The sequence below is a fragment of the Mercenaria mercenaria genome, chromosome 2 (assembly GCF_021730395.1).
Source record: "Mercenaria mercenaria strain notata chromosome 2, MADL_Memer_1, whole genome shotgun sequence".
In the NCBI taxonomy this organism is placed as follows: domain Eukaryota; kingdom Metazoa; phylum Mollusca; class Bivalvia; order Venerida; family Veneridae; genus Mercenaria; species Mercenaria mercenaria.
Genome location: NC_069362.1, coordinates 110,390,701 through 110,462,789, shown reverse-complemented (window position 1 = coordinate 110,462,789; position 72,089 = coordinate 110,390,701). Strand labels below are relative to the sequence as shown.

The 72,089-nt window shown below is 34.3% G+C and overlaps 1 protein-coding gene across 1 annotated transcript; it reads right to left on the bottom strand.

The window, feature by feature from the left end:
* Nucleotides 1-37,283: 37,283 nt before the first annotated feature.
* On the bottom strand, nucleotides 37,284-47,597 carry LOC128548740 (uncharacterized). The gene is made up of 2 exons (XM_053524142.1): nucleotides 47,265-47,597; nucleotides 37,284-37,715 (listed from the first exon to the last, which is right to left on the bottom strand). The coding sequence occupies exons 1-2, from the start codon at nucleotides 47,535-47,537 to the stop codon at nucleotides 37,638-37,640; spliced, it is 351 nt and encodes a 116-aa protein (XP_053380117.1). The 5' UTR covers nucleotides 47,538-47,597; the 3' UTR covers nucleotides 37,284-37,637.
* Between the last annotated feature and the right edge of the window lie 24,492 nt (nucleotides 47,598-72,089).

The window sequence follows — 72,089 nt, the reverse complement described above, 5'->3', positions numbered from 1 at the left end:
ACACCAAATATACAGTGCTTCTAAATACACAAGTCATTACCTTTCCTTATTGAACATCTAAAAACTAACAAACTAGTTTTCAATTCTTTTTTGTGTCGTTAAAGAAAAACTTATGTTTTTATTAAAAGAGAGCCGTTGTGTTGAAATACCTCTTTTGCCCTTCTCTAAGGCGAACTGGATTGATTTGATTATTCTTCTTCAACAGTCCAGAGACCCTTATTACTTCAGAAATATGTATCCCATAAGATGTTTATAGCGCTTATTTTTTTGCGTAAATATTCTCCCGACTTTAGAAAACGTAGCTAAATAAATAAATAAAGCAAAATAAGAAAAGAAACAAAACTGAATCAGATGACTTTAGAAGAGGTGAGAACACTTAACCGGGTACTTGTTGAACATTTCTCGTACATGCAACGTACACCTAGACATAAATCAAAGTACAGAAAGTGCAGCAAGGCTGGGAAAAATAGAAACTGTGCGACAAAGAGAAGTTTGCAACAACTGAAACATTATCGATTTATCGACTGTAGAATTATAATCCAAAAGAAATGCCCACGTTCTAAGAGTTATGCCAACGACTTTCAAAAACCTTGGTGTAAAAAACTGTACATATAGATAATGTCTTTTTATAACGTGAACAAGCAATCACATGTTTAGAATACTGTCTAAATGACTATGAAAATACTAACACTGAAATTGTAACGCGTACAAAAAAGGGAAAGAAGTATACAAATACAAAGTATTATACTGGTAAGAGCATTGCAAACACAAAAAGTAGCTATAATAAAAAGAGCAATAATGAGAGACATAAGGAACGTACAAGGATAAAGGCCTATAAAATTTTAAAATATATGTAAATTTATTTTAAGTTGCCACATTAAGCCTCTGTTTATGTATTAACTCTCGGCTTTTTCACTATTAAATTTTGATGATGATATTGCACATTTTATATTGCGCTCAAATCATAGAAAATATCAGCAATGTTCAGATAAAGAAAGCGATATTTATAATGATATTTTACTTATAAAGGTATAATTTTAGAAATACACATTTTGTAATATCAGAAGAAATACCATATAAGAAAAAACACAATTAACAACTTTAGCATTTATCTGTACTGTTTCGATATGAAATAACTAAAAATTATACAGGCATAAAAAGGCATAAAAACGGTTGGAAAAGAGTTGCAAATTTATGACCAACTTCTGATAAAAAATGTGAATCGAATGCAAATAATACATTGATAGAACATACGTCTACATAATTAAAAACACAGGAGGGTTCAAAAGTTTTCGTAAAATAAAAATACGTCTGATACGTTTTTATCGTGAGTCGCAAATAGTCTAGAAAAACAACAAATAATACTCTATATACTCTTCGAAAATAAGAATTTAACTTCATGTTATATTTATAATATTCGGAGACTGCTGCCGGTAAATTTCATTACTGAACGTAATTTCGATAAAAAAAAAACGTAAAAAGCACAAAGAACTACCTCTTTAATAACTATTGACGCTCACAGACGTAGACGGTAGCATGCATTTCCACTACCGTCCATGAAAAGGCTCAATCAAACCGAGCCGCTAGCATTTTCCTTTGGAGTTTCAACTTTTTTTCATTTTACGCGGCCTTTAATCAAGGAACACTCAATTCTGGAACAGCTTTTATATATATCTTGTTTAATACGGTGCTTGTCTTATGAATAGTGTATGCTAGATTCCAATTGTATAAAAGTTTAGGAAAACTGTTAAAGTTAACCTAGGAAATCTCACACTTTCCTATCAAGTGTATTCTTGTTAACAAAAAAAAAAAAAATGAATCATAGACAAACATTGGCATTGCTTACTATTTCCCACATAAACATAAACACCTCTAACCTTCTGTTGTCTTGTAAGGTAAAACGATGCCCTCATGCAGCCGAGAATCTAACCTAATTTCCGATTCTCCGGGCAAAAACATAATTACCGTCTCAGATACCTGTTTATGTTCAAAGAGTAAACCATGCACTGCCCTGGTGTTATTCTTTCCTAAGTAGTCATCGCGTGTTGTTGCAAATAACTTCGGAGGTATATGGTTTTATTGTACGTAATAACAACAATTTCAATGGGATGATTTGAACACAGACATAAACTCAACTCATTTATTATAAGAACAAAATAAAAACGCAATAGAAATTCGCTCTAGACAGTGATCCTCTTCTTAGAAATAAGTAGAGTTATATGTCTTAAAAGCATCGAGTTTAATTGTCTTTCAATCATACATCGTATTCGTATGGTATTAGTGACAATGTGGACATCAAAGAAGGAACTGACTAGAACTTCATGTAAGACTACACGTACGCACATGAAGTTCTGGCCTGTTTTCTTGACATGTTCCTTTGTGTTAAGAATAAACGAGTCCACTTCTTTCAAGATCTCTAGTGAAATTGTATTTTAGGTGCTAATCGGCATATACATACCATAGCTTAAGAACAAAATTCAGAAATATTTTGAAAGCGCGGTGCAAGTAATTTCTAATTATCTTTCGCTTTTTCCAACACTGTTATGTCACTTCCCGATTTAGCAACAAGTAGTCTTCAGTATCTTAATATTTCATTTTAATACGATTCTATACATGACAAGTAGACATGAATTTAAAAAGCAAAAGCACCATCGTGTTTCTATTACAACCATTGAAAAATGACACATCTTAAATAATATTATGAAGAAGGATTTTTGCTTTGATTACTTGTCTTATGAGCGGGTCTATACTTACCTGCACTGTAACGTCACAAACATGTTAGTTACTAAGCATTACAATTTTGATAATAAAGTTAGTTTTTCCGAGCCATTTTACAAATAAAGAACACAAAAGTAATCTCATTTTAAGTGCAGGCTATCATAGCCCTGTTAAGACGACACATCAGTCTTTAAGCCTATAGTCTCTGACAGAAGCAAGCGACGCTATCATACGAATGATAAATTGAGCCGCATCATGAGAAAACCAACATAGTGCATTTGCGACCAGCATGGATCCAGACCAGCCTGCGCAATCACGCAGTCTGGTCAGGATTCATGCTGTCCGCTTTCAAAGCCAATTGCAATTAGAGAAACCGCGGATGCGCAGGCTGGTCTGGATCTAGGCTGGTCGCAAATGCACTATGTTGGTTTTCTCATGGTGTGGCTCAACTTGGTAATCAGTTTCTTAGGAGCGTGTCTGAATTTGAAACAATAGTTATGATAAAAAATAATATGTGTGTTAGCTATACATGTGTTTTGACTCAGAGGCGCTTCGTATGTATGAAACAATTTTATGTGAATGTAGCTTTTGGCACATTTCAGGTTAAGCAATGCTTTGACTGATACAGTAGAATAATCAAACAGGGATTATGACGAATGTGGTAAAACTATGATACTTGTGGTCATACAGAATGCTTTCATGCGAAAACTTTAACTTTGACTCTCATCGCGTACAGCTATAAACATCTCCCAGTCCTTTCATTTCTTGATTTCAAAAACTTGATATGAAAAGAATATTGTTGTATTTTGATAGAACTTTACCAGCAATCAAAATTAAAGCATAGACTCCGTCTTCTAAGTAAAGTTTACACATCAACAAAGACCTCAGTTATTAGTATTTGCCGACAGATTTATCACAAGTGTTTTAAATATATTTATCGTTCGTAACATTTTGTTTCCATTTCCGAACATTGAACTAGCCTTTCCTGATTCTTTTGTGTGAAAGTTTTAAATCATAGACAAATTGTTGCCCAATATTATGTTCTGTTCCAAGGCAGAATGATTTCCCATTGTAATCCAGGATTTGACCTATTTCTGATATGATACCTGTTTATTCTTGTTCAAAGAGAACGAGGATTATGTACTCTTCTCTTGTTATTCTTTTCTAAGTAGTCTCCATGTGAAGATGTATATAACGTTGGTGGTATATGGTTTTAAATTGTAGGGAAAACGACGGTTTCATGACCGTAATATATACAAAGGTATAAACTCCTACCACATGTGGTAGAACTAAATATCAACATATGGGAGTTCTTTTGCGCCAGTGTTGCTCGACTATAACACAATGATTACAGTTGGTTTATATAACAATTGGGTTTGTTCTTATATAAGATATGTATAAGTATACAATAAGACTTGTATCACGAATGAATGGTACTTTTTATTTGTTTCAAGTGATATGGCAACAGTGATATTCCCGTTGTGTAATGTTGTTCTTGTCTTAATAAAAACATGTACATCAAATCCTTACACAACAATATAAGTCAGAGAAAGTTAATATTTGGTGTGGGGAATGGTATGCAAAATACTAGTAATTTGTGTTCGACATGTCCACCATTTTTTGTTTCCTATTTTATTACTAAAAAGTCGCATCGATATAAACGAAGAAAAGAATAAATGAACGCTTAAAACTACGAATCAAGTGGAAATACTGAACATAATGCTACCAGTAGAGCTGTGAGAAAATGAACATCGCATCTTAAGTGATAAATGTAGGAAAATTAGAACACTATTTGCTAAGGTTTGATTATTTGTCTTATGAGCGGCATCAGACATCGTGTATGACGTCAAAAATGTGTAATTATTTACAGTTGTAGCTACGGTGCCAGTTCCTATGAGTCATTTTACAAATAAGAACGTAAAATTGACCCCATCATTAGTACAAATTGTATGAGCCATGACAATATGATATCTTCCGAGCATATAACTCTATAATTTATACCAGTAATGCTAAATACTCTGGAAAATACGGTATGTAGCTTTTTAAAATCCGAGACTACAATTTTTATGTGTTGCAAACATGCATATGAATCAAATTGGCCGATAATATGTATAGAAATAATTTCACGTATATGTGTTTTGATACTTGGTGCTTTATTCATAGATACATAGATGATCAATGAATAACGGATAGAAATGATTGTGGTAACACTGCGCTTTTAACAATTTTGTACAATCTGTTACAGATTAACTTACTAAAAAATCCAGAAACACAGTGATGTATGACTCAGACAGTAAATGCTAGTATTGTACAGCATTTTTTCATTAGTTTTATGGTGACTGTTAATTTCTAATAAGTGGTCAGTTGAGAAAAATTAAATAGTAGCTGAAGTTCATTTCAATTCCTAGTAAGACTGTAAAACCTTTGTCAACATGTAAGAGGAGAGCTTTGAAGAGTCCTTTTAAAAGGCACAACATTGTAAACATCACAAAACACTCTGAATGAAATTGTTTGCTCAAATACGCCACATTGTCATACGAGCCACCTGTATTTAGCCGGACGATACCCTGGAAAGCGTATGTTTTGTAGCAGCGTTAGAATGTTCGCTGTTCCAACAAGTGGACAATCTGTTATAGCTTAAACATTTTGCAAAATTGAACTTATTAAACAATTAAAGTAAGACAGAACATAAAACTTTGCTTTCATTTTATCAGACGTTGCCGTTGCGCTGCGACGTTATATTTCCGCATGCCAGCACTTGGAAATACACTATTGTAAGTGATACCCTATCAAAACAACATGAGTCGTTTTTAATATTTATTTATACATGTATATATATAACTTATGAATAAATTTATTGCAGACAAGTCAAGAGCAATGTGTGCATATACATCAGATGATATATAATTAACAACAAAACGCAATACCGCGTTCCACGGAGGGTTTGAATCAACACCTTCTATGATTCATATGTTTCTATTTACTAGAGCAATGCCTGAAAGCGATGTAAATTAATTAAAAGTACAAAATTAATGCACCATTTAACCTCCCTTTCCGCAAACAGTTATCTGAAAGCAAGATAAACAGGCTATCTATAAAATACTTGTTTTCTCATTTTCTTGGCACGGTTTTCTCGTACATCTTGTCTAAACTGATGTTTCTGATGAATTTGTGATGGCGCGTTTCTGAAAAGTAATGAAAAGTCCGAACTTCAAACAATGACTAACATGTTTCTTCTCTTCAGACAAAACAGATATTTCGATAACAGTATATAAACCCGGCAACATAGTAGACACTTCTTTATGATTAATGATCATGTATGTTACTTTTAAATGCAAATTAATTGCAACGTTTATCGATTCAAGCTCGAATCACTCCATGAAAGCTTCAGAATATAGTATCTTTTTTTTTAATAAAATATTTCTCCTAGTATCAGGAGTATTATCAGTTAAAATGATAGTATACCAAATACAATATTATAATCATGTTAATTGGTGTTCTTTCTCACTAGATGGTAAACCGTCTTTTAAACTAACTTATTTTGAATGATATAAAAGCAAATATTTACCATATTAGTAATTAAACGTCTAAATGTATATTTGAACTAGGTCGTAGTTTGTGCTTAAATGAAGGCTTAATAGTGCTAGTAACCAAGTAAGACATACCATTGTCATTAACTAAATTCAGCAAATAATCAAGGCCTTCGAGTGGTTTGTTGTCTAATTTACCACGATTCAGAGTTCAGATGCGCAGGAATTGAACCACGAGGGCTTTAGCCCTATATATATCTAAACAGCTGAACGATGAACTGTGGTTAAGTAGATGACAAACCACAAGAAGGTCTTAAATGTCAAAATGACGTCAAAAATGAGGTTACATATATATGGCAATAATCGGTTTTGTGCAAGTCATTGGCATTAGTTACTGGATTCTGTCCTACACAAGTGTGTTAATATCTAAAGGAAGATATATATTCACTTTTTATAACGGTACTCATTTTGTGCAAGAGCATATTTCATATTGCACGGTATTGCATAAAAACAAAAACAAACCAATATATTAACCTTAAGTCTGCTGGCGGCAATTGATTCTGCCTTTGCGACCAGTGCGGACCAAGATCAGCCTGCGCATCCCTGCAGTCTGATCATGGTCTGCACTTTTCGCTATTTAGTCAGTAAATTTTCAGTAAACACTCCTTCGAATAATAAATGGTATTGCCCAAATTCAATGATGGACCATGCCATCATAAAATATTAGCAGGCTAAAGGTTAATATGAAGAACCTTTCATTCTAAGATGTAAACTAAATAATACACATTTTTCTCGATAGTATTTGCACATAAACCATAGACAACCATTGCTGTATTGCAAAATTCCCATAAAATCATAAACTTTTTTTCTTTTACAGTTCAGAACGATACCCAAATAATACCTATGCGGCCTATTTTTGATTCTTTGAGAAAGAGGAGAAAGAGCAGATTACCGTCTGTGATATGATTACCTGTAAATTGTTGTTCAAACTGTGCGTAAATCAATCTTTATCCTTTCTTTCATATCTATCTGAGACACTTTTTTTCACGAATTAATGTTTACTGATATATTATCACCAACGTCTACAGAAAAAAACAACTTTGGTCGCATTCTGGCACAGAGATAGTCTTTCGCATGCGCAACATTTTAAATTGATTGAGATACCAAATAAATTTGTAATAAGCGGACCGTTAGTCCTTTTCATACTTATTTTGTTATTACACTTATTATAATGTTGTTGTAAATAATACTTTTAGTATTGAGGTGAGCTTTCTATCTCAAAAGTGTATACGTTTGCTGTGTATAATATCTTATTATTAGTGCATTCGCAATTGTAACTCAGTTGTTTATATTTTCCCGGGCCGGAAGCATCTAGAAAATAAAAATGTAATTTTTGGAGTAAGTACATTCGCACGACATGAGTAAATTTAAATTTCATTGTTGCAGAATTGATAACTTTAAATGTTGAGACGTGACATATTTTAAGTAAAGGCATTTGAGGTATAAAATATTCATGCAAGACAAATTAGATTTATAGTGTCTGGTCTTCTTCTTCTTATGTTGTTGCTTTTGGTGTCAGGTAACAGTTTTAAAAAATGCATAGTTAGAAAGTCAGGGAAGAGTAAAGCTACATTATTTATTTTTTTTTATGCCCAAATTATTTCCCAAGCTACTGGTAATGCGCATCGATAAAATGATAACATTGTATGACATCTTTTGTTCATCTATAATGTCACATCGCTAAGTCGAAGTGGAAACGTTGTTATTATTGGCTTGTGGGTTAGGTTGACTTAAAATAGGAGTTGTAATTGTCATGGATAAGTGATTTATAAAACAATAGTTTCATTAAATAATAACATTGTAAGTTATACGGAAACTTGTGAATACTTATCCATTCCTAGAAAATGAGGCTTGGTAATTAATCATTTTAAGAATCTTGCATATATTTCCAACCTGAAATAACAATTATGAAGAAACGTAGTACCTTATCAGACACGATTAAGATTTTAATTAAAGGGGTCAAGGGCCCGGTAGCCTTGTTAATAGAACAAGTAGTCAGGATTTTCAAACGTTTAAAGCAAGGATTGCGCAAACAATTGCTATTTTTGGGAAGCGTAGCCTTCGCAAAGACGCCAAACTATACCGACATTGGTGAAATTGTAGTTATAAAATTCAAGGGTCCGAGGGTAAACAGATCGATACCATTTATTTAGCATATGCAATAAATGTGAAAACTTATGATTTGTAAATGAAAAATATTGCAGGGATTATAGGTTCTTAAAGTACTTTGTCTACGCGTTGTACTTCTTACAACGTAAATATTTATCACGTGACCAAGACCAAGAACACATGGTTCCGGTTCAGCGCTACCTTTCTCCATACATACGTCGTAAAAGTAGTTCAATACTTACAAGGAATTTAAAGATATGAGAGTAAACAGATCGATGCAAATTATTATGGATATGCAATAAAATTTAATGTGAACAGTTATTAATGTTTACATAAAAAAAAATGTGATTTTAATCGGATACACTTGTAAATTTTATACATATATTGTTTTTTTTTTCTATGCGTTGAACTACTTTAAGTACGCGATAAGTATTTGTCATGAGAACAAGGCGAATGACACTAATCCGCTTAAAAATATAAGTCGTCGGTAGCACCAATCTTTATAACGTAAAAATCACGGATATTGATTTTTACGAAGTATTTGCAAAAAAAAATAGTAGTCACTCATAATCAAAAATGCCATTAGGACCCTTTTCTTATATTTAACTGATATGATGCTAGTCTTGCCAGTCCTCTTGTGATATTTTGTTGATATGCTGCTAGTCTGGTCCAGTTATTTTCAAGTGCACACACACAATACTATTAAGTGAATCAGTTGGATTTCTTGACGTATAGAAAATATTGGCCCTTGGACATACTGAATTTTTAATCTCACTTTGTTTTTGTTGTTGCCTTTTTTGGAAGATTTTAAAAAAATTGTTACACAGTTTTGTAAGATTTTTTTTTTAAAAGTGTTACTCGTGTTTGTTCTCTTGGTTTTATGCACACTTTGGAAAATACTGCCATGATTGTCTATCGAACCTGCTTTCAGTCTAATCCGTTTGAGCAACCCCTATTGATTTTGGTGTTGAGGTTAAAGCGACCTTTAAAGCCTTAGTCTGCTTTGTACTGACGATCAGACTTTAAACATACAGACATTGGTTCCCTATTAGATCTAGAGTCAAGTCAAAGATTATGATTTGAGTAACCTTTACTGACTTTGGTCTGGATGTTGGATACATTTTGGGTTCAATGAAATTAAAAACCTTGATTCATTTAGTGAAATATCGCAAAATGGTGGAATCTTTTCTTGCCTGGCTTTTCCATCAAACTGCATACCGGTTCGGCTACGCATCCCTACAGTCCTCTCCGGGCATTGATTCAACACAATTAAGTAAATCGGTACTGCGCAGAAAAATTACGTTAGGTTAGGGTCAACCCATCAGAAACTAAAAGTTGTACCTGTTTGGGGAAACAAGTCAATACCACCCTTGTGTCTCACGTCAAAAACAAATTCTTATTACCACCGGTTCTTCAAGTATTTTCAGTATGCATAACTCACAGTAAGTAAATTTTTAAAGAAATTGACTGCTATCATCATTATATTCAACACGCTTATTCTGAACATATTTCAATTATAAGCATAAATGTGTTCGCAATGCAATGCAATTGTCATGTTAATGTTAATTATACGATTGATATTGCAAATGAGTTATTCGTAAGTATTTTCGGACAAAAACTTATGTGGGAAAACTTTGAAAACTTGCATATCAGCAACATTGAAACGACAGTACTGCAAACTGGCGACATCGGCATAAAAAGTGCCTTTTTGCACAAAAATGAGCTAAATATTCAATTGTAAAACAATAATATAGCTATAGCAGTTAATAAAGCGTCTTTAACGCTTAAAGAACATAAACAACTTTTCATCCGGCTTTTTGTAAAATACCGATACAAGGTTTCACTCGATTTTCTTTTTGTTATTTGTCAAAGTAAAATCAACATTTTCAGACCTCCTCAGTTTATATAATGATTCAAGTGAAAGAACAGTCAAGAATTTTTGTTATAATCTAAATAATTTTAGATTACGTTTTTGCTGCCTCAAGTTCCGTGCCATCTGATCTTGGTCTATGACTGATATCAGATTATTTATGTTCTTTGTTTGAAATATTCTAAGATACAAATTCCTTTGGGAAGTCTATGAATGCTTAAACAAGAATTCTAAACATAAGAAATGCTTAGTTTAGACATTTCAACATTCATTGCATGATTAAGTAAGTCGTAAACAGAGACATCAAGGAAGCATCTACAGAAACGTATTATAACGGTTAGATTATATGCATCACAATGCAGCTGTAGAGAGGACTTTGGACAAATATAAGGCAATCAAATCTTGAAACGTTGTTATTTAACTGTTGACTTCACAAACTCATGCTGTTTTATTGAACCCTTACTGTACTGTCCCATCTGTGACTGCTGTCAAATATTGACACATTTCAGTGGACATGCATTGGACACAACCTTTAATAAGTGACTCTAGGACGAAGCTGCAAATTACACCGAATAAGGAGAATCTATTTGGTAGGCCTTTTTTCAATTTTTTACATAAACTGGTGTCGCCAGCATCGACTTTTCTTTTAAGCGGTTGATAAGGAAATCATCATTATCTCTAGTTTCAATTTTAGCATAACGTTACGAGATTAATTTCTAAAAGCAAGACACTTTTTTCAGTAATTTATGTTCTTAGAATCTCTAACTATTCGGTCATAAGTTATATTTTATCATTTACTGTCTCGTTAGATGTGTCATGTGGTTATCATTACTGATAATAGCCTCAAATCTGCTTTTGGGTCAATGACCGTTTTTAACAACACATGACTCACCTTTGAAAGCCAATAAAAATGTTTTAGCTGATGTGATATTGAGTTCTAATGTATACTTTATGTTCAGAATCTATACTTGCGATCCTCTTAAAACAATTAGGTAAAATCTGCAATTTTCAAATATATAAAACCATGTCGGAGATAAAAAAAGAAACATATATACAAATGTGGGATGCAGGAAATGCGTCTATTTTTTTCCTAGGTGGTCATTAACTTTTATACCGATAATACCATAAAACTACTCAAAGGGTAAAGAAATAATTTTGTAATTCTATTTCAAAAATATCTTTTAGTTTATAAAATGTAGTTCTGTATAACAGATAACAAATTGTCCTTAAATACTTTATTTTATTAAATATCTCTATAAATTCTTTAACAAAAATAAGGCTTGTACTCGCAAGTAAACATGAACAAGCATACAAAATTCCGTGTTATATTGATTGTGTTGTATGTTGCCAGACTACTTTCATCTAATATGTATGACCTTGTTTTATGTTACATGCCTCCAAATTTATAAAGACAAAAACGGAATAATTATTTAGAATTTGCCTCATTTTTCAAAAGTTTTAATAAATAAAATCTATAAGAGTTTGTGCGTGTGTATATGTGTTCGGGTTTAACGTCTTTTTCAACAATTTTTCAGTCGTGTCTTCTTGTAGCAGTGAGCACAATGCCTAACTTTATAGTGCTGCCTCACTGGAATATCACGTCGTAGACACGTGACATGATACCCCACCCAGTCACATTATTCTGACACCTAGCACTATCCTCTTAATGATGAGCGCCATGCGAGGAAGCTACTATAGTACCATTTTTACGTCTTTGGTAAATCTGTTAGAAGATCTTTTGGAAGCACAGAATGCAACCAAGCAAAACAATAGCAGACTCTGTTTAATTGAGTCTGTTCACGAGAGCTAATGAAATACCCGGTATGCCGTGTTGACGAGTTCTAATCAAAGTGTTATTGACCAAAACACCCACTTTGCATCAAAATGGTTAATCACATATGAATAAACGTAATAAAAACGAACTCATTTAAAATTTATTTATATATAATATTATAGGCACTGCGTTCTGTTTTGAATTATACTTGTGTTAATTATGCCTCAAAACCTGATTCTCATGTAATAAATATTTTACAAATTTGCACGGTAATCATAGTACTAGTTGTAGTAATTATTTCGAAACTAATAAACGTAAAAATGACCCTAGTTTTTAGTGCAAGTTGCTCAAGCTCTGTATTGTTTATGATGATATTAATTATATCCATCAGTCCTTAAACACATTGTCAGTAATAGCATATCATTCCTTGGCACTGTTTGTGCTAATTACTGGGATGATTTGGCAATGAATTGTTTGTAAGCATTTTCTGGAAATGAGGCAACATTGTTATGTTGCAAAATGAGATTTTGTACTCACAAAAGCTGTCTAAGCAATCCTGTGAAATGGAATATTGTCATTGATTACACATTCAAAAGTATTTTCTATATTTTAGTTACAGGTGTGATGTGCAAATTGTAACTTATTTCCAGATGACTTGACATTAATAAAATTCTAGAGTGATGTTGCTAAAGTTGCCCATTTGTCAACAAAGTCTCATTCCTATTTGCAAACACATTTTCTAGTGATACAAGAATTTGTATCAGATATTTAGCAGGTCCTCCTGCAAGTTAATAAGTGAGTACCAAATTTGTAAAGTGAGTACCTAAAGCAGATTGCTGGTGTGGCTGGAGTTATATGGCTCTCAGCAGGGATTACTGATATGCCGTCTGCCGTATTTCATGTCAAAATCTGTACAAGGAGGTTATAGCACAGCATACCTGTGCGCTTCTCATTTATTAATCGTCCTTATATCCAGTTCCGAATTACGTGTCCCAACGCTCATCTTGTCGTTCATACGTTTCCTTAATAACCTCGGAAGGATTCATGTTGCAAAAGAAACATGCTCGAGGTTTCTAAATTTCTTAGAACAAGACATTAAACGATAGTTTCAGAAATCGTATGAATTACATGTTATGGTAAATATAAGCGCATTTCAAATAAGGACAAGCAGTAAATCAATTTGCAAATCAAGACATTGCTAGTGTTAATTGATACATTGCACATACCGGATATCCTGACTGAAGACCGGTGAGAAACAGAGATTTTCACTGCAAGAACAACTAAAGTAAGCACCAGATAAAATGTAAAATAATAATATTTCATATTTATTATAAAATCACGTTTGATAATAAAACAAACCAAGGGCATTGAGAATAGATAATATTAAATAATTGTGTACTTTCTTTTCTTTAGGTAGACTTTCATGTCAATGGCAAAACTTTACTTTATTAACCAATGTTCAAAGCAGTACCAGGCAACTTAAAAGTGGACGGGATTTACTTTTTATTTCTGTTAGAAGCGTCTTACTACAGACATCTTCTTGAATCATAATGTATGTCATGGTATATATGCTGCGATAATTACATTCCTCATGTAACCAGACAAAAACCTACGTAACAACACCTGTTATATTCGTTAGGATTTTTTTATTCATAATTGTTTACAAGAGAAGGTTTAGTGTGTTGCATACCTTGCCTTTTGTAACACTCGCATGTCCTGTAATTTTGGAACATTATTGTATTTAAAGTGTCGTTTGGTGCACAATTAGCATGTTTGAATCAACCAGTGTTGCTTTTGTCACTGACCCTTCCAAGGCGGTGTAGTAACGTTGTATCGTAATCAAATGTTATTTCATTCACAATTTAACACCATACCACAAGACAAAATACCAAAGCGGCAAATAATTACAGCCCTTTTGACAAATAATCTTCGAGTTGTCGGATTAAATGATAAAACATGAGAATTTACCGACCTTGAAATGTGGCTTTTTACAGATCAGTATAAGTCCTCATATCGACCTGACTGAAAGCAATAATTGTTTATTGTCTATATATTTTTGTGTATTACAACCATGTACACACTCGTGCAAAAAGGTATTTAATTTAATTGCTTATCTGAAACTGTTTTGATTGATTGAATGCCATGTTCGCGTTAAGCTATATATACTTCCAAAAATGCCGAATAGCCGAATGAGAATATGAAATCACGCGGAAGCCGAATGCTATTAAAAGCTATTACAAATGTACCTTAATTACGACTTTAATTTTTATATTGAATAAACATTTGAAATGTTTGTAGACATCTTTGTTAAAACCAGCGTTTACATGCCGGTGTTTATCATCAACACTATGCTTATTTTGTCAAAGCAGCAACAAAAAATCCATTGGAAAACGAATCATTTGTAATATATCTTCTGCAAACTTTGGTATACGACGCATACACGTCTAGGATACTAAAAAAGAAGGATAAATATCCTGCACGAAAACACAGCCTTCATAAAACGCAATCTACAACACGCGGACGATCACACGACTAGCACACAAAAACACGCACATACACATACAGACACAGGCAAAGCAAATACACGAAGTCAAAATGAACAAACAAAGGAACATAATGATGCACTGGTGGAAAAACCACATCTAACACCGGTTTTTATGGTGCATACCAAACCTCACTCTTACCTAGAGCCCTCCATGACCGAGTGGTTAAAGTTACTGACTTCAAATCACTTGCCCCTCACAGATGTGGGTTTGAGCCTCACTCAGGGTGTAGAATTCTTCATATGAGGAAGCCATCCAGCTGGCTTACAGTCGGTGGTTCTACCCAGGTGCCTGCCAGTGAGGAAATAATGCATGGAGGTGCAGCTCGGGTCTTCCTCCAACATCAAAACTGGAAAGTCACCGTATGACCTATAATTGTGTTGGTGCGACGCTGAACAAACAAACAACTTACTCTTATCTCTCTCCACCTATACCAAAGTCACAGGACTTTGTAAATAAAAATCTTCCATGCCAGCCGAATTCCTTACGTACGCAATGTGATTAGAAGCTAGCATGTCAATGCTCTTGTAAATATATATAAATATATATAAAAGCAAACTGTAAGAACCAAACACGTGTACATTCGGTGCCTTTGCAGAAGAAAGAGCATCAAGAGAAACACCGAGGAAGTGCCGGACGAAATAGGCCAGAGGACGTCTATCAAACAACTCAGGTCATTACTTTTGAACGGTTCATTTTCGTATACGAGATGTCATTCAAGTCAGTTGTGTTTTGTATTTGTATGTAAGTAGGAAAATATCAGGATTAAACTTTTATTCAAGAGTAATATCGTAAACGTCTTTTAAACATGAAATATATTCAAAATATTTTGTTTTCTTTTTTCAAATTCCAACAAGTTACATCCTCATATCTTGATATATAACAGTTTATCTTTGTACTGCTTTCATGATATTCGGGAATACATTTCATCTGGAGATTCTTTGAACGAGTAAACAAGACATGTTCACGTTCAATGCAGAACTGTTACCTTGGCATTCAGAGTGTAAACAAATCCAAGAATCAAGACAACCTGAGAAACGTGACTTTTATGAAAATTCAGCGATATTGCCAGGGGTACACGGATGCAAAACTGTTAAAACGGGGGAAATAAACAATTACGAAGCAATGAATTAATCATTTTCTCTTTACCTATAAGTTGCTTTACTTGTCCAGTTAATGTGGGATTGAAGACATTTGTTTTAATACGCAAATCATTCCTTTACAGAACAGGAAGCCCTTAGTGACCATCAAGCTACTACATGTTTACTTTTACAACGGCGTTCGCACAGAAAATGGTATCCAAATGATTCAAGGTGCTTAATTTTATAAACGCTTTGCAGGTAATGCTAGTTTGATAAAGCAAATAGGAACTTCCGTCAAGCAATATGAAAATGATTACGTAATACTGAATATATTCTCTCGTATTTTGGAAAATAAGGATAATAGCTATTTAAATTAGTTTCTTTGAATAATGATGTGGATTTTACGTCATAAATATGAAACTGATTAATCTTGGCACTTAAGATGTTTTCTAAAACCACTTTACGTAAAATGACACCAATAGTTAGTGCAAGTTGTGAGACCTCTACAATTAACAACTACCATTAATTTACAAGTTGCTACTTCTTAACATATACTGTAATTTTGTTAATAAGATGAAGCTGTTTTGGCGTTGCTAATGGTTAGGAGTTTAGATGAAAGGGTTGTGAATTGTTACGCAGCAAAATAATCGTATGTTACGCATTTCATTTACTCAAAAAACAATGTTTGGGCACGATCTTTTAATGTTTGATGATTAGAAAAGTTATGCAATCCTCCTGGCATATCTTCTTTCACTCATGTAAGGTATTAAAGGTATTGTGAACTATCTGATCTAGAAATTTAAAAATTGTAGTATTTGTTAAATGATGATTCTTTGAAGCATTAAAGTCTGAATCAACAGCACATGCATATCAATCAAACACGTGTAAACATATCACTTGAATTAAAGAAAAGTCACGATTGACAAAGCTGAAGATATTATAATATCAATGTGTGTAATCTTCTGATTGCGTGCCAAACAGAATAATGTCCTAATGTAACCCATGATATATGGTATATCCTGTTATTGATTATTAGAGAAAACCCGTATGCATGTTTGTTCTTGTTCCTTTTTTTAAGTAGTCATTTTGCGGTGATGTAGGCGGTGTATGGTTTTATAAAACTCATTCACGAAACTTTGATGAGGGTAAAATATACAAAGATATAAACACAAAATCACATGTGGTAGATGCAAGAGTTCGTTCGAGTCATTAATACTATTGCTGTATCTAAAGCCTGTTCTCAATTACTGTCCGTTTCTGAATTTTGAAGTGAAAACCAAAAAAAAGACAATGACTCCTGAAACAATGACTACGTGATTCATAGAGGAACTGCCATAACCTTCTGAGGACTCGGTACATTTAAACTGCTTTTAGATTTAGAATTTGAACTTAGCAAAGCGGACCGTCACTTATTTGTTTGTAAAAATCAGTATCATTTGTTTGAATGTTAATGGAATGTCTGTCTAAAACATTAACGTGATCCAAGATAAGTGTCTGTTGAGTTCTTACATGACTTGAGAAGCTGACATTTTGTTAAAAGTGACTTCTGTTGCCATATAGCATACATGTCTGACTTAAATATAAAGATCTGGCAGAATAATGCATAAGATATTTGATTTAATCAATGGATTATGGACAACAACCTAATGTGAAAAGCGATTATTGTTTGTAAATACACCTGCAGACAATATTTTCCTTTCTAAAATCAACATATTCTTGCCCAAACTGAGAGGTTCCCTCGTTTCAATATTAACTAAGTATTTGTTGGTACTTCTGTATGTATAAGTGTATGTAAGACGTTATAGCTTTACAGTTCTTTAACTCTTCTTTGCTAAAAGCGTAGAGGTGTGGAAACTTTACAAAATAAAAATCAAAACATTGAGCACACCGAAACTTGTAAACTTTTATTAAGTCAAAACTGTTGCTATTTCTACTTCGGGTAATAAAAGTGAATCGGCTTAAAGTATTTTTATATTGATTACTTGTAAGAACAAATATCAAATATATATACGTTATATTTATAAGTTAGCAATAATTCGATCAGTGATACACGCTTTAAATGACATAATTCTGAGATAATGTATAGCATGGTTATATAATTACTGGAAAATGTAAGACAGACCAGCTGATGTAGCCTAACCGTTGTTAACATTTTTCTTCATTAAGGGACTTTCTTAGTTGTCTTACTTTTCGTATGTTTTATTCAGGTTCAACTTTTCACCTCAAATTCACGGAGTATACTCGAAAACAGTCGCAGATGGTCGGATCACGGCAACTCACACTCATGTACATAAATTGTTTGCAAACCCTAAATCGTGGAATAAAATACAGACGCATTATCGTATTTTTATCAAAAATTAATTTTCATATGCACCTTCAAATGAAAATGCAGGTCATGGGAGCTTTTTATAATCTTGTAAACAACAAATTACATTGTACGCTTTACGCAATAAAACAATGGCTGGAACACGCACTAATGATGCAGAAGTACATAAGTACCTTTCAAATTGCAAACAATTTACTGAAACCAGGACAAACCTAGTATATTCCACGAAATACTTGCTTCCTGAGTTTCTGAAATGTTGGCACGATTTCTACGGTTTTGAGTGTTAATGTAAACATGATAGTGCGTTCTCAAAACTATTTGAATGAACAAAATTCTAATATCTATGATATCTCTAGATTTAACAGCGATTTCATCACATATGATACACGATTTGATTGATAAACACATGTCTTTATTGTCTCACCATATAATATGTGTTAATCGTATTTTCAAACTGTTCTTTATGTCAATTTTGATATATTGTCACAACATATGATTATTGATTTTGTGTTACAGATTTACCATATCAAAAATTTACGGTCAAAAAAGCTTATCCGAAACCGAAGAACAAGTAGTTCCATGTCCTCAATAAATTTTACGTAATTCAAGTCTGTTTAACTTTCAGAAAGCTTCTGAGATTCAACTTTATCAAAAAATGCATTGCTTAAGTACATATTTGCCGTAATCTATATTTTATAACAAAAACAACGCGTATGAAAATGAGCATGCTTGCTTTGATCACATGATCAAACAATTCTTCGTCATGTGACCAAAATAAACAATAAATGACCTCTAATACCGTATGTGAACTTCAGCACCATCCGCGTAGATCTATAATCGGTAATAAAACCAAGTTGCCTCTTTTGTAAAAGTTTTAAATTAAAACTCAGTTCCTGCTAGAAAAGTTAATCGAAATTTTATTTTTATAGCAGCACCGAAGAGCTTGTTTAGATCAGAAAACATGTAACTTAGCACGGCGTGCGTTCTAGTTCGGATATCCCGCACCCGTGTATCCATCGAACTTTGTAGCATAGAAATGGGTTTATGGAAAGATTTATTGCATGAAATCAACAGAAGAGATGTTATCTTACTTATTTCTCATAGAGAAAGATACGATCCTTTCATAATATTTACGTAAATGATTTTTATTTGCACGACTGCAATTTTCACAGTTTGCCTAGTTTTCGGTGCTTCCGAGGGATCTACTTTCCAGATTTTAGGAAAATAATTGCAGATGTTAACGGAGGGGGCGAAAAATTCGTACCTGTTTCCCGAAAGTACGAACAAAAGCACTTCAGTTTGATTTAATATTACATTCCAGCTGTGTTTGTGATTGAAATATCATTAAAGGGTATAATTAATTCGAAAGAAACATTATTTTTTAAAAAGTTCGCCTTTAAATCGCCGGTAGATTTGCGGTGTTTTTGTCCACAAATATTCACGTACTGGCATACGATTTCTTCTCGGATAATTATACAATAGCGGGATTCGGAAGACTGCAGTGAAATCATCTGAGACAATTCAAACTAAGTTAGAAAAATGTCAATTTCCAATATTTGCATTTTTAACAATAAAATTTGTAAACAGATCCTTCGGAAGCATAGAATGCAACCAAGAAGAATAATAGCAGACTCGGTAAGATTGAGTCTGTTCATGAGAGGTAATGTAAATAGCAACACCTCTTACGCCCCCTAGCATCGGCTTAAGCGGAACTCTACATATGTTGAATGGACTCCATGATCCCAAAGGAACAGAAAATATAACAACACAAAAGCAGGCATGTTGTCATGATTATGAGGCATATTATTAATGTACAGCTGAAAAATGACTGAATGCAACCCTAAGATCATGATGTGTGCTGATATTGGAGACAGTAGTAGTCGTTTTGGTTGTTTTAAAATTGAATGAAACATCTAATTTCATTGTAAATATTTTTGTTTGCTTTTAGTTTAGGAACTAATCTGTGACTTTTATCTATGTAATTTATGTATATTCCTAGCCTGCTTTTACCAAGATGAGATCTCATTTGAAAAAAAAATCACCTGTCAATGTCACAGGGCCTGAACATGGAAACCCCGTTTCTGATAAGTAACTTGGGAACCATTTGACCCAGAATGTTGAAACTTCATAGGATGATTGGACATGTAGAGTAGATGACCCGTTTTGATTTTTAAATCACTTGATTAAAAGATATGAACCAGAACTTTGAAAACAGTTTCCAACCAACCACTTTAGAATCATTTGACCTAGAACTTTTAAACACGATGATAGGAATTACAAAGTCAATGACCCTTAATGTTTCTGGGGTCACTTGACTTAATAAGGGAAAGATCAGAGAGGCATGAAGATGGAAAAACTCTTTCTGGATCATTAACTTGAGAATCACTTGACCCAGAATATTGAAACTTAATAGGGTGATTGGACATGCAGTGTAGATGACCCCTGTTGATTTTGGGTTCACTCGATCAAAGATCAAGGTCACAGGGGCCTGAACATGGAAAACGGTTTACTTGATAACCACTTGACCCAGAATTTTGCAACTTCATAGGGCGATTGAACATGCCAAGTAGAAGATCTCTATTGCAGTCAATCATTAATATCTCTTTGTCTTTCGCTTCTATCCTCTATTGACTTCTTGCCTATTACGTCTATGCATTGGGGGACTAGGAATACAGGAGGGGTATATTGTAAATATTAATATTTGATGATGGATGTCGGTCGGTCTGTAGACAAATCAGTTTCCGGATGATAACTGGAGAACGCCTGGCCATAGGATCATGAGAACGGGAGATTTGTCATGACCAGCAAATGGCCCCTATTGATTTTTAGTTCAGTAGGGCAAAGGTGAAGATCACATAGACAATAGAACTTTTTTGCCAGAGAATCACTAAACATAAGCTAACTGTTCATGCCCATTACCAGAAGCTGTCAACCGCTGGCCACATCAGTGCTCTCAGTGCTTTGATTAAAACCGTAATCTGTGTCCGTCTGAGTGCAGATAAATGCTACACTATGGCCGTACCGAATCTCTGCACAGACTCTACGTCAATGGAGTGAAAAAGGTAGTGTTCCGGTATGTGTGGAGGTCTAAGTAAAATCTGGTGCAAACAGAATAGTCACGTGGTATATATTTACGACAATGGAATGCAGGTTTTGATTTCTGTCATTTATGAATAATCTCAATAGTGCTGGGTACCACAGTGGAACGATGTTGTATTTTATTCCTTGACAATAGATTAGAGTCTTTTCTGTGTAGTCAAAAGAAAACTCGAACTGTAGAACAGATTTAAGCTTGTTTGGAACCTATTCATTTTCGTATGCATTATATTCGGATATGTCGTCTTTGTTAATATTTGAATTATGTCCTTTTATGGTAGTAAAACAATTTTATAATTGAACTTACTATACTTTAATGCAATAAATGTAATAGAATAACGTCTTTTTGAAATATGTAAAAAAAATAATTTTGTTTCCTTCTCTACCTCGAATTCCAACAATATTGATTTTCAAACAATGATTGATTTATGATTATGTGTACTGTTTTGAGTTATTCTTAGATAGTTTTCACCTTGAAATTCTTTAATTGACTTTTACACGTTCCACATACATTTGTTACCTTGAAATTCTGCGGATAAGTGTATAGATATCAGGAAGATCAAAGGCATGACAAGAAAACATTCCGAGTGGCGTCAAAAATGAAGTAATTGAGATCCTTGGTGACTTAAAAAGCAAACTATTCAACAGATTTGAATTGCATGTATTTGAAGCATTGTCTAGAATGACTAGACTAAACATTTAATTGCTCATAAATTATTTTTCAGCGTTTTCTTCATTGGAAAAATGCAGTTCCAATGAAAAATTTAACGGGTTGTTCCATTTTCCAAATAAATATACACTCTTGACGTTTAACCGCTTAAAGAAATTGTTCAAGTAAAATTGTCGTAATGTGTACTTTAATCATATTTGCATAATACTTCCGGGTAACAGTGGGCCTGTAATGCAACTTGAAACGTGACTACCACTCATGAAACTTGTATTCGGATTATCATTAGGATGTACAGACATTCAATCACATGAAAAGGAATATGGAAGTTCAGTTAAAGACGTGACATCATTATGTCATAGTATTTTGATCAGGATTTAAAAAAAATATAAGTCCAAGTCAAGTGTTACGTAACAAAATGCTTTCGTAGGTAGCAGTGACGTTACAAACGATGACGTGTTGATATCACATAAGGTTTCTAACATCGCAGACTACCTAGTATACTTTCGGAGACCCTCACGTATGGAAGACTAGTCTTGGTCCATAATAATGGTTCAAGAAAAGGATATTTTGTGATACTCCTACCTATTTTGACAGGAAACAGCCGAAAAAGGATTTAAATAAGCGTGCACTAAATTTGAGAAAAGTTTGGCAATTTTGAAAGTGTTGGTTTTAAATTTCAGCTTTACGTAACAGTAGTCCTGTAATTGTTGTGCTGTTTCCGTCTACTTCTACCATTAGTGATTCTGACACGAAAAAGGTGAAGAAAAGAACACGACAGTATTACCGCATTGCAAACTAACTTTGTTCACTCGACAGAACCTTTGTTATATTGGGTCCAGAAAAGTTATTTGATATGACGAATGCATATGAACGTATTTCCTCAAGTCAAGTAATCTTTAATTATATGCAAGCTTATTAGCTTTTGTAAAGCCTACTATAAAACGTGTAACACCAAGCGAGAGTAGAGCTAAATGTAGGGTTAACGCACGTTTTTTTTTTTGTGTGTAACAACATCTGCAGAATCCCAAGGGATTGGTTGGTGCACGAGCCCCAACTTAGCCCGAGGGAATCTGCAGATGTTGTTTCACGAAACAAACGTGTGTTATCGATAGTCTTGCATAAAACACAACTAAAGTGCTGGAAATATCGAAAAAAAAACAAGACTATTCAGCTGACATTAGCCGATCGAAGCCGGCCGTTTCAGGTTGTTATGGGCACATGTTTTATTTATGCATTTCCAGGGCCTACAGAAACAGTGCATATTTTATACATGTCGAAAGGACATTTTTGGTGTGGTAATTTCTTTAATATTAAATATATGTAAAATAAGTATGACTCCCCCTTTTTCCAATATATCTGTAGGGACTTTAGCTTTAGAGGCTCGGAATTATGAAAATAGGGCATACACGGCATCCTGTCTTTGCACAATTTGCAGGTGAGGTGCCGACAGAACACAATTCTGCTTGGTTTAAATTAATAGTCTGTCCCTTACGCTTTTTAAATGTAAACATTATCGTTTAATAGAAATTTGTATCGATACCTATATTCTTCATATCGTTAAAAATGAAATCTCTAGGCCTATAATGTAGAAAATCTTGCTTTGCACCCCACCCCATCGCGATCAAAGTTTGATAAACACAAAAATTTGAATTTTTCCAACATCGATATAATCAACTTAGATTGGATTTATAAACTCAAATATGGTTGGAGAATTCTACAAATAAATTGAAAAATATATAATTAATACCTTCTGTTCATCAAATGTTCATTAACTATGGAAAATTCCTTCAAACTTAACGCTTCGTCATGCTTTACATTACACACATTGAGTCACTACATCAGTAGACTGCATAGATGTGTAAAGTAGACACAAAACATTTTTTAAAAGTTTTAGTGTAAGATCTAAAGTTAGCATGTCAACTTTCTCGACTCAAATTAATTTGGAAAACGAAATTGTATTTTTGTAAATGTTGTTTGCCTATCATTTTCAGGGATTAAATCGCAGCGTGTAAACTTACTTTGAGTCATATACGCGTAATAATACAATAATACGGAACGTGAATGCAGTCGCGTATCAAGAGAGGTAGCACTTATTACAAGTTAAAGTAAAGTAAGGTTGAAAAATGATATTTTTAAAAAAATGCAGATGAAAAGATTTCATAAGTCTCGGACCTTTCGACTTCGGCCAAAATTGATCCGGGATCCATAATTTGCTTACGTTGGACCCGCAACAGCATATTCAAAACGTTCACCAACAGCGCGTGCTCACGAGAACTCCTTGTTTGTACACGTTTTCTCCCTGCTTGTGCATGCCCAAAATCGGCAAAAAATCATACTCATAAATACATACAAGAAGACAATTGCCACTGCAGCATGTAAAGTATATCACAGCATGAAAAGAATCACAAAACTAGTAAAGAAAGCACTTTACAAGCGAATTATTTCCCTTAGGCCGAGGCTCGGACAGTGACGGTGTTGCACATTTCTCTTTTTTTTTGTCGTTATCAGATGCAGTCAAACTGGGTATGCCATTGTTTTGCTCGGTATCGTTCTATTATTCTATTTTAGGGATCTCTTTAGATTTTAATAAATTATATTTGTACTTATGCTTGCCGCAGATTCCGTGACACAGCTTAAGTTTTAGATTCTTGAACCACTATGTTTGATATTCTAATCCTTTGCCGGTTCTGTTAAATGCCACGTATATCTGATACTATAACTAGAGTCATTAAATGTGTCTGTGAAAGTAATAAATGTCTCGAAATGTTAAGAGCTTATGAGACAATCTGCTTCCGAAGATGGCCGCTAATTTCGTAAAATTTCGATTAGCAGTGTCACACAGACCATTAGTCGTTACATCAATTTTGGTCGCAGACTCTCTTAAGTCCATTACTCCAAATGACTATTCTGAACGTGTATTGTCTGCATTACTTTCATGACTAAATGAAACCTCCATATATGCGACAAAAAGTCTGATAATCAGCCTTCAGGAAACAATTTTATTTGTTATGAATAATTTCAATTATCAATAGAAGACATAAAATATATTTGTTGACAAGGTGCATTTACACCACTTTAAGGATGTACGAGCGTTTTTTTTTTCAGGATATCCGCCATTTTGAAAAATGTTTCTTCGAATATTGCTTTCTAACAAAAGTTTTGCCAAAAAATAACGCTAAATAATCAAAATATGACTAATAATGTACCATTTAACCAAATAGAATCTACTTTTTGCGAAAAAAAAAATTTTCACCCTTATTTTTGGCTGGCATTTGCCTAAAATTGACGTAAGATTTACAATGGGGTAGGGATAGGTAATTTCAAATATCTATGAAAGAAGATCAGGTTTGGTTTTGATATTTTCCTGACTGATACATATAACGATAAGCTATAACTGAAATAAAAGTTTTCAAGATAGCACTTTATTCTATCTAGAAAATATAGATTAAAATAAAAAGTACAATAAATATCAAAATTCACCAGTTTTTAACAGTTTTTTCTTAATCAATTTCTTAGATGCACGGTGACCCCAACCTTTTTTCTTTCCGTTTTGAAGCATTTTTGTGTGTCAAAAAAAAACTGCAAAATATTTTGAAAATCTTACCTTCAGATTTTGTTAAGTAGATCTAAATATTTTTTTTTCATTGAAAATAAAGTGGGTGGGGTAATTATGTCACCATGTAAAAATGAAAGAGATTTGTTAGTTAAATTTATGCTTATATAATACTGACATCACCTTGTATTCATATTAACCTGTAAGACATGAAATCCCTATAACATTAAATGGGATATTATATGTTATATAAAGTACCACCATTTTTTCAATTTTACAAAAATCTTAGAAATGCTTAAACAGTGGGTGAAGAAAATGCCCTATAAAAATAAAACGAGTTTGGTGACCTGTGTTTTTTCTTCTCTCTTTTCTCTTAGAACTTAATGTTTTTCAAGCTCACAGAGTAAGAAAAAAATCTTAACGTTAGAAAAAATTCGCTCGTACATCCTTAAGCAAACAATTTCGTAACGAATTCCAACCAAATTATCTTATTAAGGGAAAGCACAACAAATTAAAACAATGATAGCCTGGGTTTGACTAACTCTGACCATGAGATGTAAGGCCAACATCATCTGTCTCTATCTGTCGTCTTTTTATTCTTGTCGAAAAAGCACAAAACAGGTTTCTCCTCTTATCTTAAATATCCATCGTGTGACGATACAGTAAACCTTGTAGAATATGATTATTCTAGACAGGGTTAATGTAGAGTTGAACGTTTGTCTGTTATTGATGTCATAATTATGAGAATTCCATAGAATTTCTGATGATAACACTTCCCGCTATACATAAGTGAATATTTGATTTGTTGGATGACTTCCTCGCACGAACGGATTGTATGTTCTTTGTTGGGTTTCGAACCATCAGCTGTGATGGGGAAGTGATTGAAGTCAGTGACCTTAACCTCTTACTGACGAAGATCCCAATCATTATGAAGAGATAAATGTTAATTTCTCTTTACTTAACGGAAACAAGAACTTAGTTCATACTTTTCTCTAGAATTTTCACTGCTGAAGTTTTATTTTATTAGTTTAAATGATCTTTGTTAATTTTAGCGGCACTTATTTGATATAAAAGTGAGGTTATTTTAAAATTAAGAATTTTAAAACTAGTCTTTTAATGTTACTGCAAAATAGTTTGTTTTTCCAATTAGATAACTGGTTATTTTATTTCACTATGGAAATCTTACAAGAACTATGGTTTGATTTGAAAATGATAAGAATGCAGTCTTGATTAAAAATCATAATCGTAAAATGCAATATACATGTAAAAAATAAATGAGTGAACTGAAATGAATATTTGAAACTTCAAAGTGCCCAATTAGATATTGAGTGTGCATGAATAGTTTATTTAATAGAGTAACAGCCCGATGTCACTTTTTTATCGCAAACTTCGTATTGAGGAAGGAAGAGAGAAATTCAATGCTGATTAATAACTGTTAGCAATTTACATACTGCATAACCTTTACCCTGCTAAATTTCTAGGATGGACTGGTCCATCATTCAATATGGACAGTACCACTTCTTATTCAAAGGGACATTCACTGAAAATGTATTGACTGAAACAGCGAACAGAGCAGACCATGATCAGCCTGCACAACAAATGTGCAGGCTGATCTTGGTCTGCATTCGTCGCAAAGGCAAAACCACTTGCCAGCAGCAGGCTAAATGTAAATATTTGCATAAATCCTAGATCTCTTGATTGTCTTGTGTTTGAAATCATCATGAGTTCGAGTTCGGTCGCGATCTAGATCAGTGTATTATGAATGAAACCGAAAAACTATTCTGATATTTATTTGATTTCACAGTTTTAAACAAAGGTATTTATTTATTTGTACCTAAATATCAAATTTACAGATTACAAGGAAAGTGTACAAATCCTGTCTAACATTTTCAAGAGATACTTAGAATATCAAAGACAGTATATATTATGATTTCAATCATGGCGATAAGATCTACCAGCTGGAACTTGAAGTAAAGAAGGATCAATTTTGAATTGATCATATTTTAAAGACAATTTTAGCACAGTATTACAAAAGAGCTCGGTTCTAAATTGTTCTTCTATAGGATAGACAACAGCACAAATACAGCACAAGTACAATCTATCCCTCTTGAATAAAAACTTCGAATTTTTATCTCATTTAGTGATTTGCTCTTGAATAAATTCATTGTTTGTCGTTCAGATGCGTATTATTATATCGCGAGGGCTGCGCCCTCGTGATATAATTCCTTCGCATCTTAACTCCAAACAATGATTTATTCAGCGACAAATCACTAAATGCGATATATTATTTCTTAAATAAAAGTGGTTGCAATTATTTTGCTATTATATAGATGAAACAACTTTCACTTTTATCAGACCGTTATCAATATTATGATATCGTTGTTTTAGGGGTATTTTTATTGTTTGTTGTTCTTGTTTTTTGTTGTTTTATTATTTTTTTTTTTCAATAAAAACAAAATTATTGAGTTTTCATCATTCCTGGACAATATCTTAATACCAACAATTTTGAAACTAAAGGCTTTAGTAAAAGAAAACACATAAAGAATTGCTTTTGTGCTCTTTGATTAGTAATTGTAGCTCAAATTACCATAATATGGTTGACCATACGTACCTAACAAACATTACATAACTGGCTATTAAATTTTTTTCTGTAAAAAAAGATAAATTCAAAATTACTTTGAGATTCCTTGTATCCGGTATGCATATTGCCAGTCTACCGTAATTGCAGTCCATTGTAAGTGCCAAGCACATTTATTGAATTGTTTCGTAAAAATACATACTTAAGTCTATTAAGAGAATTTTTCACTTTATCATGAAGCTGCTATTGAAACTGCCCGTTAACACTTGCTCGATATTTTTGTTGTGACGTCAATGATCTGATAACAAAACTGTCCCAGTCCATATTGAAGGACTATGTTTTAAATCATTTTTATTACAGAGTCAAGTTTTAATGCCGCATGATTTTTTTCTAAACCTGATTCTACAATATTAATAACTCTCCGGTCTCCATTCTTTTCGAACAGACAATATTAATGACGTCATTGTGTAACGTACATCATGACATCACATCATAATGTTTTTATTGATCGATTCATGCCTAATTAAGGGTAATTATTTATGATTAACTGGATGCAAAAGTCTTTATGTTCATAGTTATTCATGGAACAGTATTAATTTAGGGGTTGATGTCTGGAAGTAAAAAGGGTGGGGCGCGGGTTTCAGCGCTTGTGGTATGTATCTGTCTGAGTCAAATGTTTAGATTGTTGAAAAAAGCATGTTTTGATATTTTTCAATAAGAGGAATTTTGATTTTCACGCTAGCAGTTTATTTTGTAGATCTAATTAGTTTTTTCTACTGTATATAAGCGTAATACATACAATAGACATTGTCTATATGGACAGAGAGATGCTCAGATGCTTAAAGGTTAGATGAAGTTTCAAATCCTTAAAATTAATGTTGATTGATTATTGCTTCAAAACCATTCTTTACGATAAAAAAAGGAAATGTGTTGTTCTAGGCTTGTTTTAATAGGTGCATGATAAAACAAAAAAAAACGTAGAAACTCCATATGTCGTTCAACACGACAAAAATAAAAATGTTGCTGGCTCGTTTTGATTGAGCCTATTCATCGGCGGTAGTGGAAATGCATGTTCACGCTTTGTAACCCTTTGTAACCCATATCAACCTTGCTTAATAAAATTAATATCAAAATACATTAGCCTGCGTTCGTATATATGCCTATGTACTTAAAAATACGTTGTATCTGTGCCGTTTTTATTTCTGATCTATTTGGAAAACGGAATCGATTCCGTGTTTCTATTTTAGTGATAGGGGTGCGACAGATGTTGCAGATTTCGTTGTCTCTAGGCATGAAAACACTATATTGCTGATCTTTATTCTATATGAAATGAAACATTTCCAGGAGATGAAGCACATATCAGCACACGTTTAAAATGTCTGTAACTTATATTCTTGAACATTATTGTCAGTGCTGAATAAAAATCTAACGAAAAGTGGGGGTCTTGTTTGATGCAAGAAAAATATTTTCAGCCAGGCACACAAACTGCTAAATCAGCTTCAAAATGAGACCCGATATTGTAGTGGCGGTGTATGACCTACGTTGCCATAACTAATTTTGTCATGTTAAAATGCTACCTAACTGTCAAACAAAGATCTGTCAGGTGAGCCAGGTACAAGGATAGCTAGGTGCTAGGGAGCGTATCGGATGTTGCACGGTTCATTGAACAGTCTCAAACAGTGTCGGCTTTTACTTTACTTGGTAGAGTTCTATGCTTTCATGCGATGTTCTTGTAGTCTTTATTAGCTATCACAACAGCAGTCTGAAAGTAAAGTTTGGCTGCAGTAAAAAGTCTCCCCATATTTGCTTCTTTATTTTTTTTTTGTCCTTTGGGATCACTGAGTCTATTCAATAAACCATTAAATAAATTTCCGCTTTAGACGATGATTCATTACCTCTGCCATCAACACTAGGCTGTTAATTTTGCAATCATCAGATGTAATTAAAAGAGTCGTGTGGCTCTTCTTTGATTAACTGGCAGTAGTCCCATGTTAAAATTCTTAATACTTCGAAATAGTTTTTCATACATTGAGACAAATAAAAGTACAGACAAGTTTTTCTTAACGATGTTATATCAATAATGATAATACAAAATGCATAATAGAAACATTGCATTTTCTCTGTTATCTGTCCGCATCTTTAAAACAATTGTCAGGAGACCCGCTGCCGGAGCTCTAGATGACGATTTTATATCTGGATCTGTATCTTTATCCGCTTCTGTACTCCAGTGTTTTGTGTTGGAAGTCTGAGGTGATCGGATTGCGGACGAGAAATTTTATTTTAACGAAGGCTGATTATCGAAAGAAATTTTCCTGCATTATCTGATTTCAGTAGTAAGGTTTGAAAAGTGAATGAAATGATTAAGATTTTTGGGAAAGTTTCACCTGTAGTAAATTCTTCGCTAGACAAGCTGGATTCTGGACAAAATGAGAATTTAACGTTTTCGGAATGGGCTTTCGCAAAGTGTTTGTATATACAACAAGTAATTAACTGACCTTACAAACTTCAGAGGCAAGACTAACTGGCACAGCAAATCCAATATACAATGTAAAACCAAATCTGTAAGATTTTGCAGAAATGCAACCAAGCAAGGAAATGGTAGACTTATTTGATTCAATTTGTTCATGAGGTGTAATCCGATGTACAGATATCCTACACGCCCACTAGTACCGTCATTAACTATTTGAAATAAACATTAAATTGATTTTATGGTCCCAAAATGACTAGATCTACAATTCATTCAAAGTACAGGGCGTTTGTAAGACAGTTGTTAGAGAAGTTTACCAACCTTTGGCAAACAATACAACGAAACAAACGACATCCACCCGATACGTTAGACTTCTGTTATGAATAGTAGTCCAATATGAGTCGCAGAAAGGTCCTTTCGAAGCGTAGAATGCAGCTATGGAAGACAGTGTCAGACTGATTAAGCCTGAACATGAAAGAAAATGAAATAAGCAAAACATCTTACGTCTGAAGCAGAACTTCGTTACTAAATAACACGAGATTACTGAAATATTTAAATATGGGCCGTTTGATAGTGGTCTTTAAAATGTATTTCGTTGAATTCGATGGGTATTTAGCATTCCGCCGATCAAAGTTTTCTATTATAACATCAATTCCCGGATTGCCTGATTAATATTTGCTTTTGATGTGTTCAGTTGTTGTAGGGATTCTACGTATATTCTTTTACATGCACAATGTACTTCTGAAATTACCAGCTGAATTTCATTTAATGGTGCTTTACTAAAACTTTTTGTCAGATTTTTTCTTGTTGACTACCTCCCGTGAAAGACGAGGTTGTCTGGGAAGAAGACCACCTTATCTTTTCCCAAGGGAAAGGCAAGCATACGCGCACACGGTGACGTCATATATCATGACGTCATTAGCTGTATGCGTAATTTACATTTCAAAATGTCACTAAAAGTATAGGTTATACTGGTAGATCATTTATTGAAATTCTAATGCAATTAAGTTTGCCGAAACGGAGCGTAGCGTAGTGAAGGCAACACTTAAGCATTAGAATTTCAATAAGTGTATCTATAACCGACTTATAGTTAAAACGCCCCTTTTCATTTTACTGACAGGTTAAAGCAACAAAAATCTCTCTCTGAAGTAAACTAAACCACGCCTTTTTCAGTCTCTTGGAATTGGCTAGTCTTATCTTCACTCATGATCGAAAAGTACATGTTTGTTACGACTAAATACAATGTCATTTTAGAGCCAACCTTTAGCAAAATGGCGATTGATCCAGTGCTGGAAGATTTTAATTTAGTTATTTTAAATACATAGTAGACGACTCACTTATCGAGTAGTTTGTAGAACACAATATTATATTCTTATTTAATGAAAATATAATATGCAGGTTTAAGATGTTATAAACTAACAGTATAATTTAAGCAACTACATGTAAAACAAGACAAAGTAAGTTCACCCTGGGTTATTTTTAGACCAGTAGAGGTAATTGATCGAGAGTGAAAGGTGCAGAAAGGTCAAACTTAAACTATGAAAGTACAGCTTGCATTAAAAAGAAGATAAAAAAAACACAATTTGATATTTATATATTTGGTTCGTTTATTACATAGACACATTATTTCTTGTATGCAGTCCCTGTTTCGGTAGTTGCTGCGCCTCCCTGAATGTTGGAAATCCATAGTAGGTGGAACAATGAATACTCATTAATTTTGTACTACTTCATGATTAAGTGGGCCAATATTTTCAGTTATGAAATAATACGAAAATAAGTTGGTTATTTTTTTTGAAAATCTTTCGCTTGTCATTGGATAAATAAAGATGTTTGAACTATAATGTTGCAATGAGTTTATCTGTGGGGAAAATATATTTAATGTGTCAGCATATGCATGGCAGGTGTACACTCGACCATCGGGTCAGCGCAAATAAAATAAAAACACCAGAGTTTAATTTTCCATTTCTCGTGTTGGGAAAACCCTGTCTGATACAGGCGGGCATGCAAGATCCTATGACACTTCCAGACACTGTTGCCTATAACAGAGCTACTTGTAAGTTGAATCTGAAAGGGTCTACATATTTCTATTTCTAGCTGTCGGAATAGTTATTGTAATGTAATTGTCAGGACTAATTAAATTTCAGTTTGCTGTTAAAAATCACATTTTATTTTTCATCGCGGACCAATTTCCCTAGGCATCTAACCTAATTACGATTCCAATGGGAAATAAAAGTCTCATATATCTGTTCGTTCTTGTTCAAAGAGTGCATAAATCATGAACGTTTCTTCTTCAGTACTCCACATGTGATGATGCATTTAACGCCGGTGGTATATATTTTATAATACATAATAAAGACAATTTAATGCGGCTAATATATATACACAATTCAAGAATGGTAGACCAAAATTATATAAACATGCCAGACTTATTCCAAGGCAGTGCTGTTGTTCTTGGCAGGGTTTCCAGAACTGAAAGTTTACAATTACAAATGTCGTTGGGATATAAAATAGAGAAAAGTGGAAACTTCACAGGTCGCCAAACACGACAAAAACGAAAATGTTGCAGGCTCGGTTTGATTGAGCCTGTTCATGGACGGTAGTGGAAATGCATGCTACCGTCCACGCCCTCTAGCCCCGGGTTGAGCAGAACTCAACATTTACACATGCTAAAAGTACAAAAAGCAATTTAGAGACATCCGATGTATTCAAACGTAGGTGAACATGGAACCTTCAATGATACACGTATTCAGGCGCGTAATTCCATGAAGAGCGGCGTTTGGTCCCCAGATAAAGTAAAGGGTTTGCCCCAAACGAGAAAACAATGGGCAGAACTAAACAAACTAAGTCACAAAGAACTGTGCTCGTAAGGTCACTTTTTAGCTTTTAATGGCAAAGGATGATAACTCCGGGCATTATTATAGATGCGGACAAGCAACTGTGTAGAATAAACGACCTCCAACAATCCAGCTGGTTTTTTTTCTCTTGAAAAAATGTCTACATCTCTTGCTAGGTGGCAGGTGATTCGAAGTCAGTGGAACCAGTTTGCAACCGGTGCTCTAAACCCAATGGAAACAACCTGATTATGTACATGTAACAGACTATCGGATGTAAATTGTTGATTCCATACTTTGGTTATTTTATGCCATTTTTTGTTGAATTCAAGCTATCGAAAATGATCTGTGCTACTTTCAATAAAGAATATTCCAAAATCATTACAAGCGGTCTAAACGACAACAAAAGAGCAAAACTAATTAATAAAACTGATATACTCATTTGAATTAGAAAGTATAATTGAATTTAATCATGAATTATCTTTCAAACATATGCTGCACAGCAAAATTAACGTATTATAGCCTATAGATTTTCATAAACTTAAGTTATAGCATTTGATGTTTTGATCAGAAATGCCTATAGACAGACAGATAAATTGACCTGAGCACTCATCAAATTCAACACGTGTAAGTCTCGTGATCTCTGCAAAAGAAGCTACCAGCTTAAACACAACAATTTAAAGTGAAATGGAAACACAAAGTAGATAACAATGTGCACACATGTCTCTATTTAAAAAATATAGCACATTGGTATTGTATCCCTGTACTTTTTTTAAAACTGATTTTATGTTTAAAACCATTTGACATTATTTCATTGTGTTAGTGTTTACAGTTACTGTACCGATTGAACACAATAAGTAAACATTTGTTATACGCCTCAGTATACTGTAAATCACTTTATATTCGCGTGATCTTTATTTCGCGAATTCAAGCACCCTGAATTATTTCGTGGATTTATGGATTCGCGACGGGAGGGTAAAACTTTAAATTCGCGAAGGTTCTTTTCTTATATATGCGAAATTCCAATTTCGGAAGTCGTGATTACATTAATGCATATTCTTCCGTACCGTACCGGATTTATGTACGCCAAAGACTCCTTAAATACATGGTAATCTTTGCAAGCATCTGTTCTGACGGACAAACATAATTGATATATAGTTCATGTATAATAGAATGCCACTTAAGCCGATGATAAGGGGTATGAAAGTGTTCTCCACAGGTAGACTCAGTTAAAACGAATCTGCTATTACTTTGCTTTGCTAAGGAAAGAAGACCCATTGGATGCATATATTATATAACAAAGAAAAATAATAGTATTCTCGACAGGAATCAGAAAATCTGTGAAAAGATCATGTGGAGGTATAGAACGCATCCAAACAATATAATAGTATAAGTATGTTTATGTGTGGTAATGGAATGTGCAACACTCCTCACGTCCCGCCCCCGTCCCGACCCTACTTGCACCAGTTTCAGCGGAATTTTATTACAATAATTCAAAAATTGAATGTTCTCCATGATCCGAAAAGAGTCTGTCCAAAGTATATCAGCTAAAATAATCTAACTACGTAATTAATTGTTTACAAAGATGATTTTCATTTTATGTATACGGATAAAATATAGATAATGTCTAGTCTTAATGCCAAATGCTGTTTAAAAATTATATGTTAATCACGGTTTGCACTTATTCATTTACAAGTTGCTTGTAAATTAAATATAACATTTTTAAAAAAGTTTGACACTGACTATGGTTAGAATATGTATGGTTTGAACTAGCATTTAAACTAGATTTCCCCAACGTGTGCGATTATCTTCCACATATCAAATTAGAGTACTGTACCAAGGTCGTCATATTGCACGTTTGTCCGGATTTACAAATCATTACGCCAAGAATGCATAAATTAATCAGGATTTCAAACGTGAACATTTTAGTCCATTTACATAAAATGTAAAACGCAGACGTTGATGACATTGCGATCGATTAAAACGTTGCCGTAGTATCGTCACTAGTTGAGCTGTAGAAAGCACCATGATTGGTATACTTTTGTTATCTTCCAACATCCGCAAACCTAAATGATGTCGGCTATACAACGCGTCATAAAGAATTTGACATACACCTAATGTTACTACTTGAAGAATATAAGTTCATAATTATTTTGACAGACATACGTTCGTCTTCGGAAAAGTCGGGCAACTTCGCATAAAATGGAAATTGGTGAACTGATATCGACTTAAACAAGTCACAATAGAGCTGTTGCATTTTGGAAATAAACTCGTTTAATTATGTATCTTGTGCTTTTTGATTTTTCGTTTAGTTAAAACATTACACCAACATAATTATTGGTGATGTGGCTGGCACTTCTAATTATCCATCTGAGTTAGACTGAGTATTATTGCAAGCACAGGTTGACATCTAGGTAGAGCAATCGGCCTTCTGAAAGCTAGCTGGATGACTTCCCCGCATTAAAGAATACTACATCCCAAGCAAGATTTCGAACACACAGCGCTCCTTTACCAGAATATGAAAGGTAATATTAGTTGAGTGAACCAAACATTTATAACCATTGTTGTAAACAGTTACAGGTTAATTTTGATAAAACGTGATTGCTGTATAAACATGGTTGCATTATTGTGTACGTACCAAGCAGAATGATTTCCAGAATCTGCCCTAGTTCTGCTTATACGGGGAACCCCTTATTACCGTCTCCGGTTTATGTTTGTTCTTGTTCAAAGAGCTCGTCAATCGTGCACATATCTCAATGTTTTCTTTTTCTCTATGTAATCTTAGTGTGTTTCCACAGGCGGTGTATGGTATTACATTACTGTATTACGGCCATTTGATGAGAGTAATTGTAACACGAGTATAAAAATAACTCACATGTGGTAGATGCAAGAGTTATTTGAGTAACTGGTACTATAGCCACGAATGACTGGTACGTTTCCAGAATATTTGCTAATTGTTAATTTACATAGATTTAATGTAAGTTCAGTCATTTTACTTAATGACTTTCATAAGAGCAATGACACCTAATCACATAACAGGTGTTTCAAGTTAATCTTTAATTTATTCTTCCTAAAATTATTGTAAAACGGATGAATTAGTGCCGAATCAGATTAATGTTTTAGAAATAAGTAACTTGAAAATTACAAAATGTTACAAATCGTTATTGCATATTGTAAAAGCTCTTTACAGGTTGAAATGACATTAACTACTGCAATCAATCTGCAGGCTGCACGATTTTAACATATAAGCCGCGCCACGGGAAAACCAACACAGTGCGTTTGCGACCAGCATAGATCCAGACCAGCCTGCGCATCCGCAAAGTCTGGTCAGGATCCATGCTGTTCGCTTTCAAAGCCTATTGCAATTAGAGAAACCGTTAGCGAACAGCATGGATCCTGACCAGTCTGCAGACTGGTCTGGATCCATGCTGGTCGCTAACGCACTATGTTGGTTTTCTCATGGCGCGGCGTATTTTCTTGGTAATAATCTAAGACAGTTTGGCACAACTACTGCTAATTACACAGATGGATTGTTAATGGGTTTTCGATTGCACTTTTCTGCAACGCAACTAAAACAATATTCTGTGTCATAAAACATGCACATTTCTCTACTGAGAACATTTTTTTTTTTGTATTAAATGTTTAGAAACATTTTATATGTACATATAGTAAACAGCGGATAATACAATGTTTTGGCTTTGATGTAGATTTAGTGTTGAGTTACTAATGTAGTGAGATAAACGTGTGTAAAATATGCTTATTTCGACAGGTGTTCAAGGTGAAACCTATTTCGTGTAGGCTGACTCGGTAATTAAATCTATATACTAGTATCAATAACAATGACTCCTGAATCTAAGAGACACATGATTCAAAGAGGGATAGCCATGATCGTTTAAAGAATCGTCATATTTAGGATTTCAAAATGAATAAGGCGTATTATGCAAATATTTTATAGGATATTTCTTCAATGTATGATTGAATACAATACATGTAGTTCATTTCTCCTAATGAAACTATAATGGTTGTTATAGTTTCAATGCGACTTGTGTCGCTGCCCAGTTCCATGCCTTGTACCACTTGCGGGTTAGCACATCATGATTTAGTTTGTTGATTTTGTACAATTATATTATGTAAACCGTAGATATCTTCTGCATAGGACTGAAACTCAAGCCTGTCTCTTCGCAAAGTTGCCTAATTGTTGTCCGCCTATTCCTGTCCACCGCTTCCTTTACCCACATAACACTGACGTCACTCCGTTTTGCCGTTAGTTGAGCGCATCTCTTATCATCTTCAATTTCCTTTCTGTCCTCACCGAATCTCTCATGCCACTTGTAAATCAGTGATCGATATACGCTTTCCTTTCCAAAAGCCTTTTTTATACTCTGTTTTTTTCTGTTGTGGTGTCATTCCTAAGTAAAAACAAAACTTTGTCACTGCTCTTTGCTCGCCATAGAGAAGTCGTACGTCATTCTAGCGCACATCCCTCTGTCTCCATTGACATCGGTAGCCTGTAACAAAGAAAGATAACAACTCCAAGCGCCTTTTTCTTTCTGTTATCAAGACATCATATGACGACTTCAATGTCATTTCCGCATTTTAGATGCGGAAACGCGCCAAAATAAGTCTATATTCTGCGTCTTATCGGTAAGTATATATAAGATATGAGCTGCGGTGGTCAGGCTGTATGGGGTTGCTATGGTGATTCATAACTGTCATATACCGAGTAAAGTTCAGTTAGAAAATTGCATGCATATTTGTCTGATATTGTTCTACAAAATGGTGAAGTTTCATACCAGTACTGTTAACTCTGATAGAGATATCGACGGTGTCCACGAATTTATTGATCAACCCTCGTAGAATGTAATTAAGGTAAATTATAGGAAACTGGTCATGGCAACCTAAAGGTAAAATAAAGTGCAGCACCCAACACGTTCCCTAGCGTTGGGCTGCGTGGAATTTTATAATACATTGCATGCAAAGGACCAGAAAATATAACAAAACGGAGTCTAAGTACGGGGAGACGTATATTGCCGCCATATGGTACTTAAAACTGCTATTTTGATAGTTAAATAAAACCTTTACAAAGATCGATTGGAAGTATAGAAAGCAACCAAGCAAACAAATAACAGCCAACGTCTGACTAAGTCTTTTCAAAAGAGGTTACGAAATGTGTGTAACATCCTTCCAGCATAATTACCTACTGATTTCCCATTAAATGTCGAAAACAGTCAACAAAACTGCACGGTTTTATGACCGTTCAAAACCTAAATTCGTATCGCTGTTGATTATCCGACATGGTACGAAAAGGTAGCATTTCATTAATTTACATATGTATTTGCAAACCCCATATTGAAAAATAGTCACAAACGCTTTCTTATGTTTTTCATAGCCTCAAAAACCAATTCCCTACTCGATGGCTCTATATTATCTTGCGCACAAAAAATACAATTATTCAGGTGTTAATAGACACAAGATAAATGACTCATACGAGGGTTCCTGAAGTTTAGATAAATGTACCTTTTAACACGGCTTTATGCAAATACGTTTCTGAAAGCAAGACAAACTGGCTATCTAGAAAACACTTGTTTTCTGATTTTCTTGGCACCATTTCCTTGTACACTTTGTCTTAACTGACATTTTGACGTAGTAGTTATAGTGCGGTTTTTCAAAGTATTGGAAAGCTCAGTTTTAACAAGAAATAATATCTATCAGATCCTCAGACTAAACAGAGATTCGCATAACAATTGGCAACGCTTTCACAAGATAAAAGTACTCTGCCATACGTACTTTAATGTCAAAACGTATAATCTAGAACGATTTATCGAGTTTAAAAAATGTTTACGGGTGTCAGTTAAGGTTCAGAATGATTCGAAATAGCGAAAGAGTGTGTTCTTAATATTTTCTAACCTGGACTTTTTTGTCAAATCCAATTATTGCTGTATTGCAAAACTTAAGCTATATTAAGCAACACAAGTTCAGATCCCTTGGCTCTGCACTACCTTCATGATAAGCCAGTAAATACGATATTGCTTTAGTATTATTTCTATAACTTCTTATTACAACCTTTAGCATGCTAGATAAATTGTCGTCTGCTGGAAATGTCGTCTGCTAAAATTGTAAAGTTCATTCAATTTGCTCCAAAATTGGAAGAAATATTGTCAGAGTAGCAAACAGCTTGGAACCTGATCAGACGCCGATTTAATCGGCGTCTGATCTGGTTCCAAGCTGTTTGCAAAGGCTGTTAAATTCGCCTGCAGCAGGCTAAGGGTTAAACCGCGTTTGCATTTTCTTTTGGCTTGGTCACGTTCTGTGCTTCCATAAGAATATTCTTCTTATAGGTTTTATTTTACTTCCATATCAGATTGAAAGTACCGTGTGGCAACAGTAAAAGTTAAAATGTCCCCGTATTTGGACTTAGTGGTGTTAAATTAACTTTTGGTTCCGCATTACAGAGTCTATTCAACATTCAATGTTTGTACAACAGAGTTCTGGTTCTATGAGAGGTGAAGAGTGTTGCACTTTTCATTGCCTATCACGGACAGACTCAATCAATCCGAGCTTGCTGTCATTTTCCTTGTTTACATTCTATTCTTCCAGAAGATGTTCAGTTAGAATTTATCACTGATATTATATTGTTAGTATCTATGTTTTAGCAAGGATTACGCCTCTGTAAAGTCGAGTATTGAGCAATAACAGAGAACTATCCCTTAATGTAGATTAGGAATAATAAGTGTTACTTTTTCAGTTTGATGGTTCTGTATTCACACTGGCACTTGCATCTTAATGTAGACAAGAAAAGTGGTGTCACCTGAAATGCTTTTATGACAATCCCATACTGAAAGCTGAAAACAGATTTAAGCAATAAACGATAGTTACAGAAATATTGCTCTTAAGTATAATTTTATGTGAACTCTTGTGTTCATCAGGAATTCCGGAGATGATAGAAAAAAAAACTGATAAATAAACATTACATGTTTCAATTAGTACCACTAACAATTTTTTCTACCGTTTATGCTTATTTACCATATAAGGTCATAAAAAGAAAAACTAGTAGCTTTAACTGAAAAAACATTTGCAAGAGAATTATTTTAAATACGGGTATTCATGGAGAAGAACTACAATTTAACAAAGCCTAAGACACCTCAGATTTCGAAGCGTCATTTCTGGACTTGCATCTAAAAAGGCAATTTAGAAACAAACACATTTGATAGATGACACGATTTTAGTTTATATCACAACTAATTCGTTTTGCAAAATTTCCTTAAAGTGAGAAGACTTAAAGATCTATAGAAATCTTAATATTAGAAGAAAAGTAACAATAGGGTTACTGCTATCACAAACTACGGAGCGGGTCTTTCACATATCATTGGATCAAAATTTTGAAAGAAATACAGCATAAATCTTAAACACTTCTCAAAAAAAAACAAAGACAAATATCAAACAGGGAATGCCACGTACCAAAATCGCAGCCTGCAACATTTTTGTTTTTGTCGTGTTGAGCGACCTGTGAATTTTCTGATTTTTCTATTGTATTGTTAGCCATGTTGACGTGTTTTGAATTTTTGCTTCAATCAAATGTGAATTTCACATCAAATATCTCATGAAGAGGACGTGTAGAGCGCACAACCATGGTTACTAGGTTCAAGGTTAACGCCACAATCAAAGGTCATATAGATCAATTTTATGTCCGCTCCATAATGCCTGCAATGAATTTCACAAAGCTTACAACGATTTGTAACATCATCCAGAGAAATTACAGAGTACAAAACCCATGTAACTAGGTCCAAATCAAGGTCAAACTGAGAGGTCAAAGATCAAATAACTCAAATTTGTTTTTGCTTCATATCTTCTTAACTGTTGGGATGGTTTTCATTAAACTTGCATTAATTATTAACCTCATCAAGACGACATGGAGAGTGGAGTGCAAAATTCGATCATTAGATCCAATGTCAAGGTCACACTTACAAGTTGAATATATAACAGCTGTCAGAAATTTGTGTCTGCTCCATGTCTTCTTAAACGCTGTAGGGATTTTCATAAAACTAGTATCAATTGTTAACCGCATCCAGACGATATGCATAGTGAAAAATTCATGTCATTAGGTTCAAGGGCAAGGTCTAGTTTGATAGTCAAATGTCATGGTCACAATATTTTACTGTCCCGGTATAAAAGCAGCGTCTAGGGTATTATTCACCTTTAGTGACAGCTCTAGCTGAATACTGTCACTGTAACAAAAAACTATATCTTTGATATGGGCATAGCCGATCCCTTTTTTTTCAGTTTTTATTAAAAGAATACTACACTAAACTATGTTGTGAGATTCCATTTACAATATTATTAACATAATAGAAAATAGCCAAACAACCATACAATATTTCAATTGCCCCGAAATTTTAAAAATAAAGATTATGATTGGAGAATATTTGGTTACTGTCTTATAACAAAACGTAGCCCGTTTCAGTTGTACAGTCAAACCATTTGTAACAGTCATATCGTCTCTTCAGCACAGTGTTTGTGTCAAAAACTTTTACAGCAAAGGAAATAAAAAGCAAGGCAAATTAAGAATACTAGGCTCTCTTAGCATATACAGAATTACTAGCAACGCTGGAGATCCATCTCAGTGTGGTGTTGATGATTTCCAAGCACGCCGTGCTAGGTTTGTCTTTGAACAAAATCAAATGACGTTGTCATTAGAGTAAAACACGACTGGTGCCCCACTGTGTTCCTTTATTTGTTCGTTTTGTCCTAATGTGTTGGCTTTTGTTTGTGTGTGCGCGCGCGCGTGTGTGCGTGTGTGTGTATGTGTGTGTGTGTGTGTATTGTGTTGGCTTTGTGTGTATGCGCGTGTTTGTGTGTGTGTTTGTGGTGTACGCGTCTGCGTGCTGTGGGTTTCGTTTTGGGGAGGCTGCGGTTTTGGTACGTGGCATTCCCTGTTTGATATTTGTCTTTGTTTGTTGTTGCGGCATGATTTCTTTTGTTTTGATTTTCAACTATTAATAATCATTTTATCATTACTGCACCAGACAGCTTATAGTGTATCAAGTAATGTTTGTGTACCATCATTAGAACTACGCAATCTGCATACAAAATCAAACATGTTATATCATACCAGGAACGGAATGGACGAATAAACGCAATATTGTATTATCAAATTCACATATAATAGGTGTTCATTTTTCAATATTTTTGTTATATCTTTGTTATATCCAAGATTTTTAAATTTAAAAGAATATGTAGAGAATTAAGCAATCATGTTGTTATTTCTTTAAAAGCTTCAAATTTTTGCAGTAGAAGAAAGTTTGTACTGAAGTGATCCAAATTTACGATGTCTAAATGTATAAAAATACTGGAGTTAAAAACTAGAGAATTTCGAAAATTGTTACTAATTTATTCATTTATTCTCAGACAACATTTACATTTACGAGCTCCTTATGCGGGTCTTATAAATGAATAAGATTTTGTTCGTAAATTTATGAAAAACAAAGACAAATATCAAACTGGGAATGCCACGTACCAAAAAACGCAGCCTCCCCAAAACGAAACCCACAGCACGCAGACGCGTACACCACAAACACACACACACACACACACACACGCGCGCGCGCGCGCGCGCGCACGCACACAAAGCCAACACATTAGGACAAAACGAACAAACAAAGGAACACAGTGGGGCACCGCCTTGGAACGGTCAGTGGCAAAAACACCACTGGGGAGCTTAAACCGGTTTAAGGTGCGCACCCAACCTCACTCTTACCCCCACCATGTTCCAAAGACACGGGACAGTGTAAATAAAAGTTATCCCGTCCAGGTGAATCTCTAACACACGTAATGGAAACAAAAAGGCATGGCATGTAAAACACAAAAATGCTCGTGTATAAATATATAAAAAGCAAACATTTAGAACCAGAAACGTATGTACTCAATCCCTTTTCAGAAGACAGAGCAACAAGAGAAACACCCTTAAGGGCCCGACGAAACAGGCCAGAAGACAAATATCAAAACAGTTCAGTCCTGGTAGGATTTAAAAACTGCTCATCATAGAGTCCTTCCCTCTTCCGTCAGACACAATCAAAGAGGGAAGCGTAGTGTCCAACTGTAAACGGGTTGAACACTAAACATGCGGTATGTCTAAAAACAGTTGGGTCGTAACCTCTTTTTATAAAACGTTTTATAATTTTACAAAATACATTTGGAAAATTACCATGACCCAAGATCTTACGAAGTTTGTAAACCACATCCCCATAAAAAACGGGTTTAGAAATACCTTCTCGCAGAAGTGTCTCTAAATTACTATTGAATTTTAAAACTAATTCAGAATTACGATAGTAAAATTAAGCAAAATATTTACGCAATTTGTATTAACGGTAGCCTTGCTGAAGAAGTTTACTTGTAATATATTGATTACGTTCATTGAAATGCTTGACATGACTACATGCTCTGGCAAACCGAATTAATTGAGAAATATATACCCCATAAGTTGTAACCTGAGGTACATCAAGTTTCTGATTTTTTTCAGATGTTTGCAATAACAGATGAACCAGCTTGTAAATTTACAAAATCTGGAAACAGGCTTTTTAATTCAGTTTTGTGCGTAAATTCAAAAGTCCAGCTTTTTTCTGCTCTGTTATATATTAGGACAAGTTCATTATTTTACGAACGTCTAATTTGAGTGTTTAAAATTTTGTTCGTAATTTTACGAACTTCGGAATTATGTCAATTTTTAAGTATCACTGGTTTTTTCATTTAATATAATTCGTAAATTTAAGAAAATATTTATGCTCACTTTCATCTATAGCCAGGTTCGCAAACTTTAGAAGTTGTTACTTGGTCGTACGAATAGATTCAATTTGTATCGTTTATTTATTTTTTTTTTTTTAGATTTTAGGCTTGTTTGTAAATACGAACATTGTATCAAATGCGTAAAGTAAACACAAGAAGTATTTCTTCTCATTTTCTACGTTTGAACTTTGTTGAATAAATTTCGGTTTTCAAGTGACATAAGAGACTGGATATTTAGAGTGCCCATTTTAAAAATTGTAAACTATAAATGCAAACGAAATTTTTGAAGATCAAACCAAAGGTAGTCCACGTCAGCTGCATACATTACACCATATCATATCGGACGATATACTGTGTTTGTGCCAAAAACTTATACACTGAGGAAAATGAAAGGTAAGTCAAATCTCTCTTAGCATATACATCCTCCTCCGTGTAATATCTTTATATAAATGATCTCTTTAGATATATTTTTTTTGTTCAATATTATAGCAATTTATCTCAGTTTTTTATTTAACAATACTAAATAACCTTGAAGATCTGTCTTGATATATATTTGAAGGTTACTCTAGAAAAGTCTACTTTACGCACTGACATAATGTAGGTATTCATCAACCTTTTATTTGCTTAAGTAACTTAAATAGGTTTATTTTGACTGAGATGATCATCAAATTATGTCAATTACTGTTGTTAGTTGTAGTTTCTGGAACTATTTCAAGTGCTTGACACAAAATTTGGATGTTTTTTGGCAGACTGGTACTGAATTTGAGCACGAAAGTGAACACGTAATTCTTAATTTATACTTGTCTTTACTTATTTATATAAGGATGAAGATGCTGACGTCATCAATGTGAAACTGATTAGCACTGGTACTAACAATGTTTTCATAAATAATTTACGTAAAATCGACACCATTCGGAAGTGCAAGCTCTTAAGAGTTCTCTAATGCGAAAAAGGTGATAATACTATCATTATTTACAAGTTATTAGTTTTAAACATGCTAATGTTAAAACCTTTTGTGTTGACACTGCAAAACGTATGGCTTTGGATGACATTATTGTTAGGTTTTCGTTAACGAATATGTCTATGGCATGAATTTCATTACTCAAAAGTGTATGAAAGTTGTTGGTATGACATGTTGTATAGTGAGTACAGAAGATTAATATTAAACTGGATCACAGGTTTCCTTATTAATGCTGTGTCTACAAGTGAATGTACCCTCACTCTTTACTCTCGGAAAATACGAAAAATATAATGAGCTGTCTGATAAACAGTATCTCGAAAAATACGGTTTGTTTAAAATAATCAAGCCTGAATCACTTGAAGACGTTAACGAAAACACTTTTGTAGAAATCCAATGTTCATCTTTCACTACAATATTTAATATTTAGATGTTTACTTAAATTTTAGAAAATCCTCATTAATTGTATTTAACTGTACTAAATATGTTACTAATATTAAGCATTCTTATTTATCCCCCCACCAAAGGTGAAGGGGATATTAGAAATGCTCTCCGTCCGTGCGTCCGTCCGTCCGTGCGTCCGCAACGATATTTGTCCGGAGCATAACTCCAAAAGTACTTGAGTGATTTTCTTCAAACTTCATACACTGATAGAACACATTGGGAGGAAGTGCAGTGTGCAAGAACAATAACTCTACCTTGCCTATTTTTTGAGTTATTCCCCTTTATCTTATTTTCTTAAAAAATTTTGTCCGGAGCATAACTCCAAAAGTACTGGAGGGATTTTCTTCAAACTTCAAACACTGATAGAACACATTGGATGGAAGTGCAGTGTGCAAGAACAATAACTCTACCTTGCCTATTTTTTGAGTTATTCCCCTTTATCATATTTTCTTAAAACATTTTGTCCGGAGCATAACCCCAAAAGTACTGGAGGGATTTTCTTCAAACTTCATACACTGATAGAACACATTGGGAGGAAGTGCAATGTGCAAGAACAATAACTCTACCTTGCCTATTTTTTGAGTTATTCCCCTTTATCATATTTTCTTAAAGAAATTTGTCCGGAGCATATCTTCTTCATGCATGGAGGGATTTTGATATATCTTGGCACAAATGTTTACCACCACGATGCGGAGTGTCATACGCAAGAACAAGTCCCTAGGTCTAAGGTCAAGGTCACACTTAGAGGTCAAAGGATACAAGAATAAAAACCTTGTCCGGAGCATTTCTTCTTCATGCATTGAGGGATTTTGATATAACTTGGCACAAATGTTTACCACCACGAGACGGAGTGTCATGCGCAAGATCCAGTTCACTAGGCCTAAGGTCAAGGTCACACTTAGAGGCCAAAGGTCAGATACAAGAATGACTTTGTCCGAAGCATTTCTTCTTCATGCATGGAGGGATTTTGATGTAACTTGGCACAATTATACACCATCATGAGACGAAGTGTCATGCGCAGTTCCCTTCTTTAGAATTACTTCCCTTTGTTGTTACTTTAAATAGCTTTTATTGTAACTTTTTCATTACTAGTCGTAGGGAAAAATCGAGACCACTTTTCTGTAGTACAACAAACATGCTTAATCCAATTTTGAGGTGTATTTTGACCAGTCTCTTCCTGATAAAGATTTTTGTGTGGACTTTTATTAATTTTATTATATATAAGGTATCTCTACCTAGTAAGGAGTTTTTTGTGGACTTTAAAAAACAAAAGACTTACAATGATTACTAAACAACCACAAAATTAGCATTCCATTTGCAAATACAGCTGCTAGAGTAAAGAAATTTGCTTTGACGGGCATATATTGTGACATTCTGGCACTCTTGTTCCCTGTTAGCTTTCCATTCCTTCTTTTTACAGTAGCCATATAGAAAAACATCATAGTTATACTCTTCATGAAAATTAATAAAATTTAGCAGTAAACCACCTCACTACTGACTTATTCTTTCTTCCACATCTTAAAACCCCTGATGCGGACCACATCCTTCAATTATGATATGCCCGGTGGGGGGATTAGCCATGTCTGACATGGCTCTTGTTAAAATGTTAATATTCAATATGTTATTTGATATGGAGAATAAAACTGGGTATGTTTACATATTCACTAAGCGAACAGCATATAGTATTAACTATTAAGTATCTTATGCTTTAACCTCACGTGATCACAGATTAACCCTAAACGCATCACCGGTATATTGTCCAGGTGAAACGTAACAGCTGACCTTGTCTATGTTTATTCGTGTTTATAAAAGTAAATATTATTTTCTCAAACGTGAACCTCGTACGTTCCCTAACATAAACAATAATATGTCTTACCTTCTGTATCCTTGCCAAGGAGATGGATAACCCAGTGTTACGAGGATCTGACCAATTTCTGATCAAACATTCTGCCTCTAGTACATGTCTGTTCCTTTTTGCATAGTTCGTCAGTTGGGTTGCAAGTATAATAACTGTTTGACATAATGCATTTAGTTTGAAGCCGTTATATTTCTTTTTTTTTTTTTCGTAGAAAGCTTTAAGTACAAGAATTGCGTGGTATAGCGTCTTAGTTGACTTGCATCCAAGTTCATTTAGGACATAATGGAACATTAACGCAATTTTAATGTGTTTTTATAAACGGGGTTGTTTTTACAATGCTTCTTATTCAAAACATAAGGAGTGAAGGTGCTTCGTTTTGTTTAATTTTCTTAGAAGCATCCTAAGATTTTGTTACTGACGTCATAAATGTAAAACGGATCTGACTAATTTTTTTTCTCCAAAATGTCTAACGTAAAATTGACCTCAATTATCAGTGCAAGTTGTAAAAGTTCTTTATTAACGTTAATGGAATTAATTGCTACCATCAGTCTACAACCTGCTAGTTTTCAACACAATCTTGGTAATAACCTACTACATTTAACTAGGGTTGGTGCTAATTATATCGATGATTTGGTAATGCGTTGTCTGTAAGAAAGCATTTTATGTTGCAAGATATGCATATTTCTAAGACATTATTATATTGCGCATTAAAATTGATTAAAACAATTTGCATTGCCGTTAGCTGGGTATACGATGCTTCGGTAGGGATATAGTTTCATTGATTACTCAATTAGTGGGCTGAACAAGTGATCGAGTACTGTGTTCACTTATACGACGTTCAATCTGAAACCTACGACTCAAACATTTAAAATGTAACATTTGATAACAGTGATTCCTGAAACAGGGGGAGGGGAGAGGGAGCAATAAACGTTTATTGAATCGTCACATTAAGGATTTCAAAATATACACGGCGTGATATAAATACTTCCAGTTCACTGCGAATATATTTGCTAATTAGACATACCGTCCATATATGTTTATACAGGGTCCATCGTATTTACCTAAAAATATTCCTAATGAGTTTGACTAAAATTATTCTTATGTGATTTATTTAAAGATGTCAATACACAAGAAGACAAAATTCTATCCTTTCTGAAAATCAACATAATTTAGTACAAATCTTTTAGGTATTTAAATTAATACACAACTACTTTTTGAGCAAACGTTAAGAAATTGTTGATAATTTTTATGACTGCATGAGTGCACACCGGACATTCTTACTACTTGCCCTTTCATAAGCATAGAAATAAAGGAATGTTCACAAAATATGGAAAATATATCCAACATTGAATAAAAAATATTTCTGAAGTCACTCCTTCAAAGTGCACACAACTCCAAATCATTATATCTCCTTTTTTAAAGGGCAAGTTATGCCTGACAATATGTTAATTCCATATGAAAGCCATCTTCAGGTCTTTCATAACACTGAAAGAATTTTCAAGATCGGACCACTTTTTTAAGATGCAAAAATATTTGCAAATAGCCTCAAATGTCGTATGATTTTGTCATAATTATTTATACACTATCCAAAACAGAATACCCGCCATAAGAGCTCGATGCCATCCTGAGAACAACAAATAAAACTCATCCTGGTTCTTACATGCATAAGTTGAAACGAATGTAAAAGATGTTGATATATATATGTACCTTTTAACTTAAGACCATGTCAAACTTCTACAAAACACTAGTATTTTTGTACTTCATTCTTCATTTGAACGTACGGGATTATTGACACAAAAGTGATACTGCAGTTTCAAACCCGCTGGAAAGCCTAAAGTTTTCTTCAAGGTCTAATATATAACATATTTTAGATAAGACGGCGGTTTGCATTACAATTGTTAAATGCTTTCACAAATAGCCAAAGCCTCTTATTTGTATTGTATTGTCAGAACATATATATATGATTTATCAAGTTGCTAAAAAGGTTGCTAACGTATTACAAATATCGTTCTTCATATTTACAATGTTTTGGACGAACTGAAGTATGCTCATTTTTAAAACTGTTCATTATCATAGAAATTATTGTTTCGATATGTCATTTTAGTTTATTGTATTATAAAATTGTTTCTTTTTTATGTAGGAGAATTTCAGAATAGAATTTATATGATAAACGTCTATTAAATCTCTGCTTCACATTCCAACCAATTTTATCTTTATATCCAGATTAATGTCAAATTATCTATGTACAGCTTTCAAGATATTCTTGGATGATTTTCTTCCAGAAATTCTTTGAATAATTAGACAAGACATTTACACGTTCCACGTATATCTGTAACCTTGACAATTCAGTGCAAATAAATTTAAAAGTAAACAAGGTAATTAAAGAAATACCTACACAGATTTCTAATTGGTCAATTTCAGAGGAATACATGGTGTTAGAAGCAATGGCTGGTTAAATTTGTGTAATTTGCACATGCCTTGTATTCTGAGCACTTTCCTTTTGAAAGTGAAGTTTGACAATAGAACTCTAAAATGAATTGAAATTACGTTGGTTTCTAAACATAAAGGGTGGAATATGATAACTAGACCGTCCATCTATCATTCCGTCCGTCCCCACAGTTTCTGATTGATAACTTAAGAAAACTTCAGAACTTGAACCTCAAACTTGGTAGTCAGATTGCTTGTGACTGGCAGAGGTGTAGGTCAAAACGACCTTGAAAATGAAAACATGTTAAACTAAATTAGCTGCGAGTGCTTTAACCTACTGTTGTCAAACTTCATGGAATGATTGACTATGGTCAGTAGGTGAGTCCTTGTTTTGAGACCAAAGGCCAAGGTCACAGTGCTCTGTTCACCCGATGTCTTTAATGCGTTTTGGTTTGTAGATTTTAAACTTTACAGGATGATTGCTATTGTCAGTAGATGAATTCGATAGTTTTTGTGGCCAATAAACCATACGCAAAATGCCAAATGTAACAGAATAGAGAAAAATTGAAACTTCACAGGTCGCTCAACACGACAAAAACGAAAATGTTGCAGGCTCGGTTTGATTGAGCCTGTTCATGGACGGTAGTGGAAATGCATGCTACCGTTCACGCCCTCTAGCCCCGGGTTGAGCAGAACTCAACATAGATGTGTCAGGCCCTTAATAATTTTCATAAATTATTTTACACCAAGCATGTTACGATAGCTAAATATAAAGTGTTTTAGTGAATTTGCTTATCAATGTTAGTTACCACCATACCAACAAATCTAAATATACCATTTACCGTGATTTTTTATGAGCAATGACCGGTAGCGTAAAGTGTCACATATATGTGGAATTGTAATCAGAGTCACTAAAAGTATGTGTGAAAGTAATAACTGCCAAGAAACGTTAAAAGCCAATGAGACAATCTACTTCCGTGTATGACCGCTAATGTCGTAAAACTTTCCATTAGAAGTGGTAGACAGAGCATTATCGGTTACCTCAATTTTGGACATAGAGTCTCTTTTGCCCATTATGCCAATTAAATATGAATAATTGTCTGCCTTACATTTATGATTGGATTGTCTGTCTTACATTTATGATAGGAACAAAACTTAACCGTTTCCCGTCCAGGAATAGGCGACGCTACATCATTTAAAAATTCTGATATTTGACCTTGAGGAAAAATATTTATGAATAATTAAAATGATCAATATACATAATAACATATCTCCTAGAAAATTGTAAACCATAATCTAAAATCAGGGCTGTTATATTTCGATCTTCTCAGATCGTTCAGCACGACTTTTATGTTGTGTTATTGGTACTGTTTAGTTTCTCAGCATGACCATTTCGGCCTGGGTGGTTCCAGTACTCCCGCTTTCATAGCCTTGGGTATTGTAAAATCACCCCATGGATATGGTGCCTGCTTTTTAATTTTGTCTTTTGACAGTTCCTGTGATATGCAGGCTCCATAACCTCAGATCCCCTTTCTAAATTCCAGTTTGTTTAGTTCTGCCCATTGTTTTCTCGTTTGGGGCAAACCTATTACTTCATCTGGGGACCAAACACCACTTTTCATGGAATTACACGCCACAACTCGTGTATCGTTGAAGGTTCAATGTTCACCGCCGTTTGAATACATCTGTGGATGTCTCTAAATTGCTTTTTTATACTTTTAGCATGTGTAAATGTTGAGTTCTGCTAAACCCGGGGCTAGAGGGCGTGGACGGTAGCATGTATTTCCACTACCGTCCATGAACAGGCTCAATCAAATCGAGCCTGCAACACTTCGTATTTGTCGTGTTGAGCGACCTGTGAAGTTTCTACTTTTTCTATTTTATTATCACAGCAGCGTTGTTTGTGCCGTGTGGGGCCGTAAAAAGTCTCCCCGTACATTCAATCAGGGCTGTTATATTTCGATTTTCTCAGATAGTTCAGCACGACTTTTATGTTGTGTTATTGGTACTGTTTAGTTTCTCAGCATGACCGTTTCGGCCTGGGTGGTTCCAATACTCCCGCTTTCATAGCCTTGGGTATTGTATAATCACCCCATTGATATGGTGCCTGCTTTTTAATTGTGTCTTTTGACAGTTCCTGTGATATGCAGGCTCCATAACCTCAGGTCCCCTATCTAAATTCCAGTTTGTTTAGTTCTGCCCATTGTTTTCTCGTTTGGGGCAATCCTATTACTTCAACTGGGGACCAAACGCCGCTTTTCATGGAATTACACGCCACAACCCGTGTATCATTGAAGGTTCCATGTTCACCGCTGTTTGAATACATCTGCGGATGTCTCTAAATTGCTTTTTTGTACTTTTAGCATGTGTAAATGTTGAGTTCTGCTCAACCCGGGGCTAGAGGGCGTGGACGGTAGCATGCATTTCCACTACCGTCCATGAACAGGCTCGATCAAACCGAGCCTGCAACATTTTCGTATTTGTCGTGTTGAGCGACCTGTGAAGTTTCTACTTTTTATATTTTATCCTTTGGACAGCTTGTAAATTGGTTATACAATCTCGCAAGGCAAGCGTATGTTTTTGTAAAACACAGAAAATTACGTCAGACGACCTTCAGCTTTTTCCGGAAGTTAAGAAAATGAAAGAGCACATGAAAAATTTGAAAACGAAAGGCGCATTTTTATTGATCTAATTGTCGCTCGGCAGTAAGCAAGGATGTTCTTATTGGTCAATTATTACGCGAGGAAAAGATAGATTTTGCTCTTCTTACAGAGACTTGGTTTTCGGACGAAAAACAACACCAATATGAAACGTCTGATCTCAATCAAAATGGCTACAAACTGAGTGTTACGAACAGGCAAAATAGGGTGGGTGGTGGTGTTGCACTGACGTGTAGATCTGCTGTAAAGATGCGCAAACTTTCGGCAGGAAATTCTCACAGTTTTGAATATGGTATTTGGCAGTTGATTTTTAAGAACATTACTATGCATGTAGTTGGGATTTACAGACCTCCGTCTTTATCCACTTGTTCCCAGTTCGTCACAGACTTCTTTCAATATATGGAGGGAGTACTATCACAGTACTCAAATGTAATGGTCATGGGTGACTTTAATCTTCACATCCACGATGACACAAATGCAGTAACAGAATTCAATAATTCTTTGTACGCCATGGGTTTACAACAACATGTACAATTTAGTACACACACTGGTGGTAACATTCTTGATTCGGTCCTTACGGAAGTCGTAAATGGTGTTGAAGTAGTTTCTTGTGAACAGGGTCCATATATTTCTGATCACTTTGCAGTCAAAATTGTGACAAATGTTAGAAAGGAAAATATAACAAGTGAGGTGGTGCTCTTTAGAAATTTCAAAGACATGGAAACGAACACATTTTCAAGCGATCTGAGAAAAATGACAGTCGAAAGTGATAATGTCGACCTTTTTGTTGAAGAATTTCAGACAGCATTAGAAAAGATTATGAACTCACACGCACCATTTATAGAAAAAACAATCATCCATCGCGCTCCGAAACCCTGGTTCACAGAAAAACTTCTTCACCTTAAAAGAGTGGCTCGCAAATCTGAACGTTTGTGGAAGAAACATAGACAATCACATCTGCATGAAGCCTTCAAAACAGCACGTAAAAACTACGGAAAAGAACTTAAACATGAGAAAAAATCATCTCTGAGTGAAAAAGTTCTTAATGCAAAAGGTGACGCGAAAACGCTTTCTAGATTTGTATTTGAGACAACAGGCACTAGGTCTGAGAACCCTATGCCAACTGGACATGACAGTACACTGGCTGAGAAATTTGCAGATCATTTCATGAATAAAATCGAAAAAATTCGAGAATCGTTGAAACATTTCGATAAGTTTCAACCATGCGAAAAAGATATTCCTTGTTTTGACAGTTTTAAAGATCTGAGCGAGGAAGAAGTTAGAAAACTTATAAACCAACTACAGACAAAATCATGTGAACTTGATATTCTATCAACAAAAGTGCTAAAATCACACTTGGATGAGCTGTTGCCTGTTATTACCAAATTGGTTAATTTGTCGTTGCGCGACGGCATCTTTCCAACAAAATGGAAACAGACAATTGTAAGACCTTTGTTGAAGAAAATGGGACTGGAACTTGAATTCGCAAACTACAGGCCTGTTAGTAATCTGTTGTTTCTGTCAAAATTAATTGAAAAAGCAGCTCTGTTCAGGCTCAATGATCATGTAAACAAACACAATCTTCTACCAAAAAACCAATCTGCTTACAGGAAAAACCATTCTTGCGAATCAGCACTGTTACGTCTTGTAAATGATTTGCTGGATGCTATGGAGAAGAAAGAAGTTACGGCGCTAATTGCCATCGATCTCAGTGCCGCTTTTGATACTGTAGATCATGACATTCTTGTTGATGTGTTAAACAAGCAGTATGGCGTTCGTGGAACAGCACTGGGCTGGGTTGATTCCTATCTGCGCCCCAGAAGTTGTCGTGTAGGTGTCAATTCAGCCATGTCATTTCCACGCCAATTAAATTGTAGCGTTCCACAAGGGAGCTGCTTAGGACCGTGGCTATATTTGACATATGCGGGGACACTGTTTGATGTTATTCCGTCGTCGATTTCAGTTTACGGCTTTGCGGATGACCACACTGCTAATTAACGCTTTAAACCATCATCTCCAACAGTAGAATCCCAGGCAATACGAGAACTTGAACAATGTGCTAAAACAATCAACAACTGGATGAATGAAAATAAGCTTAAAATGAACACTTTCAAAACCGAGTTCATCATGTTTGGTAGTAGGCAGCAGCTCTCTAAGTGTTCAACTGAAAAAGTACGCATTGTAGGTGATGAAGTGAAATCAGTGAGCTTTATTCGATATCTAGGTGCATTCCTGGATGAAAACTTGAATCTAAAAGAGCATGTAAAACGAAAGTGTAGAACAGCAATGCTCAACTACTTCAGAATAAAATGTATCCGGAAATATCTTACCAAAGAGGCTACCGAAACCCTTGTCCTGTCATTGGTGATATCCCATTTAGATTATTGTAATGTCATTCTGTATAGTATTTCTTAAAGCGAAGTAAACAAAATGCAACGAATTCAGAACATGTGTGCAAAACTTGTCCTAAATCGAAGAAAATATGACAATTCCAAGCAAGCGCTGTATGACTTTCACTGGCTACCAATCAAAGCCAGAATCACATTCAAAATACTCACCTACATGTATAATTGTTCAGTTGGAAACTCTCCAGAATATCTTTCATAAAACAAACACAGACAAGAAACTTGCGTTCTTCAAACTCCGTTACCGGGTGTTTCGTTGTTCCTTTCAACAAGCGCAAAACGTTCAGCGACAGAAGATTTGGTACTGTTGGAGCTAAACTCTGGAATAAATTGCCTCTCGAAATAAGGAACTCAGACACAATAGATGTTTTCAAAAAGAAGTTGAAAACTCATTATTTTAAAAATTACTTTGCACTCTTTAAGAGACTGTGACTGTAATTTTTAAGAAATTGGAGTAACGTGAACTGGATGATTTTATTGTGTAAATACATTCGAATATGAACTATACTATAACAAATACAAAATACAGTTGTTTGTAATAACTTCTGGACATGTCGCAATAACCCACTTATTCTTATTGAATAACAAACAGCTGTCTTACTGTATTTTAATATTCTAATATTTTAGTAATCTTATCTGATGTCTGATCTTTTTTAATGCTTACTAAATAGTTTATTCACAATGGCATTTATGCTCATTTATGTTATATGTCATTAAATGTCTTAATTTTTGTCGTATTTTTATGTATTTGTAAAACGCCATTGAATATGTTTTGCGTAAAAATAGGCGTTTAATCAAATAAAACAGTTTCAGTTTTTTTTTCAGTTTTCAGTTTTAGGGTTCCCGCGTCGCACTGTATTTCAATTTTTGTTAATGGGAGTCAATTTTGCATGTCAGCTTTTTGTTGATGAAAAAATATATTTGCATGGCTTAACGGATCCACTTACACTAGACCAGAATGAAAATGCCACTGTACATGTTCTACCCTACCCCTTGGTATACTATAAGAACATGGTCATGAACGAAAAATATACTAACCCATTTAACTAAAACGCGCAGTTTGGTAAATGTGTACAATGGATATAGAACAAGTGGTAATTTATCTTCCATTGTGTACGGGTCACATTTCTTCAATATTTCTTATCCTAGTAAAACAACGCGTAGTTAATAGTTTCATGTACGTTTCAGAATAAAACTTGGATGAACTTCCCTAGAGAAGTTCCGGTCTAGATTACAAAACTGTTCTGATTGGTTGATGTGAAAATGTATGTCAGTCGTCGTTTAACTACACGTGTATACTAAAATGTGTATATGCAGCATAAATATGCAGTTTTAATTAAATAAACAGTACAGATGTATACCAATGTATGACTTTAAATTCAAAATCATTTCTAAGATGAATTTCATTCATCATTTCGAATTTTATCGTATAACTGTGAATATTTTGCATTTTGCTTTTGTTTGTTTAAAATTTCGCCTAACATGTGCACACTGCTGTTCATTAGGCAAGTTCACGCAAGTTTTTTCTGTAATGTTGGCGAAAGCATAAAATATGTGGAATATCTCTGCAATATGAAATATTGAGACAATGTGACTGGTGCACAATGGATGATAAATTACCGCTTGTTCAATATGCTTGGTACCAGTTCATCGAACTGCGCGTTTGAGGTGAAAAATGTACGATTGAAATGGGTTAGTGCTTTTTCCCGTTCATGACCATTGTTCATATATTATACCAAGGGGTAGGGTATAACATGTACGGAGGCATTTTCTTTCTGGTCTGGTGCCAGTGAACGGAGCAAGGAAATATGGAGATTTTTGGAACTTGTCAAATCGATCAAACGGCCCTTTTTATGTTGTCTAAAAGTGTTAGTATATGCTTCAGTTGTCAGATATTTCCGTATTTGAGTCCTGCTGACATTGACATTTCAGCCATATTTTCAAAATGACTTTCTTATAATAAATGTTAATTCTAGAGAAGCGTCAATAGGCAATCCGATGCTAGTACGTTTTATCACGTTAAAGGTGTGGAAAAGATATCCACTGTACAAACAAATTAACCAGAAGATCCTGATAAAGCTTACCAAATGACCAGAGGAAACAGTTTCTATTTCTGTTGTACCACAATATCATTTAAAACCCAATCTTCCAAGCTGTCGCCATTGTCGTATAACCTAATGTCTGTAAACAACCCCTAGATCTAAAGCTTATATCGTTTAGTAAACATGGACATTAGACTCGAATCCATTCAATACCATATATAATGTATCCGATATAGAATTATCATTAATGTGTGTGAGTTTCAAAGAGATCCATCAAGAAATTAATGAGTTATAAGCAAGGTTGAAATTTGTGAAAGACAGACAAAGCAAAAACAATGTACTCCAAGATCATTTGATCCCTGGGACACAAAATACTGGTTAAAAGAAAATAATTTCTGAAAATCGTACAACTCATTGAATGAAACCATTTCAATGAAAGTGGCAGCAGTCTATGATTTCTTATCTACGTCTGGCAAGACTACCTTTATTTTGAAGATCAATCTATCCACAACAAAAAAGAAATGGCGAAAACGACATGTGAAAGCCATGGTCACGTGACTGAAGAGCTGATGTAAACAAAACCATTCTTCAGCACATCATCCATACACGGACTACTTACTTTCATTTCGACCAAATCTTTCAGATTTACTCAAAGAATGCTGTATTTGGGCTTAAAATCCTTTCTACAGCTGAACATCAAATGAGAAAAAAACATATTGCATGAGAAATAAGAAGAGATTGTCACCAAAAACCCTTCTCTACCTGGTAACGAGATTTTTCGTTGTATTTATTAGAGATACCTATTATATTTAATTACACATACCAGTAACACATTTAAAACTTAAACATTGTCATTCAATATGAATGTAGACACAGAGTGAAAACTATAAACGCTTTCAATTTTCGTGTTAGCAAGACTGTTGCACAAACCGTTCGTATAACTTAAAAAACCTAATATGATTAGTTATTAAGCAATTTGATTAGCCAGCTTAGGCTGATATAGACCATTGCAAGCTTAACTCGGCTGCGCGGAAAAGATTGGTAGATATACTATAATTTTTAATATAGTCTGTTTGCAGATCGGTCCTGTTGAAGCCCTAGATCTCGGTGTAATAAAATTGCTGAAAGTTACAGTATCTTTAAAACTGTTACCGTTTAACAGCATTGAGTGCACACTCTACAAGTCTTGAAAGAAATAGATTTGGGTTTTCAAAACTTACTACATTGTACCTTAATACTTCATCATGTTCCATTCTTGCTTTATCTACTCTTATGTATTCACAATGTATGTATACATTTCCATGGGTAAATGTGTGTTATTTAATCCTTGTTTTCAGGAAAATAAAACCGTTAAACATTTTGAATATACACTTCTACTTGCGCTTTCGAAATCTTGAAAAAAAAGGAAGAATATCCAACAGGGAAAGCCACGGTCAAAAAACTCAGCCTCCCCAAAGACACACACGAACAACTCTTGCACACCATACACAAACATGAATACAAAGGACAAAACAAACAAATCAAGAACACAGTGGGGCACCGCCTTGGAACGGTCAGTGGCAAAACCACCACTGGGGAGCCTAAACCTTGAAAGCAAGGCTCTGATTGACGGGAAGACAATTTCGTCCTCATGTGGCTTTAACGGCTGTCCTCTTATCCTATACATAGCGTTTTAAGAGATGGTTTTACCTAAATAATGTAAGTCCATGACAGAAAAATGGATATGCTTTTCGATACTTGTGGACAACAATATACATTTCTTTTTCTGTTGCCTCTTACTCTACGCTATATCGTATTGAAATCACGTCTGATATCAGGTCATTTATGGTTTGCATTTAAATAATTCTAGGAAAGCTTTCCTCTAGGAATTTCGAAAATGCTTAGACAAGACTTAAGAAAAGCATATTCGTAAGACTATTGGTTACTGATCACATCACTGAAGTTTCTAATTTAAAAGTTCGTATAGACGATCAACATATTAAACTACCGACTATGTACTGGATTCCTAAATTGCATAAACAACCATATAAAGCTTGCTTTATCGCTAATTCAAGCTCTTGTACAACTACAAATATTTCAAAACTATTAACATCATGTCTAACTGCTGTGAAAGCCCACGTGGAAAGATACTGCGATAAAGTATACGAAAACTCTGGTAAACACTTATTTTGGTCGATTAAAAATTCTGGCGAAATCCTGGATAAGTTGAAAATTAATAATTACAAGGTATCTACAGTCAGTACATACGATTTTTCTACTTTGTATACCACTTTACCACATAACTTAATAAATGACAAATTAACTGCCCTAATTCAAAAGACTTTTGCCAGAGAGAATGCTACATTTATCGCTTGCAATTTTGATAAAGCTTTTTTTACTAGCAATATTATTAAACATTATACTATGTGGACCTGTGACGAAGTTTGTAAAGCCCTTTCCTTTTTATTGAACAACATTTACATCAGGTTTGGGAATGCAGTTTTTAGACAAGTTGTTGGTATTCCCATGGGAACAAATTGTGCACCCCTTGTCGCATTGTTATGAAAGAGACTTTATGTTGAGCCTTTCTCCAGATACGCAAGCAGATATTATAATTGCATTTAATAATACATCACGCTATCTGGATGATATTCTTAATATGGATAATCCGTTTTTTGGTCATTTGGTGGGTACTATATATCCTAGGGAGCTTCAGTTAATTAAAACTAACAATTCGGATACTGATGCTTTATTTTTAGATTTACATCTCTCTATTTATGACAATATTATACATTCCAAAATTTATGACATTAGGGATGATTTTAATTTTAGTATTGTAAATTTTCCCCATTTGGATGGGGATGTACCTCAGGCTACATCTTATGGGGTATATATTTCTCAATTAATTCGGTTTGCCAGAGCGTGCAGTCATGTCAAGCATTTCAATGAACGTAATCAATATATTACAAGTAAACTTCTTCAGCAAGGCTACCATTATTACAAATTGCGTAAATATTTTACTAAATTTTAGTATCGTAATTCTGATTTAGTTTTAAAATTCAATAGTAATTTAAAGACACTTCTGCGAGAAGGTATTTCTAAACCCGATTTTTATGGGGATGTGGTTTACAAACTTCGTAAGATCTTGGGTCATGGTAATTTTCCAAATGTATTTGGAAAGATTATCAAACGTTTTATTAAAAGAGGTTACGTCCCAACTGTTTTGAGATATACCGCATGTTTAGTGTTCAACCCGTTTACAGTTGGACACTACGCTTCCCTCTTTGATTGCGTCTGACGGAAGAGGGGGAGGACTCTATGATGAGCAGTTTTTAAATCCTACCAGGACTGAACTGTTTTGATATTTGTCTTCTGACCTGTTTCGTCGTGCCCTTAAGGGTGTTTCTCTTGTTGCTCTGTCTTCTGAAAAGGCATTGAGTACATACGTTTTTGGTTCTTAAGGTTTGCTTTTTATATATTTATACACGAGCATTTTTGTGTTTTACATGCCTTGCCTTTTTGTTTCCATTACGTGTGTTAGAGATTCACCTGGATAGGATTACTTTTATTTACACTGTCCCGTGTCTTTGGAACATGGTGGGGGTAAGAGTGAGGTTGGGTGCGCACCATAAACCGGTTTAAGCTCCCCAGTGGTGTTTTTGCCACTGACCGTTCCAAGGCGGTGCCCCACTGTGTTCCTTTGTTTGTTCGTTTTTGTCCTTGTGTGTTGACTTTGTGTGCGCGCGTGTGTGTATGCTTATTGTTCGTCTTGTCCTTATGTGTTGGCTTTGAGTGTGTGTGTGTGTGTGTGTTGTTCGTTTTGTCCTGATGTGTAAGCTTTGCGTGTGTGTGTGTGTGTGTGTGTGTGTGTGTGTGTGTGTGTGTGTGGTGCACGCGTTTGCGTGCTGGGGGGTTCGTTTTGAGGAGGCTGCGCTTTTGGTGCGTGGCATTCCCTGTTTGATATTTCTCTTTGTTTTTAACATTCTTGAAATCAAGACCTAAAGTGAATAATCAATGAAACATTGGTATATTATTTTTGTTGTGATCAACAATAGAAAATCAGACCCAAACAGTTGTTGCTAATTCTACAGGGGTGTAGACAAAGTTGACGCACAGCAAGCGTTAAGCTTTGTAGGGATTACGCCTCCACAAAGCCATAAAGTCTTAAGCTATTGAACAATAACCAGGAACTATCCCACATTCTAGCTTTTAAAGTAAGTGTTATTTTTTATAGTTTGGTGTTTGTCTACCGCCTACAGTATCCTCTAAAGTGCGATTTAATCAATTCCATACTGAAAGAAGGTTTGTTTTTTATATATTTATACACGAGCATTTTTGTGTTTTACATGCCATGCCTTTTTGTTTCCATTACGTGTGTAAGAGATTCACCTGGAGGGGATTACTTTTATTTACACTGTCCCATGTCTTTGGAACATGGTGGGGGTAAGAGTGAGGTTAGGTGCACCATAAACCGGTTTAAGCTCCCCAGTGGTGTTTTTGCCACTGACCGTTCCAAGGCGGTGCCCCACTGTGTTCCTTTGTTTGTTCTTTTCGTTTTATGTGTTGGCTTTGTGTGCGTGTGTGTTGTTCGTTTTGTCCTTATGTGTTGGCTTTGTGTGTGTGTGGTGCACGCGTCTGCGTGCTGGGGGTTTCGTTTTGAGGAGGCTACGTTTTTGGTGCGTGGCATTCCCTGTTTGATATTTTTCTTTGTTTTTTTGTAAAGGGTAAATGTTTACTAAAGCGGTATGTGATATTCTATGGAGCGTCAGAAAAAAACATATAACGTCATTTTCTGTCGCTATTTCAAATATACACTGTCTGTGACTACTGTGGTATTGTCCTTAAGACAATAAAGCATAATTTGTCCGGTAAGTAGCTGTTAATATAGATGGGAAAAGTACATCGATTGTCGTGATCAAATCTACATGATTGCTCCTTTTGCTGAAAGCAGTCTTGTGTGACATGCTTGATGGTTTAGTGTGGAAAGAATTTTCGCTTCTTAACGCACCGTAAATGGTTTGCAGACATGACAATTGAAATAAGTGAGTGAGAGGGGATTATAATAAAGAAATAAAGTGTAATCTTGAAAGTAATGTTAGCCGCGTATTGTTGAATAAGTATTCGTCATATTAATATATATATAACAAATTAATCGTCGAAAATACATGTGGTCATGATATAAAAAGCATCACTATACACATCAGCGCTCTCTTGAGAAACGACATTATTTTCAGTATTACCATTGGTTGACTGGCTATCTTTCAAATAAATCCAAAGACACAGTATAATACATTATATTTACGGAATCTTTAAATGCGATTAAACCAAACGATTTCCTTTTAACTTTAAAGGACTAAGATAGAAGTACAGTACAATGTAACATACTAGACGAGCGTTAATAAAGTTCGTTTAGAAATGGAGCTTCAGGATGAATTTTGTTATAAGCTGCCTGGATAGAAAACTGTTGGTAACGTTTGTTAACTGATTTAATAAATGCCATGTCACATGGTATAGCCTATTTTAAAAGCTATATCTCGCAACATAAATACATGTATTTGCATGGAACAGAACTAAACAGAACAAAAAAAGTTATAAAATACGCGCTAACAAGAAATGGAATATATTTTGTATTCTATTTGCTCTACCGGCTGATTTACCAGATGAAAAGTATTGAAAAAGATGGTAACATTTGTTCGAAGGAATGTTCGCGGGAACGGTCCCCCACTTTGACATTGATATTGAACGCCCCCATTAGGGCGCATTTAACAACAGTACATAAATTATGAAGGACTCCTAAAATGTAGTCTTGTTACGGAAAATAGTACATAAAACCAGTCACTAAAGTGTGCATCTAATTGCTAAGATCAAGTGTATAGGCAGTAATTAACTGCAGTTACTTCGATAACAACACTAGTACTTGCTATTATTACATGTATTGAATTGGCTTGTCTCAATACAACAATTACTGCACTCTAAGGTCAGATATTGCTATTGACTGTAATTTATGGTTATTACATAAGAGACTACTGTCTCAGACTCTTTGACCCACATAGTACCCTTTTTGAATTAAAATAGATTATTTTCACACGGGCTTAGTGGATCCATTTTTTGGGGTTTGTTTCAAGAAACACGGGTATGCCAAGATCTCTCTTTTCAAAAGAAGCTTTATAGCTACTAAAAACATCTTTTCTGCGTCATTTTTAAATTCTTGCAAATGTCAACCGCTAATTTCAAGCGATAGTGTTTCGTTGTTACGTGTACATTAGTAGGCTATATCTCTGACATGCATTCTGAATGAGAGAGTCCTGGACTTTTTTTATTTCATAGGGTTGATGGTAAACGTCACTCCGATACATTAATAGGCTATATGGCGATTGATTTTCAAGCTTTTGATGATGGTGGAGGAAGACCTTAGTGGCCCTCTGGGCATTATTTCAGGCAGAAGCGGACACAAGATATATTTGAGACGCTATAAAAAGTTAATTATTCTTCATTGCATTCTTCCATTTATAAGGTACAGATACTTGTATTATCTAAATATGTTAGATTATTCCCGTGTTAGGTACGTGTAATCATAATATTTTTTTGGTTTTTAGAGTACATGTGTAGTACATGTGTAGATTATATTGCAATGTCCATGCATTTAAATGTAGAGGAAGACAAACGTGCGTATCCGGACACTATTTCATGCAAGGGTAGGCACATGGTAAAACCTTCTTCACTAGTCAATTTTAGCGTCTTGGCAAATAAGAATTCTACATATTTTGCGGAGAGTCGAACACAAATCGTGCGGAGAGTCGACCACACAGCGGTCAAAGGCCACAGATTCGAAGTCGGTGAACATAAATTAATGTATGATCTGTGACATGTCCACTTTGGATATTATGAGAACAGCGGCTGTTTGAATCAACAATCAAATTTAGAGTCAGGTATTCTCTGCCTTTACTGTCACTTTTGTGAAATGATTGGATTGCCTCCCTTATATTAAGAATAAAATAATCTGACCGTTAATCAATACTTCAACTCCCAGTGTCAATAGAATTTGCGCTGTCCATGATATTGCTTTATAGAAATACAATGAGAGAAAGCTTGCATATTTCTCGAAGAAAAAAATGAAATATCAACCAAAATAATAGTACATACTGGCAATGTTTTAGGTCTTCGTAATAAATAATATTTATTTGAAAATTCTTACATTGTCCTACATTATCTGATTTTACTCTTATTTGTTAAATGTGGCATTCAAGAATAAGATACTATCACTGGCTATATATGTCCGGCTCTCGGTAGCAAATTCGTGCATTATTTTATTTTTTACTTGAAATAATTATTTTATTTGAAACGTATATTTTTCTAGGGTATCATTAAAAAGAACTCAAAGTAGATCTATAGAACAAAAGAAGTCAAGAAAAAACTTCAAAATGATTCTAAATGTGACGGGCGAATGTTTAAGGCGCAGTCCATCAGTTTGCCATCTCGTTTACAATGAAATTATGACTACTTTTTCAAAACTGGTGTTTAATGTCATTTTGTTTCTGGGAGAAAACTCCAGTTTTGAAAATAGACGAAAATATCCCACAGAATAATTCACCTGTGGGAGAATCCGCCAGTATCTAAAGTGGGAGATATTCACTTGTGGGAGAAAATCAAATTTCGTCAAATTCATTTCTAAAGGGACGTAACATGAAGTTTGGAACATTAAAGAGATAAATCGCTGCAAAAAAAAACCCCCGAAATATAATATTTTTTTAAAAAACCCACTGGATGTATCTCCCACAATCCACAAAGCTGGAAAAAAACCACTGGACCTCCCGTGGGAGGGCTAAAACCCCACTGGAGGAAAAAAAAACATGGGAGACCCAACTTTAATCATTTCTCATGTGCTCGTTTTTTGAGATTTTTAAAGATAAACGACCAATAATTGCTCTAGTTGGTCCACAGTATTGTACGAATTAAATAATTAATCAAAAACTCTAGGGGAAAAGGTAGCTCAGTTTGAGAAAATTCCGGATTTGCAAACTGAATCCGGAGCCTGTTCAAACAAAAATGTCATCCCATTTTCTCAAGGAAAAATAACTTTCTTTGTATTTTCAAAAACGAATTATATAACTTCGATCTCTTTGTTATCAATCGTTTTATGGAAGATATTTGATAATAAGGAAAACTCTTTGTCTAAATTGCTTAACTTGATATGACAGCAAATATATTTTATAAATACGAAGATAATTTAAAAGCGGATGACTTTCGTTTTAGCGCAATTTCTTAGAGCGTTTGAATAAAGCATGGGGAGACAATGTCCGTAAATAGGAAGGATGTCATAACGTTTTATCGCTGCACAATAGCGAGTTCAGATCTATATTTGTTATACGCAGGTTTTATAGTAAAATAACATTTTTTAAATCAAGATGTGTACTATACAAGGAACAAAATAGTGTACTATACAAGGAACAAAATGAAACTATTAAGGTATTTATTTTTCAACCGGTTTCAAGTAAAAAATAAAATAATGCATGAATTTACTATCGAGAGACGGACATATATAGCCAGTGATGGAATCTTATTCTTGAATGCCACATTTAACGAATTAGAGTAAAATCAGTTAATTTAAAAGCGGATGACTTTCTTTTTAGCGCAATTTCTTAGAGCGTTTGAATAAAGCATGGGGAGTCAATGTCCGTAAATAGGAAGGATGTCATGACGTTTTATCGGTGCACAATATCGAGTTCAGGTCTGAATTTGTTATACGCAGGGTTTATAGTAAAATAACATTTTTTAAATCAAGATGTTTACTATAAAATAATGCACGAATTTACTACCAGCTCCTTAAAAGAGTTTTAGGTGTTTTCAGCGATGCAGGGCACACTATCTTACATCCGGGATGTAAAAAGAAAGACTCTCGTATTGCAATTATGTCAGTCGTATCAAATATGTCATATCTGGCATATACTTTGAAAAATTTCGTTTAAATCATGTTGTTTGAAAGACATAAACAAATAATCTCCTGTCAACTTGTCGAAGAAACTTCACCCTATTTCAATAAGTGACAAATCTAAACAATTAGACAAACAAATTTTATTATTTTATTTTCAATACATAATAATGACATGCAATTTTCGTTCACCCATAAGAAAATTATTGAAATTAATATTTCGAATTTATAAATTCTTATAGCCAGGTATAAGTAACCAAATACATATAATTTCAAATCAAAAGTTATTAACGGTCTTTTATATTACTTTAACCTTAAATCAACTCTTTTATTGATACATAAGAAACAACTGTTATTTCTATAAGCATTCTTTGACCACTTACAAATTAGACTAAAGAACTTAAGCCGAAAACACAAATCAATCCAATAAAATAGTTTTTGATTTCTTTCAGTAAACTTGTTCAATTATTATTCCTCTCTGTTATTGTAATATCAAAAAGATCTCGTTATATATAGATATAGATCAAATATTATTATTTATAAAACTGCGACCTGATTTTTGTCTGTTTGCTACTTAAATACTTTATTGGCATTTCGGTAAAGATTATATCAAAGAAAACGTTTATTTTGAGATTAAATCAATTATTTAGTCTGTCTTATGCCGGCGAAGTTCTTTACCTGTTTCCTATTTGCACAATGTTTCAAAAAGTTTATACTAATATCGCCTATTTGATACTGGACCAATTAATTATGTTTAAGTCAAGATCAATTAAATATAATTTTAAAATATTTTTAAAATACTTTGGTATATGATGGTTTTGCTATTAAATGTTCGAGTCATAACTAGAAAATATTTACAGTGTCATTATAACTTCGTGGAAGAAATTAATATTCTTTTGTGAAACAGGAAAACATTTACTTACGTTTCACGTATTCTTTAAGATTTAAATACAAAAGTACATTATTAATTTCTTGTCGTACATTTCATATAAAACGATGAATTGAGCTTGAATTTGATATTGAAATATATTTTGTGAAATATATTGTCGGTTTACTCTCCGCTATATACTATATAAGTTGATTTGATTTTGTTTAAAAATCTAAAACGTTCGCAATGCATTGTCATGATACGAAAAGCAATTAAACACCCCAGGTTCAATTTAAATCAGAATTCTTAGTAATGCATCAGTTTTTTTCCGAAAATGAAAATAACACGAGGTGAACAATTAACACCGCTTTGTAAAACTCAGATGCAACAAATTTTCGCAGGAGGAAGAAATTGGAAGCACAATAAATACAGCAAATATTTACAGAAGTGCCCGATTTTGGCGCGCGTAATAATTGATTTGATGGTAACAATGAAGCATTTTGGAGCTAGAAGTCGGCAGTGCTGCGTAATTTCTATCACTGAAGAACATTGCAAACGTTCCTCACCATTTCCACATGAATTCCCAGGTTCACGGTCGAGCGAAAGTACTATTTTAAATGTTTTTGTCCTTAAACAAGTATCATTCTTAATGATAACTAATGTAATTATGTTGTAACAATAACCATACTCGAGAAGCGTGTTGGTTTTGGGCTATGATGTTCTTCAGTACTTCTGTTAGTGCAATATGAAGGATAGAGTTACAGAATTTACCCATTTACTTCTGCAGCGGACATTGTATTGAGCAATACGTTCTAGCAAGAAATTTTCTTGCATGGTTCAAACTTTTATTATTTAAAGAAACATGGTGTTAAGATTTAATTATTGTTTTGCATAAACGTTTATTCAGCTTTATCATGTATTTTTTTTTAACGTCATAGATTTGCACCGAGTTGTTTTCTCAGTTCTTTGGCATGTTTTGATAGCATTTATAAAGAAGTATCAGTGAGTACATTGCAAATAAATCCGTTTAAATATCATAATAAAAATTCTTTTAATGTAGTTATATTAGGCATATCACGTGACATAATACAGTGAAGCCATTGTTTCAACAGCCGGTTTGTTTGCCTTTCTCTCCAGCACCACCTGTTTGCTATGGAGAGTAGGTCAATTATCGAGCGTTCTTTCTGCTTTAACATCAATTGTTAGTGCTTCGACTGTTTTACCGTAAATATTGAGTGTCGGCAAAATAAATAAAAAGTGCTTGAAAGACCCATTTCTTTGTTCAAAATGTGGGTTAATGTATGCATTTGTACCAGAAAGAAAACGTAAAAAGAAAATAAACTGATTGATATCTAAGTTTAAACCCATTAACAAAGTATTTGCCTGCCCAACGTTAGAAACATCTTTTTTTAGGTTTTTGTTTCATTATGGCATTTCTGCTGAAGTCTTATCTCGTTTATTTTGCATATATTATAAATTTCTAACAACCAGTATTATTTGCGGACGTGCCATTTTATCGAATCAGTTGTTTATTAAATTATCAAGACCTTTGAGTGATTCATCACCTCATTTATCACAGTTCGAGTTCAGATGTGCAGGAATTGAACCACGAGGGTGTTAGCCCGAGTGGTTAAATATCTAAGAATCTAAACAATGAACCGTGGTAAACTGGACGATAAACCACATTTCACTAACAACTATGAAAAACTTCATTTATCCGAGTATTAATCAGCCGGACGTCACGATAATCTCTTACTGGTCAACGCATCAACTTTATTACTTAGCTTGTCCTTCTTTGTTCTGATAATCAAATTGAGCCATGTTGGAATAGAAAAAATGTAAGTATACTACCAACTTTTCATTAAGTAATCAAATCTCAACTGAAATTTTTCAACGAATGATTTTTACAATCATTTTCAGATACGCTTTGACCTGTTTTGTTTAACTCGCATATAAATACATGTAAATCTTGACATACTTTATATAAATTTAAATATACCTACCAGCTTTTACATTCGGATTTTTTGCACCGGCTTCAACCGTTTGTAAGGTCATGACATATTAAATACCCATGTTATTTTAGACAGAGATTGGTGCGAAGACGTTTTAAAGCATATGAACAATTAGCCAACTGCAGTATTTATAACAAATATAATAACATTTAAACTCCGCTGTTCGTTTCACCTTTCGGGTCGGCGGGTTTATGATCTGTCTCTTTGAAGTAGATTTAAAATATTTATGAAATTATACTAACACCTGTAAGTATGTGTTTGAAGTCTGCAGTATTCTGGCTATTATTAGGTATTATTCAACAAACTTGAAGGTTTTAGGATAATTGGGTGAGTTTTCTTGATTTAGTATGTGAAATTATATTTATTTAGTAAAACATGTAACTAGTTTACATATACAGCTACGTTGATTTATTAAGATTCGCCATAACATATATGTATTTCGATATAAGTTGCACACCACGATCATTCCCCCAAGTGCCATAATATCACAACGACAGGACGTAAACTGCTACAATAGCAACATAATACAAATACATATAATTGTTTATAGAGCATTGGAGCCTTACAGAAATGATTGCTGCTATGTACTTGAATTAAACGAACGTTCAATTTTATGTAGGCTACTTGGTGTGGTGGACGAAACTATATTCACGAAACAACATGTGTCGATTTTATTTAATATCTGTACTATCAATTTATTAGCGGTATTTGATTCTATTGTTCTAAGTACTTATAATAATGTCCCGGTTCCTTACTTATTTTGCGCCTATAAACAATACTTTATACTGTAGGTAATTCTTCTTTGTGTAAAATGATTGTTTGCCTAACAGAGACTTCTTAGATACAGTGTCGCGCGCGGAAACGTTAGGGTGGCCAAATCAGTCGGGAATCCAACTACAGACAGTCTTTGAGAGGCATGTGTCTTGTTTTTTATTTTCTATTTTTTCACGGAACAGATAGATAGAATTCTATTTCCGATCATTTCAAGGTTTAGGAAGACCAGACGTTATCATAATGCGGAACAGAGTCCAAGATGCTAGCACTTCAAAAAATAAAAATTGAGCCGCACCATGAGAAAACCAACATAGTGCGTTTGCGACCAAAATTGATCCAGACCAGCCTGCGCATCTGCGCAGTTTGGTCTGGATCCATGCTGTTCGCTTTCAAAGCCTACTGCAATTAGAGAAACCGTTAGCGAACAGCATGGATCCTGACCAGACTGCGCGGATGCGCAGGCTGGTCTGGATCCATGCTGGTTGCAAACGCACTATGTTGGTTTTCTCATGGTGCGGCTCAAGTCAGTTTTTGTGAATCAGCTCCGCCCCAAACGTATGAAACAATAACATTTCAAACAAAATCATGAAGGAAGACAATTTGAAAATCTACGATTCTTGTATGATAATGGACAATACCGTCAAACACATTCTGTTTCACGTTTACAGATATAACTAATTCACAGAATTTACTTGTCCTATTTCACATGAAAATAGCAATGACGTGCATATACGAGGTATGATAGTAAGATAATGTAGCTTTATATACAGTGCATTCGTTTTCCTTTTTAAACAGTTTGTCTCAATTTATCCTGGAATATAACCTTTGTTATGAATAAGCAATCCAGTACTTGTGTGATATGTTTGAGTGAAAGCAATGTAATACTATAATTATTTATTTCTCCGTGTTTGTAAACACTGTTATCTCTGTATTGTACGGCAGAAAAATACCAACATATGGCATGGGATTCTGTTATTCTGTAATGTGGAGGATATGTCTCAAAAAAAATTATGTCCAGTTAGAACTCTGGACACTCAGTCTTGTCATATATTTTAATTTCTAAAAGCAAGACCCGTCCTCTTTAAAAGAATTAAGTTAAACGCATTATACAAAAATCGCTTCAGAACATTTTTCATAAAGTTGCGGAGGCACGTTTTATACGATAATGTATTCAGTTACAGTATAACTATTAATTCACGTTGTTGAAAGTTGTCTTGTATTTACTTAAAGAGAACTGCCCATTCATTTATCAACATGCTTCGCAACATTACATTGATGATTATTTGTGCCATATTGGCCCATTCCATAAGAACAGGTTTATTCTTTCACATAAGTCAGAGTTTATGCAGGTTTCAGGATATAAAATGCTTTAGATTCCTCTTCGCAATCAGTTCAAACAAACCTGACATTTTGGTATAAATAATATGTCGAAATTAGATTATTACGCTAAATTTGAAACTGAATTCGAATATGAGCCTTACCTTGATGTAGCAAAAGAAGGTTATCATAGAAAACTGTTAACACGTGTTCGTTTATCAGAGAACCATCTTGAAATTGAAACAGAGATATGCGGGTACAGGCATGAGACACATAAGGTGTAGATATTGTAATGTAAATGTCGTAGAATTTGAGTTATACAACGTTTTGGTAACTATGTTACGGGTTATTTTGCTGCAGATGTTAAATAATTGCCAAAATTTACATGATTAAACCTTCAGAAATTCAACAAAATGATGTCATGAAAAAACTGGAGAACAATTGTCAATATGTTTAGGTATCTTTAAGAGAGTTGAATTGTTGTGAAGGTATCGTATTTCTGGTTGAATTGTATAGCGTATCTACTCACGTGCATTTTGTTGTATGTTCATATGTTTATTAACAGAAATCATGTAAATAGTGTTGTAGTTGTTGTTGTTGTGTTTGTTATAAAAAAGTAATATGTTTTAAATAGTTTGTGAATCTTTGCGTGCAGTTATCGTTCCCTACGTCCGCAGCTTGAAACATTTTCTTTTCTTCCAGAAAGAAAAGAATCATATGATCTAACTCTCAGAATGACAATAAAATTAGAGCCTTTCACAGGCTTAGATATAGAGAAAATTCGTATTTCCTTTTCTTTTAACACCGAATCCTACAATTTGTTCTCAGCTACAGTAGTCTGAATCGAGCTATAGCAACCTTTTCACTTAATATACTTATTAGATTATTGAAAATATGTCGTGAGTACAGCTACAGCGTTGTCAAACCTAGATATATTCCATAATTCGGTCATTTTGATACAAACACATTCGTCATAACATTTTTTTTCAGTCGTGTACGTTCTAATAAAGTTATAACAATAGCAGGCTTTCTAAAATTATTTTTGGACTGTGGTTTAGAGCAAAGCATAAAATCACCTCAGCTGTCACAAAAATGACTTAAAACTGGCACCGCTATTATCGTAGGTAAATCCTTAGGAAAGGTAAAACCATGTTCTCAACAACATATCATTAAAGTTTTGGCACAAGATCTTTAAAATGCACTTTGGATTTTAACAACTGTGTAAGAAATCGTTTTAGTCGTTTTGCTGGAGTGAAATTATGAAGAGCGAAAATAGCAGAGGCTCGCTATAAAATTTTCACAAACGTACCAAAACATTATTATGGTCCTGAATCAAAGAAATTAATGAATACAGATTTCCTAGATAAAATCATGTTGTTTGAAATATTATATTTTGCGAGTACCAGCAATCTATTAAGTACACTGTATTC

Coding starts and splice junctions, on each gene's coding strand:
- LOC128548740 (XM_053524142.1), bottom strand. CDS start 47,537: ATGTTCCATTATGTCCTAAATGAACTTGGATGCAAGTCAACTAAGACG. Junction 37,716..47,264: donor CCTTGGCAAGGATACAGAAG/GTAAGACATATT, acceptor TCTTTGTTACAG/GCTACCGATGTCAATGGAGA.